Source organism: Rattus rattus, chromosome 13, assembly GCF_011064425.1.
Source record: "Rattus rattus isolate New Zealand chromosome 13, Rrattus_CSIRO_v1, whole genome shotgun sequence".
Lineage (NCBI taxonomy): Eukaryota > Metazoa > Chordata > Mammalia > Rodentia > Muridae > Rattus > Rattus rattus.
In genome coordinates, this window is record NC_046166.1 from 20,586,328 (window position 1) to 20,651,852 (window position 65,525).

At 43.6% G+C, this 65,525-nt stretch overlaps 1 protein-coding gene and 1 pseudogene across 5 annotated transcripts; both read right to left on the reverse strand.

The window, feature by feature from the left end:
* Nucleotides 1-29,890: 29,890 nt before the first annotated feature.
* Nucleotides 29,891-60,478, reverse strand: Ints10 (integrator complex subunit 10). Of its 5 annotated transcripts, XM_032918428.1 has the most exons (19): nt 60,303-60,478; nt 59,737-59,804; nt 58,127-58,230; nt 57,047-57,186; nt 52,774-52,855; nt 52,156-52,296; nt 50,886-51,057; nt 48,520-48,689; nt 47,590-47,723; nt 45,513-45,666; nt 44,309-44,391; nt 42,558-42,710; nt 41,912-42,020; nt 37,860-37,939; nt 36,446-36,608; nt 35,262-35,355; nt 33,248-33,325; nt 32,398-32,475; nt 29,891-30,282 (listed from the first exon to the last, which is right to left on the reverse strand). In XM_032918428.1, exons 1-19 carry the CDS (start codon nt 60,429-60,431, stop codon nt 30,126-30,128), a joined length of 2,289 nt encoding a protein of 762 aa, XP_032774319.1. In that variant the 5' UTR covers nt 60,432-60,478; the 3' UTR covers nt 29,891-30,125. The 5 variants fall into 5 exon arrangements, with proteins under 5 accessions (XP_032774319.1, XP_032774322.1, XP_032774321.1 ...); XM_032918431.1 differs by lacking the exon at nt 33,248-33,325; XM_032918430.1 differs by lacking the exon at nt 33,248-33,325 and having other exon boundaries at nt 45,513-45,669.
* Nucleotides 55,504-56,486, reverse strand: LOC116914912 (annotated as a pseudogene).
* Nucleotides 60,479-65,525: the final 5,047 nt, after the last annotated feature.

Here is a 65,525-nt window from a genome sequence, read left to right on the forward strand (position 1 = left end):
CTAAAAAGACTAGCCTAAACAACAGGCCCTCACCCTCCCACCCTCTGCCGTCTTTGGAGAATTTTTCATTCAAACCTACTATTCCGTCTGTCTTTCTGTTTTGTTTTTGTTCTTGTTTTTCCTTTTTCTAATCATTCTTTGAATGGGCATGCTTTTATCCCTCTAATAAGATATCTTATTATAGAAATGACACAGGCTTTTAGTTTAGTTTTAGTTTTGTAATTCCGACATCAGTGCCTCCTGCTCTAGCAGGCTTTGCTGCTGCTGCTGCCGCTGCTGAATGTTACTGTTGCCTACACATTTGATCACGCCACCTATTAACAAAGACAAATGTATTTCTTCCTGTTTACTAGAGAGCCAGTATTTTCCTTCTCTTATTGCTATGGCTAGTCTTTCTAGTACTGTGTTGAACAGAAATAGTGAGAGTGGATGTTCTTGCCTTGTACCAAGAGCCAAATTGTCCAGATTCTCTGCTTTAGTTACAGTCATAGCTGTGGACTCTGTATATAGGACCTGTGCTCTGGTGAGAGGAGTTCCTCCTATAATTACTTTTGTTTGGAGATCTTTTATCTTGAATGATGTTGCATTTTGTCATGTTGCATCTGCACCTACTGAGATGAGCATTCATTGTGCTAAGGTATCAGGTTTATGGATTTGTAAATGTTGAACCATCCTAACACCCTAATAACCCGTCCCACTTAGCCTTGGTGTATGATACTTTTAATGTGCAGTTGGGTTCTGGTTTCAGTATTTTCTTGATTTCTGTATCTGTATTCACTAGTGATAGTGACCATTGGATTTCTTGTGGTGTCGTCCAAAAATCCCTACTACACAATGAGTGCATAAATCTTTACTGATCACATCCTGGCCCGTTTCTTGTTTATTTGTCCCCATCTAGTCAATGGTTAACAGGGAAATAACTTTCCTCATGCTGACCTCTCTCTTCCTCCTTCCCCCAAAACAAATATGCAGAACTCAGTCATTTAGAGGTTGGAGTGACCCAACCAGAACATCATTTCCCAGCCTTTTCTCATTATCTTAATTGTTTTCTTATTGTGGGGCTTTCCCCTAAAGCCACCTCCACATGTGAACATTTAGAACACAACCATTCTGTACTGATTGGTCCCTCAGAAGAACACACATCATCGCGATAGCTGACACTGCACTTCACTACGTTTAAACCTGTTACTGCCTGAGAGTGGCATTACTATCAAGAGTGCATGGTCCTCTACTGTCCTTATTCTCAGCTGTCCCCTTCACATTAGCCCCACCCCACCCCTTCCCTTGGACAACATCACTTCTACCTCATGTCATATATACACATTTGATTTTATGTGTCTGTCTGGGTCCCTCCTGAGAGAGGACATACAGTACTTGTCCTTCTTAGCCTAGCACAGCTCACTTACTCTAGCCATCTCCACTTGCCTCCTGCTTCTCTTTTTCCTCTGTCATGGTTACACACAGGGCGAGCACCAAGGAAGTCTATAGTCGCATTTATGTATTCAGGGTGTGACTTTCAAAAACAGTTATAGACTATCAACTAGAAATTAACAATATGCTTAAACGTTGAGTAAAATCTGCTTAGCAGAACATTGGAAGGGACTCGGAATTTTAAAAGAAAACATTACTATAATTGAATCCCAAGCTACTTGTTTGACTAAAGGAAGGCAGAGGTGAATGTCATCCCCAAGTAAATGAGAAGGCTGAGGGGCCTAAGCGCCACTTGGCTCTTAGATGTGAGAGAGTAGCTTACATTTTAAGAGTGGAGGTGCTGGCAGTGTGTACTAGACCTAGTTTCTGTGCCTCCAGCCTCACCCAGAAGCCTTGCTGATTGGCCAGAATGTTCTAGGAATGGTCCATGCTGCTGCTATCTTTATGTGGTCACTGATAAGAGAGACAACCACACCTGTGCTCTGCTTGGATGAGCCCAAAAAGCAGCTGTAAACCCCATCAGGTGTGCGTGGGGACTGGGTAACATGGGCCAGAAGTGTGTTGGCTAGCCAACAGGGCAGGGGAAAGGGAAAGAAACAGAGGCACTGCTCACTTCTCCTACCCAACAGTGGATGGGACTAATTTCAGATGCTCCTGAAAGCAGTGATTTCATATTCTCATGAGACATCCTTTGAGCCCAAGCAAAGAGCGTATTCGATTACACAGTACCCAGCTTGCTTTTTGCACCTATCACCCCTTCTTATTTCCCAGGGTTATCCAGTCACCTAGCATCAAAGTAGCAACACTAAAGTTTTTGTCTTACTCATTGTTTTCGGAGGCAAAATCCTCAGGGAATTTGTTGGCCCATCTCTGTAGCAATAGAAACGACACTGATATTCATTCAACAAAAGAATTTCATTTCTACGTTTTCTACTTCCAAAACACTATCTATTGCAGAAGTAGTTTTTCAAAAAATTACACTCAACTGACTTATTTGTTTCTGACTTATTTGTACTGGGAAACTTACTAAAAAGTAGTGCTTGTGATGAGGTATTAAATCTTATGTTTCCTTACAGGGTAAGTTTTCTGCCTTTTTATAGCAAAATGGAAAAGCATTTAATGCCAACACAGCTGTGTCTCCGAACAGTACTCTTTCAGTGGCTTTTTTTGACCACTGAAGAGGAAGCATCATGTTGGATGATAGCCAAGACATACATGCTTCCACAAGTTCAGGCATGGAGTCAACTAAAACACTCTTTTTTTTGTGTGTGTGTGTGTGTGTGTGTGTGTGTGTGTGTGTGTGTGTGAGAGAGAGAGAGAGAGAGAGAGAGAGAGAGAGAGAGAGAGAGAGAGAGAGAGAGAGAAGCATTAGAACATAATATGGACAAATCCCCAGGACTGAATTCAAGCCAAGTTCTTTACAGATAACCTTAATACTATGAGGCTCCTTGTGAAATGCGTATTTCAAGGTATTGAGGATCTCTCATCTTCACGTCAGTGAAGTACACCGAGATAAGTGCGATCTGCTCATTAGTTCAGATCTGAAAGGCCCCACTTTGGGAATAGTGAGTTAGATCTATGTCTTTCTGAACATACTATACTGAATTATTATTGTTGTTATTTTCTTTCCTTCTAACAGGAAATTTCTTGCAATTTTCTTTACCTTCTTAATTTATTATTACAAAATTTTTATTTTGTTATTTTTGTATCTATTTTATTAGTAGCAACTTTCTTTTGATCATTCTGGTAAAGCATCTCCTTTTCTTAGACTGTAGAATTAGCACTCACTTCTGGGCTGAGGAACAGACACTAGATGAATATCTAACCAATTAGTATATTCCATCTTTTGGTGGGCGTATCCCCAAGCATGGAAGCATAACCTGGGTAAAGCCAATGTATTAGTCAGGGTTCTCTAGAGTCACAGAACTTAAGGGAAGTCTCTATATAGTAAGGTAATTTGTTATGACTTACAGTCTGTAGTCCAACTCCCCAACAATGATCAGCAGCAGCTGTGAATGGAAGTCCAAGGATCTAGCAGTGGCTCAGTCCCGTAAGGCAGGCAAGCAAAGAAGAGAGAGGATCATCCTTCTTCCATTGTCCTTATGTAGGTCTTCAGCAGAAGGTGTGTCCCAGATTAAAGTTGTGTGCTACCATGCCTAGATGTGGGACTTGCTTTGTCTCAGATGACCTTGAACTCGGAGACCTCCTTACCTTAGTCTCCTGGAATTCATAGCCACTGTGCCTCAAGATCTCCATGCCAAGATCCAGGTCAGAAACTTGTATCTTCCAGCTTCAAGATCAGGATCAAAGGTGAGCCTTCCAATTCTGGATTATAGTTCCTTCCAGATACAGTCAAGTTGGCAACTAGGAATAGCCACTACCATATACCCCTTGTCAACTTGACACAAATAATATCTCATGTCCACATGAAACAATAACAAGGTCCTTGTACAATCACAAACACATTTGTAAATTTACAATGAGGCAATGTCCCTTGGGAACATTCTTTTAATATCAAAACTTAAGTTCCAATTGATGTTAAAGAAATTGGTAGAAAGACAAATATGTTCTTAACAAAATAAAACAGAAGCATTCATATTACTTTATAATCCTCGTTTCTGCAACTGGTTACATGGCCTTAGCTGGTATTTATAACTACCTTTTCTACTACTCATTCCGTATTACCTCCACCCTCTGCAAGCACCCTAGCAAGTCTTGGCTCTTTTCCTGGAGGAGTGACCCATACCTTCATTCCTGATGGGTCTGCATCCTTTGCCATCCTGCTTGGATTAGGCTCCCATTGACTTTAATAACAGGACATGGTAGTACTAAAAGACACAGACTAAGGGATTTCCCGAACTCCAGACATAATCCTTCATACCTCCATTGTGGTATTTCCCCATGGTAATCTGGATCTATCACACCTCCTAACACTGTTATTCCTTTCTTAGCCTGTCAGTTTAAGGGCATTAGAAGCCCAAAATGACCAGGGGGAAGTCTGAGCTTTCAGTTCAACGGAATGTTTGTTGTGGCTCCTGGTAGGAGTACTCCCCCTTCTGAAACCAAAAGTTCGAAGCCAGCAGAACCTGGAGTTGTGGGGACAGGAAGCAAAAATTTTCCTAGAGGGTCCCTAGGAGTGATAATGAGTGGAACTATTTCCTTTTCCACCCCTTGATCCCTGAACCCATGGATCCTGGCTATGGGAGAAACTGTACTATATACAGGACGCTGATTCAAAGCATATACTGCCTTCTGAAGAACTCTGCCCCAGCCCTCCATGCTGCTGCCACCTAATTGACACTGTAACTGCATCTTCAAAAGGCCATTCCATCTCTCTATCAGACCAGCTGCTTCAGGATGATGGGGAACATGGTAAGACCAGTGGATTCCATGATTGTGGGCCCGCTGTCACACTTCTCTGGCTGTGAAATGAGCTCCTTGGTTTGAAGCAATACTGTGTGGGATACCATGATGATGGATGAGGCATCCTGTAAGTCCATGGGTGGTGATGTAGGCAGAAGCACTAGGTGCAGGAAAGGCAAACCCGTAACCAGAGTAAGTATCTACTCCAGTAAGATCAAAACGTTGTCCTTTCTACGGAGGAAGCAGTTCAATGTAGTCAACCTGCCACCAGGTTGCTGGCTGGTCACCTCAAGGAATGGTGTCATATCTGGGGCTCCGTGTTGGTCTCTGCCGTTGGCAGATCTGGCATTCAGCAGCAGCTGTAGCCAGGTCAGCCTTGGTGAGTGGAAGTCCGTGTTGTTGAGCCCAAGCATAACCTCCATCTTGGCCACCATGGCCACTTTGTTCATGTGCCCACTGAGCAATGATAGGGATGGCTGGGGAAAGAGGGTGACTGTCCACAGAACAGGTCATCTTATCCACTTGATTATTGAACTCCTCCTCAGCTGAAGTCACCCTTTGGTGAGCATTTACATGGGACACAAATACATTCACATCCTTTGCCCATTTGGAGAGATCTATCCACACACTTCTTCCCCAGACGTCTTTCTCACCAATTTTCCAATCATGATCTTTCCAAGTCCCTGACCATCCAGCCAAGCCATTGGCTACATCCCATCAGTCAGTGAACAATCGTACATCTGGCCATTTCTTCTTCCAAACAAACTGTAATACCATGTGTACTACACAAATTTATGCCCATTGTGAAGATTTTCCTTCACCTTAAGTTTCAACTTCACATTTGTATTATCTATCTGTGTATATATTTGTGTATGTGTGTACGAACATGTATGTTTGTGAGTGTGTGCATGTATGCATCTGTGTGTTTGTAATTGTGTGTGTGTGTGTGTGTGTGTGTGTATACATTGCTAAGTAGGCAGGATATGTGCAGATGATACTTATATCCTTCAGTCACGGATTGTAAGGCCATGTGCTCCTGTCCTGACATGTCAGAGAGGCACCTGCCATTTGGAGCAGCCAGGTATCTGCAGGAGAGCTCTTGTGTCACTTTCAAAGAGCTCACTGATTGATAAACCTGTGGACTGTCTGGTTTTGTGTGTCAATTTGACGCAAGCTAGAGTCATCACAGGGAAAGGAGCCTCAGTTGAGGAAATACCTCCATGAGATCCAGCTGTAAGGCATTTTCTCAATTAATGATCAGTGGGAGGAGGACCCAGCCCATTGTGTGTGGTGCCATCCCTGGACTGGTAGTCATGGGTTCAATTAAAAGGCAAGATGAGCAAGCCATGGGAAGCAAGCCAGTAAGCAGTCTGGCCTCTGCAGCTCCTGCCTCCGGGTTCCAGCCTCGCTTGAGTTTCTGTCCTAACTTCCTTCGGTGATGGATTGTGATCTGCAAGTGTAAGCCAAACTCCTCCCCTACTTGCTTTTTGGTTATGGTGTTTTGCCGAAGCAATAAAATTCTGACCACGACAACCTCTTAGGTATCTCATCCTCTTTAATAGTTAGGGAACTGAGAAGTACCCAGAAAAGACTGTCTGCATTTTGGCAAAATATTTTCAAGGTTTACTTGAAAGAATTTAAAACTCACTGCTGTATGCACCCCCTAATGCTTTCTGTCATGTAAGCCCTTTAGTAGAAGAGCTGGGAGATGGTGAGCCCATATCTGTTCATCAATCTCTTCTTCAATCTTTCTATGTAAGCTGTCAAAATATCTGAATGAACGGTGAGAGAAAATGTAGTCACTGATTCAGTTTACCTTTATATGTTGAAACATAGATACACAATTGTTCTATGCAATTCTGGGTTATCGTTCCCATCACTGGCCAGATTAAAAGCTTTTTAATACCTCCCACACAGAGAGATCATGGAGAGGTGGCAGGCAGAAGGAACTGAGTCTAAATATGTTGAAAACACTATATGGGAGCCTGTTACTTGCAAGCTAATTAAAGAACTAAATAAAAGGGAGCAAGCCATCAATTGCTGATATTTTCTCTGAACAACATTTGGATGAAAAGAAAAAGTTATAGTTTGCCTTTATATGAAATTGGCGGTAGCTCATGATCCTGGAAAGGCAGCATGAACACTGTAAAGGAACAGGAGACAGGGATGTTTCCCAGTACTGCTGAAGAGTGAGGTTGGTCTTGTGGACCTGGAACCTACAATTTGTCTAAGCAGTCTGAACCCCTAAGTTTCTTTCTCTGTAAATATAAGACAGTAATATCTCCCTTCCTACATCACAGGGTATTCTGAAATCAGAGTCAGTGTGTGTGTGTGTGTGTGTGTTGAACACACATGTGCAGGTAGGTACACAGACCTATGGCCACGTTCATGGAGGTGAGAAGAGGATGCCAGGTGCCACTCATTGCCTTATTGTCTTGATACAGGGTCTCTCTCTGAACCTGGAGTTAGACTGGCAGCCAAAAAAATGCCCCATAGATCCTCCTGTTTCTGCCCTCTACAGCTCTAGAGTTGTAGGTGGTTGGCCATCTTGCAATGTTCTATGTGGTTGCTCAGATAAACTCAGTCCCCAAGCTTGCACAAGTGTGCTATCACTGAGCCATCTCCCGAGCCTTTGGCATCCATTTGGAAAGGAATTAGTGATCTGGAAGTGCTATATAAATGCCGGAGTTAGGGATTGTTTGTCCCTTCTTAATGATGTTGCTTTTGACCCAAGGCTTGATAAAGTAGTGTTATGAAATGCACTCCCCACCCCAGTCAGTCTTAGGGGCTAATGATTTAAAAGAAAGAGAAATCAGTACTGCACATTTACCCAAATAGATTGTTTCTGAAACTCTGCTGACGTCTGAGTGGAAAGCATGTTTCACGCAAGAGCCTTGGCTTCATTTCTACTGTGACGACATGTGAGAGCTTTTCCTAATGCTCAGAATTTCACCCCTGAAAACTGAATCCTGAGAAGCACAGCAGGAAATGGCTTTGGAGTCCGGAGTCAGAAGGTCTTTTCCCTGTGTGGAGACTGACAAACAGGGGACACAATGTATCCTGTGTGTTCAGTGCCAACAACCCCAGGGAGCTGGCCCTTAAATGGAGCCACTAATGTGCTGGTGGTTTTCCTGGAGCAGGGCATTTGCAGGAGAACCTCAACTTTCTGAAATGGAGTCAACCAGGAGAATGGAGGTGGCTATCGAGAGATTAGAATTCTATAAGGGACATTCATATTTTGTAGGTTGATTTTTCTGTGGCTATGAAATCATTGTCTGCTTAGAAAAATATCTTACTACGACAAGACTTGCCTGTGGATATTTACTAGAAAAGGGGATACAGAGCATCAGTTTTCTGTGGGTCATGATGTTTTTTAGAGGTCACATATCAGCTATCTCTCATGCCAGATATATACATTACAATTCATAACAGTAGCAAAATTACAGTCATAAAGTAGCAATGAAATAATTTTATGGTTGGGGGTCAGTACAGCATGAAGAACTGTATGGAAGGGTCACAGCAATAGGAAGGTTGGGAACTACATACTTAGATATTTGAAAACTTCCCAATAACTTTGAGTTGTAATCAGTTTTGAATTTAGACACAAAATGCTATAGTGAATCCAATATTGGAATCCCGCTGCACAATGAAAATTTCTTAAATAATAGAGATGTATTTGGGTGTAGACACATGTTTGGGGTTGCATGTGCACATGTGTGGACATACATGTGGGTGCCTAAGGACAAGATCATGGGTTGCTTGTAGGCTTAGATTTTTCCAAAACCTTTTAATAAGAGTATTTAAATACTTTGACCTGCCTCCTAGCCCACCACCCACCAGAGATAGTAGACAGGAAAGGTTAACAGCCTCCTCCTAGCCCACCACCCACCAGAGATAGTAGACAGGAAAGGTTAACAGGGCAAAGGAGAACTCGAACCTGTTTAGAAATAGTTCTTTGGAGTGAATCCAGTCTGCATTGTTAGGATATCAGCAGTTCAATTCACATGAATCAGCAGTGACAGCTCCATCCACTTACAATCACCATTCACAAATCAGCAGTGGCAGTTTGATCCAGAAGAAACCCCAAGGCTCTGCCAATCAGCCTGAGTCTATGGAAGCAGCAAGAAGCCTCCAGAGCGCCACCAGAATGTCTTTGGTGGCATTTCTTTCTATGAACTCAAGACAAATGATAATCAGCAAAGAGTGGCAAGGTGAACCAATACCACAAAGCATGGTCAGTGAAGACCAGCATCAGAGAGCCCAGCGACGGTCAGCACAGAATGGCAAGGTGAACCAATGCCATCAGCTATTGTCTGTTGGGTTATATTGATGCCTTTTCCAAACAAACATCACATATTCTCCCAAGCATCCACTCGAGCAGAATATCACTTGCCTTTTTTTTCCAGGCTGCTTGCAGAAAAACACCACACATTCCTTTTCGGCAAAACATCCCCCTACATTTCTGCTTCAGCAAAAACATCCTCTTATAAGACAGTTTCCAGAATAACATCACGTGATACAACTGAGACTCAAAGGAATTTCCATTTCAGTTGTGTTTATTTAGGGAGAGTTTCTCACTGACCTGGAACCCAGGTAGGCTGGAGGTTCTCTTGTCTCCACCTCCCCAGTGCTGAGATTAGAACTGTACTTGCCATATCCTTTTAGTTCTGCCTGACTTCAGTCCCATACTCCATACACTCCTTATATACGGTACCACTGCTGCCCTCACAAATACATAATTGTCAATAAGGCTTGAAGAGGCATCTTGAGGAATTTTCCAAATAACCAGAAGAATCAAGTAAACTGGTTCTGAATGAACTTCAGGTTCATTTTTTTCCCTAAGGACTCTGCTTTATTTTCCAATTACTTCACGAGGCTCTTTCCAGCCTAAGATGATGAAGAAAATGAGAGGAAATGGTCACCATCATTAAAGGTTACAAATGCCGGCTGCCTAGCTGTCTTCATCTCTACTCACAGTCTGAAATCTAAGAGCATGGTATAGGCATGTATTTACCTTCTTCCTGTGAGGACCTTGTGCTGCTCCATGTGTAATGAAAACATGGGAAGGAAACCTGACTCATGTGAGACAGAAGCATCTACTGGAGACAGAGGGGGCAAAGCTGCCAGGCTCCTTTCAGCCTGCTCTCCTGGTAACTAACTCAGTCTGAGGAGACCTCACTCACTTCTGGAGACTGGTCCAGTCTCTCAAAAGGCAGAAATCTATTGCTGAGATCAAATGTATTTTATTTTTGTAAGTGGCACCAATTTTAGTATTTTATATTTCAAATGACTTTCACAAATTTAAAAATTATATCACTTGCCTTCTCCTTTCCTTCCCTCCACAACTATCCCCCCTCAAAGCCTTCTCATGTTCTACTCAAGTTACTAGCTTCTATTTCTTTGCTTATTACTGGTTTGCTCCTATTCGTGGATACAGATCTATGTGTGTGTATGCACACATGTATATTTCACACAGTTAAAATGAGTTGAAGGAGTGAAGTTTTAGAACAGTGACGATGTTTGAGTTATGCTGTTTTGATGGTAGTCAGACCTGACAAGGCCAGAGGGGCTCATGACTACTGTCGTATAAGCTCCATCTTTTTACAGATCTGGAAACTGGGGTGTATGCGATGGCTGTGTTGCACTCAAGCTTGGCTCTTTCTATGCCTGTGGTGTTACTATTTCTATCATGCCATAGCCAACTATGGAGGAACCAGAGGGATACCTGACAACGTCAGACAGGGGCCTTGCAATCCAGTCTGACTTGGAAGCCAGGCACAGGTAGTTGGTTATTCTGCCGTTGCCTCTGGTCTAGCTGCTCGTCTACTGGCTCATTGTTGTGGCTAAAATCGCTTAGCTTTTCTCTAACACTTCTGATTTTTTTTGCCTTGGGTATTTTTACTGATGGATATGGAAGGTCCTAATTGAGGAGGACCTTAGAATTTGACACTTCAGGATTTAAGAACAGTATGGCGGTTGCTTCAGCAAGCCACGTTTCCGGAAGCATTTCAATTCCTGGATTTTTATTTCATCCAAACCTTGTTTTATGAGTAGAGATTAGCTAGGCTTGCTTTATTTCTTGGGCCAGAGAAAGCATGGCTCCAGAGTTCATGTGACCAAATGCAAAAACACCCAGGCTGTACCTTATATAACCATCTCCCTTGCATAACAGTTCCCTATCGTAAATCAAATGCTCAGACACTATAAAGCACAAAGCCAAGTTAAGGGCTACTGCAAGCAGGAAGGTGGACGAGAGCCCCTTACAGGAGCCTTTGGAAATCCACTTCCTTTTCCTCCCTTTTGCCATTTGAACAAAGTTCACCTTCCCCATCTCCATTAAGTGAGGTGAAGGGAGTTTTCTATCCTCTCTTCTCACTGACAAAGTCCTGGGGAAAGAGTCTCAACACCAACTACCTTCAGATTTATGGTGCCTGGGTTGGGCCTGCATTCAGAAAGGACATCAGTAAACCTTGAATAACTGTGGTATGTATCGTTATTGACAATGTTTTATACAAGAGTTCTTGCTTGGAAATGCAGCCCTCTGATAATAAAGGTCTTGGATGTCCTCTGATATCCAAACACCTATAACTGGTATCCACTTGGACTTGGGAGTCTGTGAGTTGATTCTTTCTGGGACTGGAAAGTCGGAAGGTGGCTGTCAGCTGACTTCACAATGCACACAGTCATGTGACCTGTAGGGGTTTTTGTGTTAACTATTGTGAATTATGGTCATTGCTACCTGTGGGGTGTTGAGACCGGTGCTTTACCACATAAGACCCCCCTATCTATCTCCAGGTTTGCTGAGTCTCAAGACAATGTATGAACATGTTTTTTTTTCAATTATAGAACACTTAGGGGAACAATTATTGCTAATAATGATTAATAACAGTACATTGGTCCGCCCTTAAGCTGCTATGGCTATCCCTGCTCACAGTGCTATATCCACATGTGCAATATACTCACCAAAAGAATTCTCCACGTCCTTATTTCACATTGTAGATTTACAGTTTTGTGTCACTAAGGTCTACCAAACACTAGCTTTTCGTTTCAGGACTTCCTGAGTTTAGAAAATCACTGTGTGTGACTGCCACTTTGAGTTTTGGAGAGGAATAGTCTTAGGCAATTTGTCCCTTTTATTTAACCTTTTCTACGACTATTGGGAAACTGTAAGAAATGGTTCTCCCCTGTTTCTCAGTCTTCCCAGTGACACAAGTTCTATGGGGCAAGATTGTTCTATTTTAAAAGTCCTTATCTTACTCAATTCGCATGGGTTGCTGTTCGCCTTATTGGCCAAGCCCTGGAAGGCTGGGGCCTACATTTTCACAATGGCTTGACATTTCAAACTCCATGCAAATGTTGAAAAGCAAAGAAATTCCCATATTGCCCTAATGTTAGATCAAAATTTAATGTAAAATTCCAACTTACTAACTCCAGAGCTGTTACCAGGTTCGTCCTCAAATCTGCTCCAAGATCTTGTGTGTCTGGTGCTGCAGGTAAGAAGGGAGGGGGATACTCAGAGCTGTTTAAGATCGTGCCCTCAGGTGCAAGGTGAACTCTGGGGCCCTGCTTGACTTTCTCTAAGCAATGCTATCTGCCCTACAGTAACCTCTGAGCCTTCAGCAGCGAAGAGCTCCCAACACTGAGTCTGGTAGACTTCTATCCCGAAGCAGTCCTCATTGTACTCTCCCTTTCTGCGTCTGACTTCTGGGTCAGTTCTGCACTTCTGTTAGGTTAAATCCTGGAACACTTTTCAGAGACACATGTGATATGTCCAGGATTGACCAGGACATCTGAAATATACAAGTAAAGCAGGAATTATACTTTTTTTGCCTTTTGTAATCTTTTACAATTTAGATGAACAACAATAACAAAACTGCCTTGATCATTTGGGAGTTGTTTGGTTTTGATTTTAGGTCCTGGGGATCAAACAAGGCCTTCTACATGCTAGGCAAACACTTTATAATGGAACCAGATCCCCAGCCCTTGGGAGTGTTTTTTCGTTTGCTACATAGTCCAGGCTTGCAAAGAACTCTAGGTTCTTCTGCCCAGCCTGGGATTACAGGCAAGCACTCCAACACCCAGATAATTTAGGTTACTTTGACTTGTAACAGCTTTCAGTAACAATGAAACAAATGATCTAAAACCTTCATTTGATTGTATTGACTGTAAAAACATCTTTCACATATAAAATTCATTATTTGTGACTTCTTTATTTATCAATTCCTTAACATCTTTTGGGCCACTTAGAACTCTTTATCCATGAAAGTGAGCAAAAACAGACAATAGGACAAGAAGGGCAGGTGTTCCCTCACTATCCACAGTGTTTGCAAACATCACAGCAAATATGATATACTTCATATAACAAGTCGCTTTTCTTTCCTAATTCATTATGGCTTTGAAATCTGATATGAAAGCTTACTTAAATAGAGTGTGAAGCAAGAACACATACAGTCTGAGGGACTAAGTACACAGTCCATCAAGCCTTATGCATGGTATTTGCATGAAGTGGGGTTTTTCCATGTCAAAATTAAAGCATCTACTTCCCTTTTGTGCTGTGAGGATCAGGTTGAGGCTAGGAGCTACCTGAGAGAATATGAAATTTGGGGTTTATTCTCTGTTACTAACTATGTTCGACCTGGCACCTTTAGATGTAAGGTTTGCACTGGCAAATGCATCTTTAGAGGCAAAGGCCTCTGAGTGGGAGAGCATAAACAGGTAGAGGGAAGAGTTTACTGTCATCAAGTAAGCAGCTGGCACACAGGGTGGTTCTTTTGCCAGATGCTTTGGCAACCTTTACTAGGCTCTGATAACCATCTCATTTAGTCAATATTATTGCAGGGAAAAAACCAGAAGGCCAAATGAAAAAAAAAGTCAGAGATAAATAGAGGAAAAAGTCAACTTAATATTTGGAGACAGAGTAATACTAGGCAATACCAGAGAGAGAGAGAGAGAGAGAGAGAGAGAGAGAGAGAGAGAGAGAGAGAGAGAGAGAGAGAAGGGGGGATGTTGTCACAGAATAACATCTCCAAGAGCTGAGAAGGACAAGGCCCATTTTTCCTTGATCTCCCTTTCACAGAATTTTCTTTTATCCCAGAAATGTAAGTGGCTCCTGGTTTTGGGTAAAGACACGTTCTTAGATCTTCACAGTGGCACCATTCCACGTGTAACATCTGAAGAATGCTCTGAGTTCACCTGTGTCGATGGTAAAACTATAACATGGAATATTGTCTTCCTTGCTTCTACTGGACACATTCTGGCCTGTGTCAGGGAGGACTAATCTCCATGGACAGCAAGGAACTATGCTCCCAGGTTCTGAATCCCGTGCGAAGTCTTTGGTCAGGTGGGTCAGGTGGATGCTTTTCAACCTTCGGTCCATACAATTCCCTTGAGAACTACAGCAGAACACAGAATCTGACTCAGCAGGTCTGGAGTGGTCTGAGTTTCTAAGAATATTTTTGGTGCATGCCTTTAATCCCAGTATAAACAGGCAGATCTTTGTGAGTTCCAGGCCAGCCTGGACTACAAGGAAAGTTCCAGGCTAGCCATGGCTATAGGATGAGACCCTGTCTCAACACAAAGATATCTCTGGCGTCTTGGCACACACACACACACACACACACACACACACACACACACACACACACACACACACAAAACCAAAACAAACCAAAACAAAAAAGAAGCACATCCCACCTCAGTGCACTGGTCGAGCCTGGGCATAGTGAACCTGGAGAAACAAAGACACTCGGCTGCAAGACTGGGTCTGTATCTGCCATTTGATGTCATGTTTTCTTTCACTCAACTCCTGTCTGGCATGTGACAGCTCTGAATCTTCAAACAGTTTATTATCACTGCGGAATCCTAAGAAATTTCTGAAACTGAGTCCTATTTTCTGGCCATAAAGTCTCTTAGGCATCCTGTATGGAAAAAATAAGGTAAGTGTGGTGTGGTAAGCCTGCTGTATTAAAGGGCAAAAGCAAGAATATAAAACATGAAGGGGTGAACTGTAAAAATCAGATCAATAGGCAAAGAGCTGTCAGCCCGTGGGGTCAAAAAGCTCAGATGTTCTTAAGGAAGCTTAAGAAATTGTTGTCTTAGGGGTTGGAGATTTAGCTCACTGGTAGAGCGCTTGCCTAGGAAGTACAAGGCCCTGGGTTTGGTCCCCAGCTCCCAAAAAAAAAACCAAAAAAAAAAAAAAAAAAAAAAAAGAAATTGTTGTCTTTTAAACTCTATTTCTCTTGTAAGTTCCAAGTCATGAAAATGACAAGTTAGGAAATGCCTCCATAACTTTTGATTGTGCTAGAAATTGCAACTAGATTATTAAAATACATCTACTTTATTATATGTGTGTGTCTGTGTATAGGTGTGCACATGGGTGCTAGCGTTTGTAGAGGAGGCTAGAGGCATGTGATCCCCCTGGAGCTAGAACTACAGGCAGTTGTGAGCTGCCCAACTGGGACCCTGGGAATTGAACTCAGGGGACCCTGGGAATTGAACTCAGGGGATCCTGGGAATTGAACTCAGGTTCTCCACAAGTGTAGTCAGTGCACTTGACTACCCTGCTCCCTCTCTAGTCCCTCAACTAAATATTTTAAAGCAGCCATTTGTTTCATGTATGAGATATCTTATTTTGAGTTATGTTGCTAGCAAGGACAAGACAGGAAGCAAGGACTTGGCAAGGAAGAAAATTGAGAGGCGTGTTAAGCTAGATACTGAAGATGAGACTCCAAGATTTCCCACCCTGACTTGTGGGACTGAATGAACATGATGAGGTTGCATGATTGAGGTTATATGACAATAACACTGCGGAAGGGGAGGGGAAAGTCAGTTGGGTTGAATCCAAAGGGCAGGGTTACTCAAATCAGTTTAATTACACAAGTCCTTTAATATAGAAAGTTCTCTCTAGCTCTTGGCTGAAGATGTTCCACAAACACAAGTATTGAGAGGCTCCCACACAGGCTTTGAAAGCAGTCAGGTAGGAAAGAACCGTATTAGTGGGAAGGAATGATTTAATGGAATGAGTGTTACCTGAAGGCAAAAGTCAGGAGGGACTATTTGCCAGTAGACAGGAGGCCAGAGAAGGCCCTAGTGGTGGGGGTCAGGGGATAAAGAGGATGAGTAACTACAGCGTACATTGTTTTAGACACACACATATAGCAGATATCACAAGAAGCCCGTTAACTTATATAAGTTTAAAATTGATAAAGACAAAACAAACAGTCCTGGGCATGGCTTCCAAACGCTGTGTCAACTTCAGCTGACAGTTGACTTGCCTATCCAAATGACGCAGGCTTGTATTTCCAGCTACTTTGGAGGCTGAAGTCAGGGTATTACAAACTCAAGGCCTGTCTGAGTTGAAGAATTTAGTCAATTCTACTGGAACTCTGACTTACGGGGCAGGGATAACTTTTATCATAGGTAATAAAAGTGCGGTGGCAAGTTTGATTTGTTATTCGGCAATAAAATCTAATGTAGGAAGGGGCTTAGGAAGTAGGAGTGAGGGAGTGGAAAGGGAAGAGGGAAAATGCAAAGCAAGTGTAGGAGTGGCCCATGTGAGAGTTTGATTGGATTAGATCGGGCTCAGTTCTGTGACTTCCTAGGATTATGCGACAATAGCCAGAATCATCCACCACAATGTCACAGTATTTACCTACTTATTCCCTTGGGCTGGCTCTGCCTCCGAATGCCTGTTGTAGGCAATTAGTACTACTCGACTTACCTGCCCCACTGTTCCGAGCACTCAAATGAAATACACACACACGCACGCACACACACACACACACACACACACACACACACACACACACACACACAGATACACAGATCTCTCTCTCTCTCTCTCTCTCTCTCTCTCTCTCTCTCTCACACACACACACACACACACACTCAGCCTTATATTTATCATGCCTTAATCAGCCCAACATCCACACAGCTAACACCTCCCCTCCAATATTCCTGAGTTATTATTTAACTAAAAATCTATATTCCACCTTTGCTACCCTCGACCCAATGAGGGTGGGGGAGGGGGTGAGCCGCTCTTCCCTAGCTCTTACATGATTGGTCTTCTCTCTCTTCTGCAGCTCTCAAACCTGGAACTTATTCCTTTCTGGACATGGGGATTCTAAATCCTTCCTCTCTCAGTCCCCTTGCCCACAAATCCTTAGGTCCTGCCTCTGTTTTCCTGCCCAGACATTGGTCACCGGCAACTGTATTAACTAATCAGAGCCAACTGGGGGCAGGGACCCTCGGTGTCTTACATGTAGAATCTCAAGCAATTTTGGGAAACCAATTAACATAATACAAGCATTAAATCAAATTGTCATCCCTCAGTGACATCAGAATCTATCTTCTTCAGCCTCCCGATGTGGTAAAGGAATCCTCCAGGCTCAGACATGCAGCATCACGGACTGAGCAGTTACCATATTCTAACCATATTGTATGAGCTTATCGAACAAATCCTCCTTTAATATACAGTCTTCCCATGGGTTCCAGTCCCCTACAGAACCTTGAGAAATACCAAGGCTGTTCTTGAGGCTTAGTCTAAGAGTGTCCAAAGTGGGATAGAGTAGGCTCTGTGGCAAAGGGCAGAAAGATAGAACAAGCTCTCTGATGTGAAAGGCAAGTCCTACAAAATGAGTCTGAGCCTGCACAGGGAATTCTAGAATGCTCTGACTGGTAGTATGAATGAGAACTTGTGATAAAGTATAGTGATCAAAACAGCAATCTGTGAGTGTCAGACGTGAGGCTGCCTGGCAGCGTGGGAATAACAGCTGAAATCCCACAACAAACACTGCAGCCTCTCTCTGCCCCTCCCAGTGCTACTGCCCTGCAGGCAGAGAAGTGGCAAATCTCAGTAGATTACTGAGTTCTACCCAGAGCTTGAGCTTACAAACCAAACAAAACCACAAGGCCACTTGTAGCCTCTGAGTTTAGTTTAGTCCCCTGAGCTTTGTGTATGTATGTATATTATGTAAGTATGTTCTCTCTGTATCTTCTGGAGTAGGAATTGATTAAGCAATGCAAAAAGTGCCTAAATTCACAATGATTGAAAATCAGGATGCAACAGACACTTCACAAAAGACGGAACAGAGGAAGCTTAATATGCAGTTCCAGTGAACTGACCCCAAACTGTCTACATTTATCTTAGTATGGAAGCATGGTGACTTAAGTCAAACCCCACCCTTTTCATGCTTTAACAACTCTGAACTCAGGATGCTTCTTAGATTGCTGGGGAACATTTGTGACATATTCGGTTTTGCCTAGACATGTAACTCATTGCAAAACTACCAGCATCAACGTACCTCACAGAGACTCCTGGAGTAAGTTTCACGCAGCCTCACTTCTGTCTGCTCCCCGCCATTTTCTCCTGCATCTCTCCCCTTTTGGAACGTTGGAAGGTGTAGGTTTGGCTGGCCATGACAGCATGTGCACCACTAATTCCCTCCAATTTCAGTAAGATGATATCATTCCTCTTCCCACTCAAATCTCAGCCAAAGTATGCCCTTAAACACCCACACAAATAAAATAGCTTCCTGCCGTTATGAATTCACATTTACTCACACTATCAGCATTTTCCTCATTAGTTTGCTTATTGATTAATCAACTGATCAATTGATTATCTCCTCTCCCCTGATTATAAGGTCCTGACTGAATCTGGACTCCTGACACACTCATAGTAGATGTTCAGCGAGTATGTGGAAAGAATGAATGTGTGACAACTGTACTTTAATCCTGCAATATATAACGTTGAGTTTACCAAGACAAGGTTTATCCAAAATATTTCAATTCATTAAGTGAAAAAACAAGAAAGAGTAAATACTTGCTGGATAGCCCTGCCTGATGTAGTTGTCATAAGACCCCATAGTAGCCTTACCTTAGGAGCGCAACACACAGAACACAGATTGACAAAGTGACCGCTGCAATAGCAAGAGGTTTTTTAATCCACGTACATGGGGTTGCTCATCCACGCAGGGAGAGGCAACCCTGAACCCAAAAAGCACACAACTTTTATTAGTTACAGAGGGCAGAATTCAGCAACAGGGTTAGCTGGCCTTTTCTCATTGGTGGTACACAGGACAAAGGATCTGGTCAGGTATTGACTGGCCTGCTCAAGGGACTGTTCTTGGCTCAGTTGGTCACTTTCCTTGTCCAGCCCTACACCTGGCCTTGAAGAATCACCAGGAAAGGGCTAAGTTGGCACGTCCCTTAGAAAGGGGGCGAACTGAGTGGTCAGGCAGGGTCATGATGACATCTTTCGGTTGTTCTCAGAATTTACTACAGGGAGGGGTAGGGGGGGTCTTTCCGAGAACAGTTGTTTTTCTTTGTTTTGTCTTAATTAGCCTAGTCAGAATCTTGATCACCAAAACTTTATCATATCACTAGGCATCCTGACGTCAGATGTATCTCTCAGAAAGGTCACGTTTGTCATAGGTATCCTGACCACCAGATGTATTTCTCAAAACCTTGTTTTTATAAATTTGTTTCTCATGTCTATGAAACTTTATTTCTTCATAGTGTGCTATGCTAGATCTCAGTGTTGGAAGCCCATCCCCATCTCTAGTTTTAAGACCCTAAATTGGTTTGTTAAACCCCACTCTGCTTCATAAATCAAGAATAGAAGTGAGCAAAGCACACATATTTATTTTGTGTGTGTGTGTGTGTGTGTGTGTGTGAGAGAGAGAGAGAGAGAGAGAGAGAGAGAGAGAGAGAGAGAGGGAGGGAGAACCTATGAACAATGTCTTAAAGTCAGAGGACAGCCAGCAGGAATCATTTCTGTCGTGCAGGAAGCACCTTCAGTTTCCAGGTCCCCCACCAGCCCACCACATAGTTTGTTTTGTTTCTTAGCATGAATAAATATATCTTTGCTGAGGGAATGACTTAATCATCTCACCAATCGGGACAGGAGAAGGAGCGTGATTCCAAACAATCTGATGGACGAATCCCCTTGGGATGCAGATTCCAGTCAACGGCAGGGTAAAGGTCTAAGACATTCTAATCTTTTCTCTCATGTTGTGGATCTCACAAATTTATGTCATTGGTACAAACAATGTTCTTAAATTCATCTATCATAACCTGTCAGTCACTGGGCAAATGGCTTCCCAGTGCCCCTTTCCTTCCTGAAACTCTGTATTGCGAACCTGCTTAACCGAACTACAAGTGCAGTTTGATAAAACCGAGCATCTTACGGACGAGGGAGCCCATTTAGCATAGAGCCCCCAACATGGATACTATGGTGTCTCTCTTACTGAGAAAGAAGCTGAGCTTGAAGTGAAGATACTCTGGAGGTGGGAACAGCAGGGCGTCCTTGGTGTCACAAGTCTCTATTCTTTGGTATTCAAACCCCGGATGGTATTTTTTTCAGCAGGGCCTCATTGTTCACACATCTTACTTAAAATGAGAGCAAGACAGACTTCCTTCACTGAGTAATGCCAATTTACTTAAAACCAGAGAATAATAATAATAATAATAAAAACATCTTCCTTTACTTTCTAAGCTCGCCAAATGTCTGGCTGTGTGCACACCATCTCGGCATTCGTTCATCTAACTCTTTGCTCTTTTCAGTGTTCCGCTGTATAGTTGTATATTCTCTCTGTGGAGGTGAAATGTTGCCTCGAAGCCCCAAAAAGTGCCAACTCATGATAAAGAGGGGGAGTTCATACGCTACTCTTACTTCAGAGAGCTCATCAACAGAAAGGCATACAGTAATCCTCGCCCAGTTTCTCATCCATAGAACACAGCCAAGAAGAGGTTCCCCGCACAGAGAAAGAAGCGGACTGGAGAAAGTCAGCAGGGGAGTTCCCACAGAGACAGACCATCTGGAGGAAAGAGGTTGCTAATTGAAGTCAGGAGTGGGTGAGAGAAAGACAGTGGTGTAGTGGATGCATGGGAAGTAATGAACCCCTGTGAGGATGGGAGGGGATAATGCTGACCGGCTACTGAAACACAGAGATGCTGAGACAGGAAGAGTAAGTGTGGGTGGGGCTGAGAGAGAGAGAGAGAGAGAGAGAGAGACAGACAGACAGACAGACAGAGACAGAGAGAGACAGAGACAGAGACAGAGACAGAGAGACAGAGACAGAGACAGAGACAGAGAAAGCGTGGGCGGGCAGACTTCAGGAACCAAACAGGGCAGGAATTGATAAGGTCACTGTGGGTGAATAGCATTTTGGAACCACTGTGCACAAACTCATTCCTTGTGTTGCTACAAGATCCAGACCCAAAGAAAGAAAGGGCTGAGGCGATGGCTCATTTGATACTTGGGGTTGATCCCCAGCGCCATCTAAAAGCCGGTGTGCCTGAGACCCCAGTGCACAAAGGGCAGAGACAAGAGGATCCCTAGGGCTTGCTGGCCAGATAGTGTAGTCAAATCAGCAAGCTCCAGGTTCATGAGAGACTTTCTCTCAAAAATAAAAATAGGACGGAGTTAGATTGAGGAAGACACCTGATAGCAACCTCTGGCTCGACGTGCTTGTGTACACACACACACACACAAACCACGTGCACACATAGGCAAATAACCCATGTAGGGAGTAGCATCATGTACAGTGAGTGGGATCAGACCTTTTCTCTAGGTTTACTCTGTTCGTATAACCCGTACCTTTGTGTTTTCCAACTGTTGTACTTTTAAACAAACTCTCAGAAGTCAGGAAATAAATGAGCTGGCTCTGTGACACCACGCTGGTCTGCCCTGCAGGCAGGGATTTCTGGGAAAGAGAAAAGCTTAATGAATTCACTTCTGCTTTTCAAAACAAAGCCCCAAGACAGACGGATCATATCAGAGAATTTGATGATTTCAGTTTAGTGTGGTTAGTATGGAACTATCTGTGGTCAAGTACACTCTGTAGAAACAACACACACACACACACACACAGACACACACACACACACACACACACACACACACACTCGGCTAAAGATCAATACAGTTGAGCTTCTGGTTTCTTGAAGAAAAACACCTTACATGGACCCCTAGAGGCTGAGAAGAGGCGGGCTTTTCCTGCTGAGAAGAGCGCCACCTGCTGGCCATCGACCGTGGGACTTGTTGAAGTTTCCCTCAAAGACAAGTAGAATTTTTTAAAAAATAATTTTTATTTAAATTTAAAACTGAAAATAAAACAACAGTGTGTTTAAAACCAGAGAATAGCCAATGATTTCTGGAGGTAAATCTTTCCTACCTCTTCAGAGTGTTCTCTTGTATCATTTGGAAAGGACTTACTCTGCTTTTGATCAACCACTGGTAGGCTTTTTCACTAAAGAACTCCTCAGTATGAATAAAATATCTTTTCTCTTGGCCACTCAGGGTCCCCAGAGACAAGCTCATCACTCTCTGGCAGCAGGCAGCTGTCCCCTCAGGATTATAAAAGAGGTTTGGCATATCCCAACGTAATCTTTTTTTAAAATTAATTCTTTATATCAGCATATCAAGTAATGGGTTTCAGCATGACCTCTTCATGCATGTGTTTCCTCACTCCTCTCTCCTGATGTCCTCCTTCCCCACCCCACTCCCAGAATCAGGATCCTTTCTTCTCCCTGTTGGTCCCCTTCTATCTTGTTTGACAGGTCTGTCACCCACTCGACTTCCCACCTTTCCTTAAACACACATAGATGGTTACCTGCATACATACATAAACGTGGGCTTTTACAGTTAGGTTCTGAATATGGGAGAACAGAAGCGGTTTCTTCTGTCAGCCTGGCTTATTTTGCTCAACACGATTTCCAGTTGCAACCTTTTTCTTGCAAGTGTCATGATATCTTTGTCCTTTAGAGTTGCATAAAATTCCACTGTGTGTCTTTACTACATCTTCTACAGCAACCGCACCGTCATCTGTAGAGTGTAGTCTACATGCAGGTGAGGGCAGGCACAAGGTAAGGCGAGAGCCTGTGATTGGGCAGTGGGGAAGGAAGGCGGGCTGAGAATTTTAGAGACAGTACAGAGACAGAGGAAGGAAGGAAGATGGAGGAAGAGAAAGATGACCCAGATTCCACGTGGCTTTAAATAGCTACAGGTAGCTATGAGTATCTGATAAGGGATGAATAATTACAGGAAAATTTGTCTTATCTGCGTGGGCAGTTTATATCAATTTCAGTTGGCTCTGAGTTCATTGTGTGGATGTTTTATGGGTTCAGAATTTACTAACATAAATCTGGTTGATAAATTACAAGCCTCTAGAATTTTGATTTTACCGGGTTATGAGGATTTGGGACAGTTAACCTCAGGGGGCAGATGGCTGGCAATGTGAGCAGAATCTGCAGCAGGGGAACCTCGAGATGGGTGGTCCCTGTATGGGGCTAGCCATGCGGGCGGCAAGACCGCCGGGGCTGGTGTTAGTATGGGATAGTGCCCTTTTTTTTTTTTTTTAATTTCACGAAACAGTCATCTAGACCGAAGCAGAAAAGGCCTACAACAAATTCAATCTGCCTTCATAATAAAGTCCTCAGGAAACTAGCAACAGAGTACTCATAACTCAGCACAATAAAGGATGTATATATATATATATATATATATATATATATATATATCATAAACATCTATAGTCAACATTATAGTAAATGGGGAGAAAACTGAGAACTTTTCTGCTAAAATTGAGAACAATTCAATGATTCTCACTTCCTCTGCTCTTATTCAACATAAACAGCAAAGCCTTACTTAGAATGAAAGGAAGAAATAAAAGATTAAAAAGAAATCAAATTATCCTTCTTTGCAGATGACATGATCCCATGGCTAAACATTTAAGTGTTCTTCTGCCAGAAGACTCTTAACTCTGATAAATGCCCTCATCTTTAAACTAGTAGAACACAAAACCAATACATAAAAACCACTAAGTATCTTTTCTATATAACAATAATGAACTCTGAGATAAAAACAATCAGGAAAACTCCCTTTCTTAGTAGCTTCCAGAAATAATAAACCACCTAGGAATAACCTTCTATGACGAAAACTTCACAACACTGACGAAAGACATCGAAGCTACCAGGAGATGGAGAGACTTTCCAGGCCCATGGACCAGGACACTTAATGTTGTGGAAATGCTGAAAGCAATCTACAGACAGCAAACTAGCTGAGAGCAATCAGTGTAATCTCCATTAAAATTCTAGCGACATTCTTCTCAGACCTAGAAAAAACAACCTGGCATTCCCAGGGAAACACAGAAGTTCTGAATACCCAAAGCATCCCTATGGAGAGAGGAATGTTACAGGTTCTACAAACCTGGTCTCAGATTTTATCATGAAGCCAAAGCAGCAAAAACAGTATGGTACTGGCACCAAAACGGACCCATAGACAAATGGAGCAGACTCGACACCCCAGAAACAACCAGTCAGCTAATTCCTGATCAACACCTCAGGGATGTTATCCCTGGCTGCTTGCTGCCTCACTCTTTGCTGCCTGGTCTGGCCTGAATGACGGGGGCCTGTCCACCATTCCTTCCTCTAAACTCAAGATCTGCTGTCAGTCTTTCTTTCCTTAAGTTGTTCCTGTCAGACATTCTTCCACAGTGACATAGCACATGGGTCGAGAACAATGTGTTACTCAGTAATCTCTCTCACTGGCAAGAACCACTTGTGTTAATTTTTTGGCCACACTTTAGTCGTGTCCTTTTGGCCCTGATGTCTCCATTAGGCCTCTGACTTAGTGTGCTAAGTCCAGCCTCTAAAAAGAACTTCACTAGACCAGTTTTGAAGATCTACCCACCATCCGCTTGTATCTAGTTAAACTCCCCTCGCCATGGTTAATATGGAGTTTCCTCTACTCTACCTCAGATTCCCATACCTAGGCCAACAACCTCTTCATTCATAGCTTCCACACCTGCCTGGTTATAACTCTCCACTTGAATTCAATCTCTTTGACACTGCTGCAATAGTCTTGAGCAAAACCTGTCTTTCTATTTTTAACAAGTCCTGAAAAATAGTCTTCCCAGAATAGTGCCCCGGGAATTATTTCTTTTGTAAAGTTCAGTAGCCCTTTAAAAAATGATGACTGGAAATAGAGTTTTAAAGCAGAAAAGACCAAGTGCCTAAAGGGTGATTGCTTCTTTTTGTTCAAAATGAGCTCTACCGTACCATGTTGGAAATGAGCTTACCCTGAGAAGAGAAACCTATGAATCTTGAGATGAGAATCAATCCTTTTGCAGGTAAAGGAGAATTTACATGAGCGATTTTCATATTGCCCATGGCATCTTTGCACTCTAATGGCAGAGTTGAGTAAGTGCAGTGATGGAACCGTTGGCCCCAGAAGCACCAAGGACTTAGCACCAGGCCGTTTGTATAAGAAACATTTTCAAATATACAGTACAAATGACCCTACAGGACAAGGTGCAGACCAAAAGATCAGACCTTCAGGAAGTTGGACCAGTCTCTGTGTTGGTTGATGAGAAGGGAAGCCAGCCATTCCCTTTGTGACGTGAACATTGAACCGGGTTAATAGATTAAGTTTGAAAATCAATTGTGTCGTATGTTGTACGCAGCTTTTAGTATTGTATTTTAAGTGTACTTTTGAAGCTCATGTGTTGGAAGTTCTGAAGGTTAAGAAAATCAGAGGTAGGAATGGCTGTTGGGTTTTGGACCCTGGGACAAGGGACTCCAAATCAGTTCTGTCCTTTGCTGTACTGCAGTGTTTCCAGGTACTGAGTCCTAAAGGCGTCCTTCCCACTTAGTGAAGAAACATGCTGTGGTATCAGTGGACATCAATGCGACTTGGGTGTGTCCACATTCCTCTTTCTATGACAGTCTGGGATCTACGGGAGGTCACGGCTGGCAGGTATAAAATAAGAAGAGTCTTACCAGACAGCCAGGGCATGCTCGTAACGGATGAGGAAGTCCTTTGAGGAGACAGCGGATATAACTTGGAATGTCTCATTTGTGTCTCTGCTGGCTCCTGTCCTACTTTCAAACCCCAGCACCACAAACAACCACAGCCTCTTTGTCCACGGTAGGCACAGGCTGCAGAAGTCCTTGTTCAAAAAATAAAAGCTAAAATGTATTTCTGAATCACTGGCTCTTTTCCAATACCCCCCACCCCACTATGTACCCAAGGAACTGCCTGCCAATATTTTTAACAGGTCCACTGGACCATTAGAATTTTGGCTCCTTTGTTGCTAACAAAAAGGGATGAACCAAGGTGCAAGTATAAGCGTCAACTTATAAGGCAAAGAAAAGTCAATTAAAATCATTTTTACATCTTGAAATAGCTTTTAGCTTCTAAAAATGCTGTAAGAGACAAAGGCAGTAATTAATTTCTACAGAGAAGTCTCCCCCTACATAGAGATAATGGTTTGACTTTTAATCACTAACTAGAAATACTCCATCATCTTTGTCTTCACTTCTAGGAAGTACCCCTGAGGGAAAATGATTAACAAGTCGGCTTAAATTTACATCCTCCCACTCTGGTGACTTTATACATATTGGTCTAAAGTGAAAGATAGGCCACCTAAAGTTGTCTCTTCAAGAGAAATATTCAGTGCAAGCTTTCCGTAGCCTGTCTTATGTGAAGAATTTAAGAGTGTAGATATTAAAAACATTTAGATGTCTTTGTGAGGCAGAGGGGGGCCTCTTATTTTTATTCTGTGTGGTTCCAATGTGAAATCTCCCCCTACAGGTTCACACTGCTTGAGCACTGCTCCCTAGCTGGCTGGTGGTGCTGTTCAGGAAGGTTGCGAACCTTAGGACTTGGGAGTCTCACAGACATAGTGGGGGTCTTACAGCCAGGCCCCACTACCAGTTTCACATTGCTGCCGCATGCTTTCTCTGTCATAGACTGTATTGCCTCAAACTTTATGTCAAAATGAATTTGCCTCCCTTAAGTTGCCTTTATCAGATATTTTGCCGAAGCAATGAGAAACATAATGAAACTAGTCCTGAAGATTATATAAATAGTAACAAAGGCCATCATAGGGTTCCTAGGGTGTTACTGAATTGTCTTTTCCCCAAATGCATGTTGAGATCTCACAGGTAGTTTAGGTGAAGGTACAATGGAGTATAAGAGGTGTCCTTCTGGGAGGGAAAATGGCAGGAGACACAGGGAGAGACTGGAGCTAGGGAAAGTTGGTGACACAGGACACCAGAAACTCGTCAAAGGCAAAGGACTCAGTTCTGAGGAAGAGAATAATAAGGCTGTGGTGACCCTGAGATTGGATCTGAACCTTTACAACTGTAACAGACTTCTTTCTTGGAAGTTTCTTCAAGTTTGTTACCCTTTGTTAGACTACACTAGAACCCAGGGCCCAAGCAATGTGTGCAGGAGTGATGAAGAAAGAAAGAAAGAAAGAAAGAAAGAAAGAAAGAAAGAAAGAAAGAAAGAAAGAAAGAAAGAAAGAAAGAAAGAAAGAAGGAAGGAAGGAAGGAAGGAAGGAAAGAAAGAAAGAAAGAAAGAAAGAAGGAAGGAAGGAAGGAAGGAAGGAAGGAAGGAAGGAAGAAAGAGAGAGAAAGAAAATTGACTGAGTAATTTGTGCTAGTGTTAAAAAAGAAAAAGAAGCATGCACAAGAATGGGATAAAAATGTGAGAAAAGTGGGATGAGACCCTCTCTGCTGGACTCACTCTATGTGGTGTGACTACAGTCACATGGAGCTGCCATCTGTTCAGAAAACTCCCAGCATGGCACTTGGAATTTCACCATTAGGAACACATGGTCAAGCATCTCAGGAGAGGCAGAGGGAAGCAGCTTCCATGAAGATGTGCCAGTTAGCTACTGGTTGGTCGCTTTGACAGGGGGATGAGCTCTGGGCTACTTACCGTGGGAGTTGAAGACAGAACCCGGGGTTTGTGAGGGGAGGAGATTAAACCTGAATCCACAGGTCATGAGCTATCAACTCAGTGAGTGTGGAAATGGAGTCTCTCTTGTTCATAAGCATGCATTACTGAGAAGCTAAAAGGCTGTTATACCATTTATGTAATGTATATAATTTACATGGGCCACACTCATTATATTCTCAGTACTAGGAATTAAAGTTGGGGCTTCTGAACATGCTAAACCATGTTCTACCACTAAACTATACCCCCAGCCCTTGTGTGTCTGTTGTTAAGACTTCTATATGAATGCCTTCTTTCTATGAGCATACACTGGGATTTGCTGTTCATCAACCTAATAAAATTGACCTCATCTTTCCAGGTATAGTTAACACATCCTGTCTCTTGAAGGTCTCCCTAGCACCCCTTGCCCCCTTCCCTTCTTCCTTCATGTTCATCTCTAAATGTCTGTTTAATATCATCAACCCAGGCTTCTAGTCTACAGGGATCTAATGGGGGTCTCCCATGTGTCAAGTTTCTTCAGGTATGAAACAACACCCTTAGTTTCTGGTCTTCTTAGATAGCTATTTCCAAAGTACAACACGATACCAGCATGGGGCACTCTCAGGGAATCCAACAAAATAGTCTGGTCTCATTCTAACACCAAGGGCACAGGTTTCAAGCACAGTTCACAAGTCTTGTCACTTCAGCACCAAGACGGAACCTGTCTCAGATCCTCATGTGCTCATTAGACCTGTCTCTCCTCTCGGGGTTGTCACGAGAAAGTATGTGTGAAATACATGGCGTTAGGCCTGGAATAGAGCTGATGTTAGAATTATTAAAATTCAATAACTGACCAGTAAGAGTACAAGACATTCAGAAGCTAACAGCTGTTCCTCTGGTTTGGTCTATCAAAGTTAATTTTCACCCAATTTGTGAACTGACTTCAGCACCAGCACCCTCACCCCAGTTTTCTGTTCTCAGAAAAGCCACCCCAGCAGAGTCCGGAGCCACAGAAATGTATACCAGGTAAGGGTCAGGCTGTGGGAAAGGTCACACAGACAAACCTTATTTCTTTTACTTTTCCTTAAAACCACTGAGATAGTCTTTAGTGTTATCTCAAGTTCCAAACATAACAAGATACTATGTCATTACTATGTTGAATTTATAACGAGAATTTCTGCTCACACTGGGCTAAGCAGCGTTGCAGAGCACAGAAGCCAAACTCTGGGTCTCACCACGTGACTGCTGACTGCACCCCAGAACATGAACTCAGGCTCCTGGAGGTGTGGAGCTGCCTCCCCTGACAAGCAAGGCTCTGGGCGGCTGGCTCACCGGGGAGTTCTGCTCAAACATTAGAGCATCGATCTTCACGAGCCATTTCTTTTCATGGGTCACATACCACAAAGCTGCCCCTCGACTAAAGGAAAGATCTCCACTGTGCTCAAGGTGACCCTGCCATGTTACTCACATCTCAACTTGGCATCCATTAGGAATGTAACTTAAATATAAACTAAACTATGCGATTTTTATTCCTGTTTGATTAATGAAATATGGACAATAACACTCAAATCACGAAATCATTTTATATTTTTCTTCCAGATTACTGTCATTTATCCAGCATTGTATTTTAAAGGTACTCGCTGTGGCCCGTAAAGACTTCTCAACAGGAAATAAATAAATAAAGTAAAAAAACAGAAAGCCCTACTGACAGTCTATAAATACATCGTTAAATGTATGACACTAAACTAATGTGAGGTCAGGGCCAATTTGAACACAATGGCCTGAGTGACACTATTCAAATCATGACAGTTGATTTGGCAAGAGAATCTATGCCTCAGTAGTTAAGACCCAAGGTATACACAAGAGTGACCTTTGGAAGAAATAAGAATGCCTGATTTTTAGAAAACATCTGCAAAACCACCTAGTCTATGGCAGCACCTAGAACTCGTAATTCTGTGTGTGTGTGTGTGTGTGTGTGTGTGTGCGCGCGCGTGTGTTTGCAGTGCTGTATGGCTCCAGGGGCCCGGGAGAGTCCACTGAGCCACACTGAATTCCAAAGGTCCTAGGAGAGAGGAGGTCCCTGCCCTTGCTGTCTCCGCTTTTTCTCCCTGGCTTTTCAGAGACTGTAGAGTTCCGGCCTCAGGTGGCTCTCAGCAGGCACGGGACAGGCTCCAGTCCAATTTTGCATAAAATGAAAGGTCCCCGTGATCTTGCTGTGCAATACTTACCAAAGCGTCTCAATACAAACACACCCGAGTCACGGAAGACACACTCCGTTATGTAAATGTATAAAAACATCATCCCTCCAATCAACTGTGTTGGAGTTTTGCCCCCTTGCCATATGATTAGAAAAATAAAACAAATGCACCCTACTTGATACTAAGGTTTTTTCCAAACTTCAAACTTTTAGGATTTTTATTTACAAAATGGATTGACTCTTATTTTGTACAAATTAAAAAACCCGAAGTCTTAAAAATAGAAACAACTCCCTAACTCTTGGGATAACTTTGAAGCAACTAAGGGAGTTAGAACTCGGTGTCTTCCTTCTTCCCCAGCCCTGGTCTGGCAGCGCTTGTCCCAGCTGAGCTGCTGGTGGCCGGGAGGTCGATCAGGTCAGAGTCTGCAGGAGCAGGATCTTCTCATTAATGCAGAAGCGATGCAGGACCACCATCAGGTTCTCACCACAGCGGGAGACCTGGCGCTCCATGGCCAGGCGGAAGTCCTCCTTCACACCTTTGGTGATGCCTCTAGTGACTGTGTGGTGCCTGAGGTCAGCAAAAGGAAAGAGGAGACTATGGTTCAAAGCAGTACCATGACCTAGTGCTACCTGGGTAGGAATCCACCTGCCTCACAGCTAAGTGCAGTCACGCATTTACACCACATTTAAAAAGAAAAGCTGCAACCAGATAACCACTCCTGACACTCTTCTCAGTCTCAATCCTAGGCAGATAGCTTTCCTGCCCTAGACTGGGTCATTACACAGCCCAATGGTAAACGAAATGTCACCAGCTTCGCCTCTGAGCTCCTGAAGCTCACACAATGCAGTGCCCTGGGGAGCTTAAGATTCCACTTTCACCGGCCTCACTGTACAGGAGACCAGACCAGAGACAACAGGAGAAGGGAAGCATGCCCTAGTCACCAAGGGGCTCTGTGGCAGGCCTTCCTCCATGGCTGCTGGGTGAAGAGAAGCTCAGGCCTCTACACAGCCCTGGGGTCCCTGGGTGCGTGCAGGCCTATGCCCAGGGAGCCAGGGCAGGGCAGGTCCTCTGAGTGCCGTGTCCATCCAGACTCTTGTAGAAAAAGCAGGGCCCTGGGGCCCTGAAACAGAACAGTTCACAGGTTGGAGAGGTGCAGTCACTGCCTGTGAGGTTCAGGAAGAGCAGAGCTATCCGTGTGCTTGCTCACCTATGGGTGGGTTAGCGGGAGCAAAAGCCAAGAGGTGTCTAACTGTGCCCCAAGAGCCGTGCGTTAGGACGGGAAAGGACAAACAAAACCCCAGAAATAAGGACAACAAAATGAACAGAGGAAAAGAAAAGTCCAGCAAACTCAGTGGACTCAGCCACAAACAGAGGAGTTTGGCTGCTGGTTTGGTAATGTGACAATTTCAGACAAACGAAAGCTACCTCTGTTCTCCCCATTCCCTGACTCTCCCCCAAGTCACAAAGTTTTTAAGTAGTGAGAAAACTGAGGCTGTGGCTATCACTCTAAATGCTTGTTCTTCTACACCCCATTATTCTGTAGCAAGTGGGCAGCAGGCACAGCCCCACAGCGCGGCCCCGCAGCGCAGAGGTGAGACTGGCTGTGTAGACTGCTGAAAACAACCACTGTGCAACAGCCCGACACTTTAAAGGGCTTTGGGAAGGCAGCAGGGCCACAAGGAAACACAGCTCTGCGTGGACATTTCAAGTCTGGCTGGTTAACTCAGCTGGCTGTCTCTGAGGGTTAGGGTCGGGGCCTGCTGGGCACAGACTGATGCACGCTGCTCCATGGTGCCTTGAGACACTGCTAAGCTGGGTCCCTGGGCTGCAACCCAAAAGTGAGCCATGTGACAGAGGACAAACCCTCCCCTAACACTACAAAAGACACAACCAAGTGTCTGCTTGTCATGGTCCAGTGGCATTGTTCCCACACACCAACAGCAACACAACTCTGGGTGATGTCACTACAGACGTGCTCCACACGCAGTGACTGACTGCGCCGGGCCCCAGAGCCTGAGTATGCAGCATGGAGGTTTGAGTAAGTGCACGGTGTGATATCCACACTAGCATGTGCATGGCAGGTGTGTCCCTGGAGTCGAGTGGCACACAGATCTAACTAGGTCTTCTGGCTTAAGAACAGGGGTCTCTAGACTAATAAACGGCATCATTTTAGCTTATTAAATATTGCCAGTTCAGAAAGGAAAGGTCTGAAACTTCAAGGCAGGGAAAGACTGTGTGAATGTCTGTTTAGAGCAAAAAAGAAAGTCCTGATCATTAATATGGAAATCTACAATCTAATCAAAGTTTACTTGTGGCACATGTATGTCAACGTCCTTAAATATTCATGACCCAAACCCTTCCATTTTATCAAAACAGAATCGCAGCTTAGCACTTCCTCTAATACTCACTTATCTATTATCGCTAATACAGTTTTATCAACTTGGTTCCCTCCCCAGATCCATAATGATTTTTATATTCAACACAAACACACTGGCAACTCATGGAAAAAAAATTAAACATGTTACAATATTTACAACCAGATGGTTTGCCGAGGGATGCAGAACAAATTAAAAACAAATAAATAAAGCATGAAAAAGAGCACCGAGGGACAAAGAGCTGAAAACCATGGGCGGGAACATGTGGACGAACAGCACACTATGAGCAGGTGTTTCCACTTGGTACCTGTCAGCAGTCTGTATGCTGGGCTGAAGCACAGGTAAGAATTCCTGCTGCAGTAACCCCATGGGAGGGCTAGAAGGCCTTTAAAAAACAGCAAACAGCAGCATTCAAACACCCACACCAGCTCACCCTGCACTGCAAAAACAACACTCCGGAGAAGATACACGAGACTGGAAGCGGACTGTACAGAAACTTTAACCTCCACAAGCACCTGGCCGTGGTGTGTCTTCAGGGGCTGGGAGAAGCTGGGGGCCCACCGCACCTGCTGCTGGTGCCAGTCTAGAGGCATCTTGGCTGCTGGTCCCAGAGCTCTGCCCACGTGTGATTTAGATCAGTGAGGAAGAGGGAGCTGAGATGGGAGTGGGGAGGGGAACATCTGAGAAGGTCTGATTCAAAATCCAGCCTCCTTCACTCACTCTTCTCATGCCCAAGCGTCCAGGATGCACCTGGAGACGCTGGCTATCCACCTGCGGCAGGACTGAAGCCCTGAGCTGAGAGGCCTTCAAAAAGGGCTCAGAAGGGCTGGCAATGTTTTCAATAAAGAAAGGGTGAGTTTCAGATTTTGGGGGGAAACAAGGCTGGGAACCATGACTTTGCAGAATTCTGTAATAAAGATTTAGCACATTAGCTGGTTGTCACCCTTTTTTTTTTCCATTTTGATTCAGTCTAATGAAGCTATGGTACTGTGGACAGCACAGGAACATTTCTCTAATTTAACACAAATCAGAATAACATATCTATATAACAAATGAAGAACTTATGCCTCCTTTTGGCCTGGCACCAAGTGCCTGATATTTGTACTGTACCTGCTTGCATCCGAGATGCTACAACTAGGACGGACTCACAACCTTACCCCAAGGGGAGGAGAGGTACACTGCTCACAACATCTCTGCCACTCATCTGGAGGGACCACCCAAAAGGTCTGCAATGGCTTCAGAGAATTTGTTTGGAACCCAAAGGGAAAAGGAATATAGATAGTTTTATTCAAGAGTCTAATCACACCTCAGTCAGTCAAAGCTCTGTCTTATGCAGTTTGATTCTCTTGGTGTCACTTAGGTATAGATTATCTGAAATACAGATTTCAAACTCATATTAAGACCTCACAGAGAACATTGCTACAAGGTCAGATCTCTAGTTAACAATCCCTAGCCCTTTGTCCAAGCCAAGTCAACTGTGAATTTTAGGAAGCTTAGCTTCTATAGAAAGTTCAAGGGAATTTTGGTTAGGTTAATCAAGGTGGGAGAGCCTTGGAAAGCAGGATAGATGCCTCCTTGTACAAGAACTCTTCCAGGGACATCATGTGGGCAACTGCTATGTCCTCACCTGAAATTCCATGTCCTAGGGACTATATGCAGGTTAACACTGCTCAAACCAAGAGAAGAAGGGGAAAGGAGAAAGGCCCAGTACAGTGACGTCTGAGTTCAACTGTTGAAGTCTGCTGATCATTCCTTCACATTGCCACAGACATTCTCTTAGTTATGTGGCAATCCTCTGCAAATCAACCCTCTTTAGGGAGAGTTTGGCTCTAAGACTATCTGTAGTATGAGAACTTGAATGGTGGGTTATTGATGAACTAAAAAGCCTTGCTAAAGATATGCTAGCATAATCAATTTCAGAACCTAGAAGTCCCTACAGAATAAGGGTTACCTGGGGTTCCATATATACAAGCAACCTATTCTTACATATGAATAACAACACTTGGAACCATGCAGTTATATCTGCCACGCTTTGGTTCATAATCAAAGTAGTCAGTGGACTAGGGGAAGGGACAATGTCTAGGACAACTCAATTTAGCATCCTAGTCTACAAAGGTCCCCGTATACTCCTGAACATTTCCTTAGCTCTTCATTGGAACTGTTTAAGGCATGTGATATCATTTATAGGAGGGGAGCCCCCAGTCTTCTTTCTATTCTATAGGACAGGTCTACTGGGCCCTACTCCTGCTAGGGCACACTAAGGAAGGGATGCTCGCTATGGGCCAAATCCAACATAAGCATTGCTTACCTCTCTCCTCCAACACCCCTAAGACTCTACGAAGACAGAGCAAAGTAAGGACTTCTGCTTTTAATAATTAAACACTTGTTTCTGCCGAAACTGAGGGACAAAGCAGGTCTCCAGACTCAGCAATGCATTCTCCCTGCTCTGGGATCAGGCTCTTGGTGTATCTCTGACACTGACTTACAGACACACTGAGTATGTGGGAATCGAAGAGGGAAGTGTGCACATGGCTTTTACAGGAGAGAGGATCTATCAGCCAAACTGCAGTGTGGACTGAGGCGAGAAGCCGGATTTATGAGCTATTTACACATCACGAGTGGTCACTAACTTGGTGTTTTCAGCTAAGATAACCTGGGGTTTCTGTAGTAGCTTAAGGGTTCAGGGCGCACTGGGGATGCACTTCCACAGTCATTTTTGGAGAGCAGGTGTGTTTTGGAGGCACTAGAACCAGCTAATTCACTTTGTACTGCACAAGCAATGAGGAAGCTCAGAAAAGCTTAAGACAGTTTCTAAATAAAACCTGTAGATTCCCCCAAGCCAGTATGTCAGGCATAGCCTCTTTCAATTAAATCACTTTATGTCTGATCCGAAATGAACACTAAATTTCGGAAAGGAAAAGACATATAGAAATTGCTGTCTAGTAAACAATTTCAAAAGTAACAAAAATATCCCAATTTAATCAACTTTCCCCCAGAAATGTAGCTAAGAAATGCACGTTTTAAAGACACCCAGAACAAGTGGACCCTTGAACTGAGACCAGCTTGGAATCCTTCCCTTTACATTTCTGAAAGGCACAGAAATTTACAAGTCAGTCATGCAGCACTAGAACGGTGAACACAGCCCCGAAGAGCAAAGGATCATCTGCTTACTTGATCAGCATTCCTTGATTTGGGAGTAATTCCAGATGAATCTTCCCTCCTTCCTGGGTTCTTAAATAGGCAAATTCCTCCAGCATATCAATGTCTGCGGGCCACGGTCAGGTCAACCAACAGGTAACACGGTGCCTGTTCTCCCAGGTGAAGACCAAGAGCCTGCTTATCACCCCCCAACTCAGAACCATAGTCAGTTCCTGACCCAGACGCTGACTTTTACATTAACCAAACTGCCCTGTGAAAACGAACTCACTGCACAAGATCTGCCGGGCTGGGGTAACATCACATGTGACATGGGCGAGACTCATGTCCTGCACGGACTGCATGTGCTCAAGCTTCAGACCCATTGGACTGGAAAGCACCAGCACACGGTTTTCCCAGACAGAGAATTAAACAGATTCCACATGGCCATAAGAGCAATTTCTTAGTAAGAAATTAAAAGAGAAGCAGATAGTAGGAGTGGGGAGGGATGGTCTGGCTGACAGAATATGAGTTAGACAAAGATTATTTCCTCAGACCCAGCAGACAAGGTCTTTCAGATGTCTGAGAATCCAGAGAATTGCATACACAATGCTAGATGATGCATTCTTCTGGGGAAAGTTATGTAACTTTCATTAGTCTTAAAAAATAATAATAAAAACTGATGATCAGGCACTGGGACATAGTACACATATCCTGCAACTTGAGAATGTACTATGAAAAGCAAAGAAATGAAGGCCACCAAACCAGTGTGCATCCTGCATTCAAAGGTTGTCCTTCCCCTTACAAACATGAGGTCAAGTGCTGCCCAAGTCACAGAACAACTCTGCCTCATTAGCGACCTTTGGCAGCTGTGACAGTGCAGGCCCAGTGCTAACATCTGATCCTAGGGGCAGCCTCTGTCCCAGGAGAGGCCACAGGGGACATTTATTCCACAGATAAAGAACAAACCAACTGCTCTGGGCTGGCCAAGAACTCATGGGCTACTGTAACCGTAGGCATCTTGGCTCCTTGAACTATAGCTTTGAAACTTCATTTGACTTTTACAAAGCAACTGCCACAGCTCCATTTCTAATCCCCCCTCCCCTTCCCCCTCCCCCCCTCCTCTCCCTACAAATAGTAAAAGGAGAATAGATCATAGTGTATGATGTCCTTGTGCTAAACATTCAGAAGCAATTGTGCTTAGTCCAGAGGAAGGATACTTGTAACATAGCTGAAGAAGTTCTCATACTGGAAATTTCCTTGCTGGCAAATCTTACTGATGGCTTTCAGGAAAAGGTTCTCTCCCCGTGGCCACTCCTGTTGGAGCAGTACAATCACATGGCCCAGTGCCATGTCGTCTCTGTTGTCTGTAAAAGCTCTCAGCTGCAAGACAAAGTCTTATATAGAATAAATAAATCCAGGAAATATAGGCCATATCAAATATCACCTCCTAAAAAGGGGCGCCACATGCCAGTATATGCTATAAACCATTATTAATGAGACAATAAAACTGTTGTTGTTGGGCACTATATTCTTCTAAGGGGGGTGGATTCTAAAGAAGCCCCCAGGCTCTGAGGCTGCACACAGGTGACAAGACATGAACAGGTAAACTGGGAGGTTTTGAGTTTGAGACTCAGGGATAAGGAAGGTTGAGGATTCCTGCAGTGAAGAGAATAGGAACTTTGCGACAGGGTCTCGGGTATCATGGCTGGCCCTACATCTGCTAGCTGAGGACGTGTTTATCTTTGGGTCTTTCTGACTCCACTTCCCAGGTGCTGGGGTTATGGGTGTGCACGACCATGCCCAGTTTATGCAGTGCCAGGAACCGAATCCAGGGTCAAGCACTCTATCAACTGAGCCTTCTCCTCATCCTTAGAGACATCGTTTAAGGGGACAACTATGAGTGGAAAGATGGGCAAGAAGCCATCACAGAAGGGCTGGAGATGGCAGAGCTGGGAAGAAGGGAGGACGGCAAGCAGTAAAGTGTAAGCTACAGACAGGCCAAAGGTTTGCTTGACATGGGCAGCTGCACAAAGTCACACTCCAGAGGGCCTCTCAGGCTCCAGGTAGCTATAGTGCTTAGTTAGTGTGGGACTACTGCACAAGGCAGGACTACACAGTTGCCTTTAGCACACAAGCCTACTGAAATGGCTACACCACGACCCCAAGGCTCTATCCCACTTTAGCCAAGGGTTGTGGTTTTTTCAAGAGTCTTGGAGCTTTTCCAGTGTGCTACTGGGCTTCTGATGGTGCTGACCCTCATGTCTAAAAGAATTAAAACACTCATACACGGGCAGCCCCAACACTTATATTGCCTCCTTCTGTAGTTAATACATTCTGACATACACAACATCAAGGTTTACCATCACAGGGAAGGGAATTTGTCTGCCTGCCCTACTATTTCTTACCCATCCATTTCTCAAGGACGCGGATTACTTTCTACTCACCTTTGTCTAGTGCGGTTGAATCAAAAACAAAACCAAAACCCACTTGTTAATTCCTAGCCCACGAGCTTTTCCCATCTGCCTTGTAAAAGGACAACACAGTATGAACGAAGGCCTTAAATCACGCCAGTTCGTTCATCAGGAGCATTCAGAGGGACTGTGTTTCCTGCGAATCCCATTTCAAGCTCACCTTAAAGCAGGCCAGCATCAAGTGCAAGCAGTACGGCATAATAGCCTTGCTGGTACAGGGCAGAAGCTTCAGATCCAAACCTGCCACAAGACCAGATGTCAGTGAACGCTACCACCAAAGACAGCGTGACCACCGTGTTTTACATGTCCCTCAGTAGGATAACCAGTCACAGAATTAGAGAGTCAGCGACAACTATTCATTTTGTCATCATGACATTGGATTCTGATCTCTATAGAGTTCATTTCTCAATTTTCTTTCCTACTCTGTCAAATAATTACTATACTTTAAATCTGTACAATGTTCTATAAAGGGAATCTTACGAACTCAATGTGCTTGTCATTCAGCTCCTGTGTGTGTATAAATACCTGGTCTTCGTACATGTGCACCACATGTGTTCAGTACCTGTGGAGGTCAGAGACGGTGTTGGATCTCCTGGAGCTGGCTTTGCAGATAACTTACAAGCTGCCCTGGAGGTGCTGGGAACATAACCTAGGTCCAAGAGTACTGAGCCATCTCTCCAGCCTGGTCTCTCAGTTTTACAAAATGCTAACATCTGGCTTTAATTTTTCAAGATTTTAATACAAATACAAATACAAAACCATAGGGGATTCTTATATGGCCTTGATATCACCCTCGTTTCCTGCTCCAGGTGTAGACACAACTCCTATGCAGTGTGCATGTTCCTGCAACTCCTATGTAACCTGGATGCTTCTGCTCATTTGTAATTACAAACAACACACAAAAATGTCTGGCATGTTTCCAGTCTACTATGTCAAATGGTATCATAACGTATGTACCTTCTGCAAACTGGCTTCTGTATTGTACCCTCTGTGTTTCAGGTTTGTCTATGCGGAATTTCCAAGGTTACTAGGTATTCTGTTGTTTATACATACATGAAAGGGAGTCATTCAGTCACAGATTCCACGGCTGGCTCATGGGAGTTCTGTGTTCTCACTATTAAACACAATGTTTGATCAAACGCCGTTATACACGACTTCATGTGTACGTGTGGGAAAAACTTTAAGCAATGACTTTCAAATCAAGACTTTCAAATCAAGATCTCAATCTTTTTCATTATGGCCTGTGCTCTTTATCTCTTAAATCTTCCTCTCCTCAAGAGGCAAGAAGTAGCTAGAAGGAGATGTCTTTTTATACGTAGGGATCCTCTCTAACACGTGATAGATCTAAAATGAAACATGCATCATTTTCAGTATTTATCCTTTGAACTAGAGGGGGGATATTCTAGCAAAAAGAATTTTTCTTTGGAACTCATGACCCAGCCTGGAAACACTGATGTAAGGCAACGGCTAGGGATGAGGTTCAGAGCAGGGTAACGAGGTGAGACGCTCATCTCTGCTGACTGCTCCCTATTCACTCACTATCCGAAGCACAGGGACCATGTGTTCCGTTACCCTCGCTCAGGAGCAGTGCTGAACAGTTCTGGTTTCTGCAGTCCGGTTCATGCAGAACCATGCCAGCCTCAAATGCTCAGCTCTGCAAACAGTCCGTGTCCATTTGCAGCTGCTTCTGTTGACGTACTGTCCATACTTTACTTCTCAGACAGGCTGGCTGGTTTTTATTGACCTGAAGGATCTTACTGAGACTTCCGGATGCCACGTTTGTACTGTCTTTAGTTGCTACATAATCTTGTGTCAGTCCCTGCCTTACCTTCTCATTCTGACCGTCTCCTGGTGGCATTTTAAGTTTACTAACATCTCCTGACACTGTGCTCTGTGTAACCTGGGTCCTTCTCTAGCTAGAAGGCATGAAGATTTTCTTTCATAATTACTTCTAAAAGTTTGTAAGTTTTTTGTTTTTTGTTTTTTTTTCCGGAGCTGGGGACCTTGCGCTTGCTAAGCAGGCGCTCTACCACTGAGCTAAATCCCCAACCCCAGTTTGTAAGTTTTAATTTACATGTAAAATTTAGAACTGAAAATATCGTTGTGTAGTCTGAAGGTGGGGGGTCTCTTATTTTGCCTTTTACGCCCACTGAACCATAATAAAACCTTATCTTCAGCTTTCTGTTCAGCTCCATTATTCCATACCTCTGTCAATGCTACCCCACTACAGCTTTACAGTTGTGATCCTGATGTCAGGCTGAGCCAAGGCTACCAGTCACTTGTGTTTCTGTTCTAGAGATAGCTGGTATCGAGTCAGAGGGACAGACTGCTTCAAATGTATTCCAAGGCCCTTCCTCCAGCCCTATGCGTTGAGGCCTCCCTCTACCCACTCAGTCACTTTGCTGTCTTCATTGAGAATCTTTCGACCTGTCTGACTGTCTACTTCTCCTTTTTAAAGATTTATTTATGCATTTAATGTACATGACTGTGGTATCATCATGCACCCAGAAGAGGGCATCAGATCCCACTTCAGATGGTTGTGAGCCACCATGTAGTTTCTAGGAATTGAACTCAGGACCCTGGCAGAGGTCAGAGCTTTAACTATGAGCCATCTCTGCAGTCCGCTGGTTATTTCTTGATCCGCTGTTCCTTTGCCTATATTTTGCGCCCGCTGTCTTACTAATTATAGTTACATGACAAATCTTGTGACCAGCTGACAATGGCTTCTTTTTATTTTTCACTATTCTGAATTGTACTTCCACATATACAAAATTTCAACGTTTACACTCAAAGTTCTTACTTTTAAAAAATGCCTGTTGGGGTTTCGGTTGGGATCACGGGGATCTATGAATCCACTTGGGGGAGAAATAGCACTTTACCAGGACCGAGTCTTCTGATAAGCAACCACAGGGCGTCATCCAAAGGCTGCTCTCCTTCCTCTCAGAAGTCTCATATTCAGTGTGCAGGACCTTCGTGTCTCTCAATCTACATACTCGATTTTTTTAAACATCATTCAACTCATAACCAAACATGTCCATTTTCTAAAAGCTAAGCAGCATGCACAAACTTAATTGCTTTCCACATTGAAATGTTTTAGAAATTTTACTTATTAATTTTGGGAGCTTTCAGAAGGTCCTCTAGGCTTTTCTATAAACAAAAGCAAATGTGTGCTGTGAATTAAGAAGGGAGTATCATGGAGAGTCTTTTATTTAATTTTTGAGTTAAGGTCTGATTTTAACCTTGGCTGGCCTGGAACTTCCTATGTAGCACAGGCTGGCCCAGCGCTGACTCTTGAGATTAAAAGTGTGCACCATTATATACAGCTGGGTAACCCTGTAAAATTTCTATGTCGTCATTCTTCTTTGTTGCCTGAGCATGGGCTAGAACTTACTGCCAGGTGACCTTTAGTGGTGAGAAACAAACCTTTGTATGGAAGGAAGCATTCCAAGTTTTACAGTTAAAGGTGGTACCGAGACATTTCCTCCTCTGCCCAGTCTGCTAAAACTAGGTTGTGCCCATCGAGTTACAGTTAAAGGCGGTACCGAGACATTTCCTCCTCTGCCCAGTCTGCTAAAACTAGGTTGTGCCCATCGAGAACTTTCCGACTACATCTAGGACTTTTAATTTCTTGGCATAAAGTTGTTCACAGCTTGTTCCCTCACTGTTCTTCTGACGTAACCAGGGCATGTTATAGTACTGCCTTTTTATACCTGATATTGATAATTTGTGGAAACCATCTTCTGGATCAATCTTGTTAGAATGCTAGTAATTTTATGCATCTTTTCACAGAAATAGCTTGATTTTCCTCTTTTTTTTATTGTGTTGACTCTGCTCTAGTTATCATTTCCCTCTTCTACTTTCTCTATATTTAACTTACATACGTACTTCTTAGGTGCAAATTTATATTGTTAGCTACATATTAGTTTTTCAAGCAGTATGGAATCAGGTCCCCAGAGGAATCCAGTGACAGCCCAAGGGACATGCCCATTAGTCCCCTAAGCTTTGCCAGTGCTAAGCAGCACAGGAAAGCTGTCCTTGGGCGACAACAAACTCATGAAGTGGAAGTCAGGTTTGTAAACGACAGGACAAAGCCCTGAATTTTCCACACACTGTGGTGTGACCTCACTAGGAACTGTGACACGTCTCAGCACAGACCCTCAAACTCTGCGGAAACTCTGTGGACAAAGAGTAAGACCTCACTGCACGCTGTACCTTTTCTACACTTGGGCTTTACTTTGGACGGCTCTTCCTGCGACTTCCCTCCATCTTGTATGGGGAGCACCATGTAGCACATCAGATCCAGGACTTTCTCACATGTCATCTGCAGGAGACAAGGCCACAGGTACTAACTAACCCGAAGTGCTAAACTGAAACCAGTAAGTACGACTGCAAACATCTACAGCAAAGAGGCAGCAGTTTGTGCACATGGAGGTTTGTCCTCCATGCCCACTGTTCAGGGGTCACCAGTGAGTGCAGAGAAAGCAGTCAGACCAAGTCTATGAAATGGAGGGAACAATAATCTATTCTTCACCGTTAAAAAATACCCTTTGTATATACTGATAAACATTTATATTGCCTATCTCTAAAACTACATAGCAACTTTGAACACAGTGTGGGATACATGATGCCTTGTGTCAAAACTTAGAACAATGAATAAATAATACCGAAGCCCAATTTTAGGGACGTTATACTATAGAAACACCAAGTAAAACAAGATCACTGTGATTTTCAGCAGCAAATTAACCAACAGGGATGAGTGGTAAAGTCAAACTCAAGGAAGCACTGGCCTGAAAATCAGGGACAGCTCTCAGGGTGCTATGGAGCCTTTGAGGGTGCGGCTGAGCCTCCCAGTACTTACCCTGTACTCCCCCAGAGCAAAGTGACATGTTGCCAGCTGGATGAGTGCCCTCTGGTGTTCTAAAGTCCCCTGTCCTGAGATCTGTGGCTGCGAAAGGGATCCTTGGAGAGCCGCTAAGTGATGCAGACTGGCTATTGCCTTCTTATACTGACCCTTGGAAAGACACACAGGCAGAAAGCATTGACATTAAAACACACACACACACACACACACACACACACACACACACACACACACACACACACACACACACACAGAGTTTACTATGCAAGAAGCAGCAAGCATATGTAAAGCACTTACATGACCATCTCTGGAGGAAAGGGAGATTTAGCCAGAGAATCTAATTAACGCCAGATGAAGTTTAGAAGCAGCCACCCCTAGGAATCCTCAGATTAGTTCCAGGAATCCCAAGGACACCAAGATATGCTCAAGTCCCTAATATAAGATACCAAAGTGTTTGCATATAACCTGTATATACCCTCATATACACTTGCAATCACCACTAGTTTACTAATTAAAATAAATGCTACACTGTAAAATAATGACAAGGTGAAAGGCTGCACAGGTTTCATAGAGCCACAGTCTGTCGTTCAAATATTCCCACACTTGGTTTAATCTGCAGGTGCTGACCTACAACACTGAGAGGCAACAAAGACTTCCTGAACTCTTAAAGTAAATAAAGTAACAAACTAGGCTAGAGGATAGCTCGGCTAGTAAAGTGTTTACACCAGAGGCATGGAGACCTGAGTTTGATCCCTAGAATGGGAGTGGAAAAGGTGATCATGGTTGCATGCATTCAAGAGGAAGAGACAGGTGGCTTCCTGGGTCTTGCGGAGCCCTGGGCCAGTAAAAGATCCTGTCTGAAAATCAAGATGCAAGTCCTTGAGGAAGATAACAGCCACGGTTGTTTTCTGCTTTTCACACGAAGGCATGAATGCACGCAAACTAGCACAGACTTTCTAATGAAGCACCTTTCAGATACACCATTTCTACAGAACTGGCTCACTACTTCTTATGAAGGACAGAAGCAGCAAGCTGTCCATGTCAGCATCTGGGAAGCAACTGTCTACTCTCCCCACTCTGGAAGCTACAGGAAGTGCAGCAGGCTGGACGGCGGCAGAGCAGAGGGAAGGCTTGAGAAGGTAGGTCATCTTCTAGTGAAGCAAAACTATTTGGGTAACCCTTACTCAGATAGACAAACACTACGTGCTCTCTCCCATATGCGGTATAAGTGCAGCCAGAGGTCATTAGACTAGAAGGGGACCATGAGTAAGGGAAAGAAGAGCTGAGGGAGGGAGGGAGGGTAACAGAGCTTTATGGTGACGGAGGTGGATGGGCACAAAGGGGCAGGTGGGCGGTGGAAGAGCAACGTAAACAAATTCTATTTAAATGTCATAAGGAACCTAAGGTTCTGTAAAGTGTTTAAAAATGGGAAAACATTAGTTACAAACACTGAGAATTATTTATGCTATCTTCAATGTGCAGGAGGGCAGAGACTAATATGTGTGGGGGAGTTCTTGCTTCTATACCCAGGGACAACAGGAACATGACTGAACACATAAGTCACCAAGAAGGTGCCACTGGGAGACACTGGACATGAACGTGGACTATAATCTCACAACCACGAATACTCCAGGATGAGAAGCAGTGGGTTAGCCATAGGGAAGCAGAGCGCACCCCTTGTACTAAGACCAGCTTGCAGCATCCCCACCACGCACAGATAGAGCAGTGGGGAATGCCTGCCACCCTACCTGGTAGATGATCATATCTGTGAGGAAGATTCTCAGCCACAGCCAGGTGTCTGTCTTCCAAGCCAAACAAATTCTTGTAAATTCTGTGAGAATCCAAAAGTACATTCACTGAAACTGGTAAACACAGAGGGAAACAACAAAGGGAAAACACACACACACACACACACACACACACACACACACACACACACTCACATAAGAGATGGATGGCTCCTCTTACCACTGCTCTAGACTTTCTTTCTGGTAGGCAGTAAAGCCAGGGACACTTCTCACTGACGTGCAAGGACTCCTTTTTCACACAGTATACTGAGGTGTATTGTGCACCATGGCGCAGGTAGGGAGAACACAGCTGCGAGAGTGGGTTCTCTCCTTTTACCTTACAGGGCCCAGGTCATCAGGCCAGTTGGTGCTCACCTTTATCCACTGACCACCCCACAGGGTTTCTATACACCAGCATTCGTAGGCATGTATCATATGCCAAGAAGTGTCCTTCCCGCACATCGTCCATGCACCTTGTTTTGTTTTCTAAGACAATGTCTTAGGTAGTCGCACTAGCCCATTTGTCTTTAGTTGATTTGTGACTAAAGAAAATTTCCACATTTCCACAATAATAAATACAACAAAAAACACTGAGGCTATATCTCCTTAGAAAATACAATACAACCTATTTGACCTAGGGACACCTGGCCTAACAGGAAATTAATGAGCCCCATTTTCATAGGAAAGCAAAAATTATTGGCTAGCAAACCTATACTCAGGATGACCTCTGTGAGTTCAAGGCCAGCCTGGTCTACATAGCAAGTTCCAGGCCAGCCAGAGCTGCATAGTGAGGCTCTGTCTCAAGAAAGATAATAGGCTTTCCCCGCTTCTCCAAGGTAATGGTGCTGACGGCAGACAAAACCCACACTGCCTTCTGCACTGCTGAACACAGGCAGCTTAGGGGGAAGGGACAGAGCATGAAGTAGATGGGAGTGATACACACAGGGAGAAACCAAACACCATCCTTCCCACTCTGTCCCAACCCCAATGGTAATACTCGGTCTAGTAGAGGCTCAGGGATAAGTGGGTCCCTGAAGAGTAGTTGATCACTTCCCCGACCAAAAGTGAATCCTATGAAATGAGTGAATGCCCAGACCAGGTTCAGAGCCGTGAGAGCTGGCATTAAGAGTCTAAATGATGCTGACGACAACTAGCACACACTCACCTTTGTCAAGGAATTCCAGAGAGTAGAGTAACTCCCAGCTCTCCCTGGCCAGTTTGAAGCTCTCCAGCACTTCGATGGAGTTGCTGAGGTCAGCCTTACTGACAACAATGTGCCGATTTCTGCCCTTCGCTGAACACTCTTCGTCATCTGAACTCTGCTTGTGGGATGGGAAGAGCGTGCTTCATTGACTAAGTGCGATCCTAAACTGAAACATTTACTCTTCCTTTTGAACACTTTCTACAGCTTTTATATCAAAGGACAGTACATGAGCACACCGTTCTAAATCAACACTGATTTCTGATGACCAATGTATAATTTTCATCTTGACATTCTCATGCACTCACGGTGTACCTTTAAAATTAAGTTTGTTGGTTTCTGAAGAGAAAATGTTATAAATGCAAACACATCGATTTAATCACAGTCAAATCAAAGCAGACTCTTACACTGAGGATGCGTAAGTGGCGCTCGCCACAGTTTCCTTCTCTTAATGTGACATTAATTAATTTAATTACACAACGGTCTGTCGCACAGCAGATAAACTGATGTCCAGCTTCTCCCCACGCGTGCCCCTTTCGCTCTGCACCTATGTCCCGGCCCACAGCCATGCCACCTTCAGCTCTGCTGTGAGGCGTGAGTTTGGGATTTGCATGTATCCACTCGGGAATGTCCTCTGTGATTTATAGGAAAGATTTCTACTCCATTTCATGTCACACAGAAGCGAGAGAACTGCAGAGAAAGGCCACTATCACGAATGTCACCGGCATGGCTAGCCATGCTGCCACAACAGTCAAGGTCAAACAGGTTATGAGCTTCATGCTGTTGAAAACGTCTTCAGGCAACTGTTCTACCGAATCAATCGCTTTACCAGGTCACAGGCCAGATAAATGGTCCCTAGCTTTTTACCACACCAAGATCATCAGAGTGCGCACAGAGGTTTCAGTGACGCAGTTTATTCCCCAGCTGATCTCACATGAGACCCCTTCTCGCTTGGGTGCTCTCTTTCTTTAAAAATTAAAAAAGCCATACATACATATTTTCATTATTTTTAATTATGTGTAGGTGCATGTGGGTGCGTGCTTGAGTGCAGGTGCTCTCAGAGGCCAGGAGTGAGCTAGAGTTACATGGCTGTGAGTCACGTGATGTGGGTGGTGGGACTGTAACGCCAGTCCCCTGGAAGAGCAGCAATACTATTAACCGCTGAGCCACATGAGTCCCAGGTGTGTCCTCTAACGGCCTTCAGACTTCAGTGTCCTGCTGCTCCTTGTACCTGGAGAATCTATCCTATCATACTTGTCCACTTCAGAAACACACACACACACACACACACACACACACACACACACACTTTTCACAAACAAAATCTAACCGCTGGCCATCCTATTTCATCAGAGTTCTGTTCCACAGCAAATAGTGGTGAACAAAGATGCTATGTACTATCATAAATAGTGAGTTCTACAGTGTGCAACAGGTGAAAGACAGTTCTGCTTCCAAACTAGGTCAGACACTTATGAAAGAACCCCGATCCTGAGGGAGGACAGCACAGCATTCTGAACAGCATGAGAAGTCCAGCTTGAAATACAGACCCTGAAGCTCTAAGAGGAGGCACTGGTGAATAGTCACGGGCTGTCGGGAACACATGTATGCGTCTGCCTAAAAGCAGGACCACCGTTTGGTCAGCTCCCAGGTTCATGACATGAGCTATCTAGTGAGGCTGAGTGGAGACCTTCTAAAGCCTGATTAACGCCTTCCTGTACCTTGTGGGTTAACCAGCCTGCTGTTTCCATCCTGAAGCCAATACCCATTACAGCATCCCATTCCAGCAGCCGACAGCTCCCAGGTGGTCTTATAAATTTAATCCATCAATTAACGTGGTTAAGTAACTCAAAACAGGATTCCTACAGCTTGACACTTCCAGATTGCTGGCTCTTCTGTACGGTGTAAGACGTGTACCCCTAGCCTGGCTTCTACCCACCAATTCCTCCTCACAGAGCCACAGCTGTGACAATCACATTTAACAAAGATTCATCTCTGGCAGATGACACACACAATCTGGTAGCAATTAAGTGGAAAGGGTTACCATGGTTTTTTCTCTTCCCTCAGCTAGCTTCCTCTTCTTGTGTATGTGTTTACTGCGGTCAATTTCTACATCACCATACACATTGGCTACATCTTCCAGGAGGACTAGTGGAACCTGGCTTGGGGCGTTAGGACCTGCACAAAGGACACACGTGAACATCAGAAATGAAGTGAGGAAAAGAGCAGTGAACACGAGCAGGAAGTAGCAGGTCAAATACCACATGAAAATAAAGCTTTTAAAATATGCTCGGGGTAACTAAGTAAACAAGAGCATACAAGAAAACAGGCCGTATGTGAATCGATACCGAATAGGTTTAAAGGTGCTCTTTCAGTGCTGAAACCAATGATGGATCCGTCTTTGCATTCGTTCTTATGTATGTGTGGGTATTTAAGCAATGATCACACAGTACTACATGATCATGAATGTCAGTCACATGCACATCCTAACTACATGCTCCCTCCAAGCAAAAACAGAACATATGAAAAGCCGTAAGTTAACATGCAAGACGTATTAATGTTCAGTTTATTTAAATCTTTGTCTATTGGGCTGCATTCATAAAAATCTGTCTTCAGGTTTTTTTTTTTCTAAATTTTGTGTTAGGTTTTTTGAGAAAGGATGTAGGCTGTCCTTGATCTCCTGATCCTGCGTTCTCATCCTCCAAAGTGTTGATTCCCTTTCAAACAGAGGAATCAGTATCCCTAGCTTTATATGACCACTATAGGTCTTAATGTAGAAATTTCTAGTGAAAAATATTTACACAGAAACTTAAGCCAATGAAGTCAAATGAAACCAAATAAAATCAATGACAAAGAGTTCTGGCACTACCATACGGCACAGCGCTGGTGAAGGTAACACTGTAGAACATTGTCTCCTCCCTACCCGTGCACCAAGGCAGTACTCTGGGCTTTACACAAGAGCACGTGCACTAACCTTGGAAGAGAGATGGCTGGATGCTGCTGACGTACTGGAACGCGCTCTTGAAGAGCACCAGCATGGTGGAGTAGAGCACTTGGTTTTTATAGTTGGTATGAGCTTCGCTGTCGAAGCTGTTCATGTACCTGCAGAGCTCCTTCATCCGGTGCAGCATGTCGCTACAGCTTCTGACGGGGAGGGGACAGAAGTCACCTTACTGCCTGTTAGAAAGCATGGAATAAACGCTCCCGGAGAACCACACTGGCCAGAGGCAAGTAGGTATGAGGCTTTAAAAGCTTTAAAGGAACTAGTTTTATATGATTTATTTTTATTGTATGTACATTAGTGTTTTGCCCGCATGAATGTCTGTGTGAGGGTGTCTAATCCCCTGGAGCTGCCATGTGGGTGCCTGGGAATTGAACCCAGGGATCTGAGTGCTTTTAACTGCTGAGCCATCCCTCCAGTCCCTTAAAAAACTGTACAGATTTGTATGGTACATTGTGATAATCTGATGCAGTACACGATCAAATCAGGGTAATGAACATGTCTAGCTCCTTAAACATTACATAAACATTAAAACATTATATCCACAAAGGCCAGTTTTAATACATGCACACCATATACAGATCAAACCAGGGTAATTAAATTTCGTTTTGAGACATGGCTTATTATATTGTCCTGGCTAGTCTGGAACTCACTATGCAGACCTACTTGGCCTTGATCTCACAGAGATCTATCCACCCTGCCTCCTGAGTGCTAGGTTTAAAGGCGTGGCCCTGGGTTATTTAGGTTTCTGCCTTCTTATCGTTACTTGGGAAACTTCAAGCCCCTCTATTCTCATTATGTAAATTAAACATTAATAAGCTATTACAGGGCTGTGGCTCAGCAGTGGAGAACCAAGAGGCTGGGTTCAATCCTCAGCACCACACACAAGTAAGTTACTGTGCATTACCACTCGCCTTCTGCTCACGGGGCACCAGAAGTTATTTTTCTTTAATAATTATATTTGGATATTGTTAGCTAATGTTTGACTATTTCCCTCCCTACTACCATTTCCAGGCACATACAATCACCATTCTATATTCCAAATGTCATTTATTAACATCCATACAAGAGGGAACATGGTGAATCTGACTTTATTTATGTCATCTAGGTCCATCCATTTTGCCAAAAATGATGTACTATGATGCTTTATGCCTAAATAATACTATAATAGACCTATATGACATATTCACATTTTATCTATTCACGGGCATTTAGATTGATTCTGTACCATAACCACTGCGAACAGTAAAGTAACACACATAAATATGCAGATGTCTCTGTGATATGCTAATTTCTTTTAGAAACAACAGCTGGATCATGAGGTAGATCTACAGTCAGATTCTGTGGGCCCCCCACGCTATTTTGCATAATGACTGTACTAATTTATATTCCCATTAAGCTCAGTGTCAGTTTTCTCCATACTAAGGATTTATTTCTTATCTTTACACCACTGTATTAGTCACCTCAAGGTCTTCCAAGACACATTTATTAAAGTCATTCCTTATGGTTTGCATGAGGGGTGAATCCCCCTTCTGACCTGGAGCTATGAACAAAGACAACCTCATGACAGAGGCATTGCCAGGTTAACTCTTCTCTGTGTGACGTCACACAGGACCAAGCCCTCAACATCAGCTCTTTCTAAAATTATTTTACTATCACTACTACTACTACTACTACTACTACTACCACCACCACCACCACCACCACCACCACCACCATTAAGACAGGGTTTCTCTGTAAAGCGCTGGCTTTCCGGTCACTCTGTGGACCCTGGCCTTCAACTCTGCTTTCCAGTACCGTTTTATTGCTTTTAGTACGTGTGTGTGTGTGTGTGTGTGTGACAGTGTATGGGTGTTATTAGAGTGCAGTAAGTGGATGTGCATGTGAAGACCTGACGTTGATGTCAGAAGTCTTTCTTGGTCATTTCCCACTGTTTATTGAAAAAGGGCTCTCACTGTGCCCAGAACAAGTCAGTTCAAGCTTGTCTAGCTGGCCAGTTTGGCCAGGAATTCCATCTCAGCCTCCTTAGTGCTGGGATTACAGGCAGCTGTTGGGCCTGCCCAGCTCTAGTCTTGTTCCTCACACTGTGCAGCACGCACTTTATCCAGTGAGCAATCGCCCATCCCCATCCAATACCATTTCAGGAGTTTATCCTTCAGTTAGGACGCTTTAGACCAGATAAAAAAGTACCCTCTTCTCTTGCATAAATGGTGACTTTTACAAAACTTTCCCCCAAGAAGTGTATCTATGCATGATAGTGATTTTTTAAAAGAACTGGCTTTTTTTTCTACACAACTGAAAAATTTGATGAGCAATTCTAGAAATAAACTATTCATTACCGTCTTCCTTTATCCATCTGCCATTCGCATCTCATTCCAACGACATTCAGAATCTTAAACAACCTCTCCCAGGGGTCGACAATGTGGGACGATTTCTCAGTCAGTCCCTCTATTATGTACTTCTGAGAGCTACGTTTGCTAGGTGACATTAAGTCAGATGTATCTGGTGCACCTGAGATGTGAGAGAAAGTAACACGATCAGTACCACTACTTATTTATGTGGTACTCGACAGAGAAGGAAGGTCTGGCTCTTCACTCAAAAGACAAAAGTACTGACTTTCGTACATCACTACAGGGAAAAAAAGCCTCATAGGGATAGGAAAAAAAAAAAGGTAAAACAAAACCCCAAAAACAGAACCCCCATAAGATACAATTATTAGTACCTATTTATGAGGCACTAGATAGGGAAGAAGAACTAAATCTTCTCTCAAAAGGATGACGACTGACCCCGACACATCAGCGGCACAGTGCAGTAACAGGGGTCCCCTCAAAGGTCATGCTGGCACTGAGACGCTCCCATCACTGAGGAGCAAAAAGCTATGAGGCAGAGAGGAGTCGAAGTGCAGAAGAACCCCAGGACCATTCCCCACAAAGTCTGGGGATGGACACTAGCACCCAAAGGTCCTCACAGAGCAGAGAATGATGAATGTTTAGAGGGAAATCAGAAATAAGAAAAAATAATAACCAAGCAAAAGCACAAGGGCACAGTCCTAAAACGGTAACAGTTCCCCTGGGAGCCCCTCCACCAGCAAGCTCCACCAAAGGCAAGTGACACAATTATGTGCATTGTCTGCCACATACAATGTTCTTTTAGGGATTCTCTATGTTTAGCAAGGCTGAGATACACAAACACCATGTGCCACTGTTGTCTACAGCATTCAATACAGTAACTGTACTGCTTTGTACCTCAGGGGCAATAAGCTATTCCACCTAGACTTGAGCCCACGGCACAGTGGGCTATACCATCTAGCTTGGTATACCTATGCTGTTCCTGAGCTAACAGCATGTGTGGGATGACTGTGGTGGCTGGTCAAAGCAGGAAGTGGCTTCTGAATTATGGCACCTGTGTGATGCAGACTATTTCAGTCAAGGGTAGAACTGATTACAGAAAAAACTCAGCTCTTATTATTATATACTTTTTTCCTAGAGGCGTCTTTTAGGGAAACTACTAAACTAGCACACATCCAGAGAGTGACAATTGGTGGGGTGGGGCTTCTGAATGACTTTAGCAAAGCCAGTCTCAGCAAGGGTGTAGGATGCTTGCACCTACCTTGATGCTGGTTTTCCAACTGTGTGGACCGAGTGACATAGTTGATGTAAAATTCAGCTGCTTTGTTCAAGTATTTATATAACAGATTGGCAGGCAAGCGAACATCATGGTTGTTGATTATTAGAGGAAGGACGTCGCAGACTGTTGAGAGGAGGAAATGGATCAGGTTGTCTGCACTAGAGTTCACACAGAAACTAACTCACTTTCTTGGTCACTGAACGAAGTGTCTAAAACATACGGGGGGAAATCACTTGTGGCACACGGTTTAAATCAGCTGTACAAGCAGACATCAATGGAGGGAGCAGGGAGGAGCATGCAGTGCTCACGGATCTGACACCATGGTGAGAGATCTGCCACTGGCCTTTGAGGGGGCTCAAGTGTCCATGACTAGGCTTCATATGTACACATATGCTGTGCACATGCTACCAGAGGTTTGGCACATTAAATAACATGCAATTAAGGCTTGTTTAAAATGCTTTGCAGCTTGAGAAAATAAAATCAGGATTACATTTATGATACAAAGAGCTCTCTTGTTGTGTAAGTGACTTAACCCTGAAATGACAATTCCAGGTATTCCACTTATGCCAAAGAAATAATACAAGATACAACATTTCTTACCAAATAGCTTTCTAAAGCAGTTAACAGGGGATTCTTGTTCTTCAATGGTCTCAGCTTCCAGCAGTGCCTCCCCAAGGCCAACCTGTTTCAGAATAAAAGTCATTTGAATGTGCACAGTGTAAGACGTCAGAATTACAGGAAAAGCAGTATTCTCTGATTTATCACAGATTTCCCAAGGAAACAAACAGTTTATAGCCCAGAAACATCCAAGTACACCGGTGACCCTGCCTGGAAGATCAAGTTCACCGACTCCCTGTCCATCTGGTCTCATTCTGCTCTGAACTAGCAGAGTTAAAGGGGTAACAAGATGTCTAGAGACACTCCAGCACAACCCTGGAATTCAGTAGCAAACAGCCAGAGAGATTTTCTAAGAAACTGGAAACCAGCTTTACACTCTGTCAAGACGTGCAAGACTGACAATGCGTACTCTTGGAGACTCCATTAGACAACCGCAGGTTATGAAGCACTGGACAGAAACGTCTTGGGTTTTAAGACTGCCTTCCTCTCACAGGTAACCCAGCACAGCACAGGGGTCTCTTAGCACAATCCACCCAAATCTGCAGTTCATTCTCTTTACAATGCTGTACACATCTCCAAGATGAGAGTGAACCAGTGCAAAAGCTCACGTCATACAAAGTTAAAAGCCACTGCAGTGATCAAAGAATCCATGATCTGAGCTGTGTCCCCAAACTCATACCCACTGAGGACCTAAGAGCGTGTCTGTATATAGCCGTGTGTGGCTCACAATAGGGTCCGGCCTAGGAACTGCATTATCAGGCAATTCCATCAGAGGATAAAGCACAAACCAAGGTGGCTATGCTGTCACTGGACAGTATAATTTCACAGGACCACTGCCATGTACATAAACCATTATTGACCAAAACTGCATTATGGGTTGCATGGCTGCATAGCTCACCTTCAGCCAAAAGCATTGTCTATGTAGATAAAGTTAGTTAAAACAAGGCCAAAATGAAGTGACTGCCATCTAAAGAAATGTCAAGGAAAGACAGAGACACAGAGGAAAGGACTAGGTAACAACAGAGCCAAGAACTGGAGTGAGACAGCTAATAACTGACACCACTGGAAGGAATGTGTCCTGGAGCCTTTAGGGGGAATCCCAACACCTTCCTTTAGGATTGCAGCTTTCAGAATTGTGAGAAAATACCCCACTTCTGGTGTTCTGTAATGGCAGATGTAGAGAGCTAATCAAAGAAATAAGGAAAAAGTTAACTAGTCCAGGCAACAGAAAAATGACGTGGGAGGGAAAAGGTAACGACAGACTTTGAATAAAATGAATGACTGGTTTGAACCATGACGACCCATTGTTTACAGGAAGTTACTGAACAGTCGAACTCAGTTTCTCTTGGGGTATGTAAAACAGACCCACCGTTTTCCAAGGGCACTCACTACTCATCCCAGACTTAGTGAAGCCAGACTAGATGAGCCAACGGGGTTCTCAGTGAAGGAACACGTGAAACCGTATCTGTTAAAACCACAAACAATGACTCCTATTTATTTCAAATTCATTTATTTATAGGTTTGGGGTGGTGAATGTGCCATCACGGCACTCAGGTAGAGATCAGAAGGCCACCTGCTGTAATCTGTCTCCTTCTTCCACCATGACGGACCTAGGGATGGAATTCAGGCCGCCAGGCTTGGCAGCAAGCATTTTTACCCCAAGCTCTGGCTCCCACTTAAACGCAAACACATTGTCAAACCCATGGGACTAGGTGACTGCCTACTACTCAGATTGCCAGTGCACACACACATGTTGACATTCGGCGGACTACTCCTTAGGCTGCTAAGACTATGTGTGGGGGCCATCTAGGAGAGGCAAAAGCTGGCAGATGACTTTTCTGCAGATGGCCTAGTGTTTTTGCATGGTCTGCAATGGATAAATTCTGACTTGTGATGCCTTCAGAAATCTCACCTCAGGATTGATTCTTATTGCTGATATGCCTTCCCTGGTCTAATGATTCCTACTGGGTAGATTTTTCTGCAGATCAACACCGATGTACTCTCTTGTAGCAATGCTAAGTAGACGAATTGATGATTTAATAATTCCTAATAATGATTCTATAGAATTCCTAAATTTATACTAGTAATGTTGAGCCCTCTATAGAAAAGGCTACAATTAGGGCTCTGTATTCCTTCATGTGTCATGGGCTAATTGCATTAGGATAGAAAGCAGGCATGGAACAGATTTATGATCAGGAAAAACATTCCCTCTGGGTTAACTGTGAAACCATTGTCTGATAACTGGGGTTGTAAGCTGGAAATGAACAGTTTATTGCAAGGACAAAAAAATAAAATATTGACTGAATTTATCTATACAAAACCTCAATTCTAATGAGACACAGGCAGATGACTTGCCTCTGGACAAAACCACGCTAACTTAAGACATAAGAATTATTGTTTAGACTTTTTTTTTCTTTTCTTTTTTTTTTTTGGAGCTGGGGACCGAACCCAGGGCCTTGCACTTGCTAGGCAAGCGCTCTACCACTGAGCTAAATCCCCAACCCCTGTTTTAGACTCTTAATAACCTGTAGAGTTAGTGGCAGATGTTTATTTAGATAACTAGTCTTATGAAAACACATGTAAACATCCCTGTTACTACTTTTTATTCAATTTGATTTTAATTTAATTTGTGAACTTTTGAAAAAAGATGCTTAGAACACCTTATCATCATGTATTCTAAAAAAGTACAAGAACTAGGAACAATGTCAGTAAGAATGCAGAGCAGAGAGCAGAACAGAGAGAGCAGACAGGCTTCTTACCGTGAGACAGGTTTCTTTCTTTCTTTTATTTTTTAAGCAGACTGGATGTGGTATTTATTGCTGAACATGATTTGGTAAAGGTACAGGAGAGTACTGTGGAAGCCTTCAGGAATGCAGGGCTTTCCACTTGTCCAGGGAACCACGACTGGGGATTTATCTCACACCACAGTCATCAGGAAGGAGTAGCTTCTCAGAAACCAGGTCTCCAAGTTCATCTGCATTGAACTTGAAACCCCACTGCTCTGAGATGTGGATCTTCTGGCAGCCAGGGAACTTGAACTTGGCTCTGAGCAGAGCCTCAATCACATGTCCCTTATTCTGTTGTTTGGTGTGGGTGGACATGATGGCCTGGCCACTATGCCCTGGGCCTTCCCAAAGGCACCGTGCACACCTGTCTAGAGCCTGTCAGCCGCAGCACAGGACAGCATCTTGTTGATGCGGATGACAGGGGAAGGGTGGAGCCTCACCCGGATATAAAAGCCATCCTTGCCACAACTCTCTACCGTGTGTTTGTTGGCACAAATACTGGCAGCCTCTGTGCTCAGAAGAGAGCTGTTCATATTCACCTGACACCACGTGGCCACAAAGTGGGAATTCATCACCTTTCTCCTTCTTCTGTCCCAAGTCAAAGACATGGATCTTAGAATTAGGGGCACTCCAGTAGAAATGAGATTTCGGGTATGCCTTGTTCTTACAATACTAGTAACACCTTGCAAGTGGGGTGGCAGAGGCAAAAAAAAGATTTTTTCCCTTAACAACAGCTTTTTTTTTTTCCTGACAAGAACAGGATTTTGTCTTACTCAATAAAAAGGTAGAAGTTTTTCTTTCTCTGAGCAATGAAGGTTGGAGCTTATTTTTCATCTAAAATGAATGAGTTCTTTCCACACTGGTGCTTACTCAATGAAACCGGCTTGTGGGGGCTTTTGCTCCACCCATCGTGTGTGTGTGTGTATATATGTATGTAAATAAGTAAGTATAGGTTTATGTATGTAAGTATGCATGGATATTTGTGGAGTATATGAGTCAGATGGTTGGGCCCAACAAAAAATGTGATTGTGTCTATGTAAGTGTACAAATGTGTGTGTTTCTGTGCAATAGCCTATGTAAAAGTCTTTCTTTCTGTGAGCCTGACTTTCTTTTCCCTCTCACCTGGTCAGCAAGAGGGGAGGCTTCTGGGCAAAGGAAGGAGCCTTAGCTCTACTGGATTCCCTGCTGCTACACAGCACGTTAATGGTCGGGAATTGTAAAGTAACTAATAAGAGAGAAAGTTATTCTTTAGCACAGCACGCAACAGTAAGAAAGAGTTGAGTTTTTGGCACAGAACAACAAGAGTTTAGTTTTCAGCTTAATGAAGCACAGAACATAAGAAGGAGTCAAGTTTCCTCCAAGGCCAGAGAGCATCAGCCCTAAGGCCGGGCAAGCCCGTGGCAGCTGTGCCTTCTAGAAACGCGTCATGAGCAGAGGAAGTGACGGAGAGCAGGAAAGACCACGCCTACCCCGTGCTGCACCACCGTCTCAGGGAAACGCCTCAGCAGCAGCAGCAGCATCTCCGATCGCTCCAGCGTGTTGAAGCACTGCTCGGTCACCTTCAGTAGCATTTCACACTGGACCCGACCCGGAAGGGTTTCAAATAAACCTGTCAACAGTTTCACCTGTTAAGGCTTTTTTTTTTTTAAACAAAGAAAATAGGCATGTTTCCATTCATAAAATACTCAGTATTCGCCTGCAAATTGGCAGACTTCTGACATCCAGAGTGTTTGGCACTGGCATTTGCTAAATAATCATGAAACACGGAGGCCTGATATCCAGGGGGCAGGATTCATCCCCGCAGAGCTAACTACACTAAGATAGAGGCATGGACTTGATTAAGTTGAAATGGCCAATACCATCTGCTTGCTAATTATCTAGAATTGGGAGTCTTTGACAGGCCAAAGCAATCAACACAGAAATGTGATGTTTTCCTCCTCTCTTGCGGAATCTATCTGGCATATCTGTGATGGTCTGTATGTTTGGCACAGACAGTGGCACTATTAGGAGGTGTACCTTGTTGGAGTAGGTGTGACACTGTGGGTGTGGGCTTTAATAGCCTAGTCCTAGCTGCCTGGAAGTCAGTATTCTGCTAGCAGCCTTCAGACGAACATGTAGAACTCTTACCTCCTGCACCGTGCCTGCCTGGATATTGCCCTGCTCCCATCTTGTTGATACTGGACTGAACCTCTGAACCTGTAAGCCAGCCCCAATTAAATGTTGTCCTTATAAGAGCTGCCTTGGTCATGGTGCCTGTTCAGAGCAGTAAAACCCTAAGACATTATCTATAGATGTTTTCTGGTTATTGTAAAATATGTTCAAAATACACTCAATCTTCTGATCTCATTGACAGACTACCATCATACCTGGACACTCAAAGTGTTCTGAGTAAATGCTGGAAATACCAACTGACATCACTGTGGACTTTCATTGCCTAGAATAAAAAATAATGTGGGTCTCACTAGGACAGGTGTGACTGAGATGTCTGTGACAGATATGACATTCCAGAAGTGGTCATTTATAACCTATTAGACTGTAACTGTACTCACTTCTTAAAAACTGGGTTTGCTTATCTTGCGAATCATTCCTCAACGCTGATGTTATGATACTGATTTCTCTCCACACCACCGGCTGGTCTGGGAAATTCACAAACCTGTTTTTCAAAAATAATGTATTAGTTTAAAGAATTGAGAATCCCCATAAAAGTCTTGAGATGTTTTGTGGATGTTTTTGAGGCTGGAGGTGTAGCGCACTGGTTTGACTGCGTGATTGTTCATCAAGTACAATGCCCTGAGTTCCATCCCTGTACCCCACCTGTACTCTACATCTGTACAGAACAGATGTGGTTGTGAATGCCTGTAGTCACAGTACGTGTGACATAAAGGCAAGAAGGTCAGAAGTTCAAGGTCATCCTCAGATACTTTAATGAATCTGAACTCACAGTAATCTGGGAACGCAAGACCTGGTCTCAGAAAGAGAGAGTAAACAAAAGCAAGCCAAGAGGCATCATTCATTCACTGTTCACACACACTGTGACCAGTCAGCCCCAGCTCCTGTTGTCATGACTTCCCCACCAGGATGGACAGTATCCTTAAACCGTGAGCCAGCATATACCCTTTCTGTCACAGCAACAGAAAAAGTAATACTCTATTAAAACCACAAAAACCACAACCAAAACCCCAGAAAGGCAAACCACGGGCCACAAATAACCAAAGAGAACAGTTGCGGTGGTAATATGAGGGGCACAAACTTAAGAAATGATATAGTAAGATATCATTTTCCCCATGATACAGGTCTGGTGTGTTGGTATAGCCTATGTCCCAGCTACGAAGGAGGCTAAGGCAAGAGGAGCTTGTGAGTCTGAGTTCAAAACCACCCTGCCCAATAAAGTGAGATTCCTCTATCTCTGTCTCACGAGAAGAAAAGGAAAGGGGGGATGGTGGTGGTGGTGGAGATAAACATACACGGTTGGCAAAAATGTGGAACACTGGGGTGTGTGTGTGTGTGAATAGAGAGAGATACATATAATTTGTGGAAACAGATATTCAGGCTCTCCTTTTAAAGAGTAGTTTGATAGATGCTGAAATATATATCCCTTAGCTACAAAACACAAACATCAAAATACAGGTGCAGAATTACTCAGTGGCATCCAAATATAATTTAAAATAATTGGAAATTAAATATGCACCCAGAAGGGAGAGGCCAAAAAATGCTACAGGGATGGGCATGAAGAATGTCATCCGTCTCCATAAACTAGATCCACGACAGTGGGTTATGAAAGTAAGCTTCAGGGTGAGAGCAGAATGGCCTCACGTTTGTAAGCTCCCCAGCGTCTGTGTGTTTGCATATAGATGTACGGATACACACAAAACTGAGTCTGGTTTAGAAGGGATTTCACATGTCATCTTATCAATTGCTATCTGAATGTCTGTGATGAACCTGTGATTCTTAAATAAATTACTGGCTACGAATTTTGGGGATTAAAATACAACAATAAAAAGTCGCCTCTACAGAAGGCGTGTTGGCAATTAAGGCCTGAATTCTGGGTGCTAGGGAAGTGGATGATCTTGCAGAGACCAACTACTTTCAATTGTTAATATCTGAAGAGGGCCCCTTCAGATATCAACAATAGCTCCCAGAACGATCCCAGGTAACTCACATGTCATACAGCAACCTCCCTGCGGTGGCAGTCCTCTCTGCATTCCGTTCGATGGTGTACATCTCATACTGAAACAAGGCAGACAGGGTCAACGGCTTCCACCGTGAGGGACCCGCTCCAGCCAACCCGCAGCACTGCCCAGAAGCTGGCCTTCACCCAGGACATCCCCAAGTGAAACGAAAGCCTGAGCATAAACTATCTCCTTGTGGCCCGTAATTCAGGACTGGGACTCTGGGTTCACTCCATCAGCAGGGCTTCTGGGATCAATTGGGGGTAGTAACGTCCCAAAAGAAGCAGGAACTGAACAGATGGCTGCCAACATGATCAATGAATGAGTGCCCTGGGCCCTAGTGGCGAAGATGCACCGTGCACAATCAACCAGACCCGAATCTAGTGTGTGGTCTCCGCCTTTGCAGGCGCTGGGGAGAGGGCTGGTCAACTGTCCTGTGGAGCAGGGTAGGAGCAAAGTGGGGAGGGGGCAGCGGCCGCGCAAAGCGCCCAGGGCCACCCGGCTCTGCCAAGCGCTCTCTTCAGCGCGTGGCGGGGACGAGCCGGGTCTGACTCACCTGGATGTTGAAGTCGGCCGGGTAGAGGCTGCGGGCCGTGATCAGCCACGCCTTGGCTGCCCACAGGTCCTGGGGCACTAGCTCCCGGGCTCGCTGCACCAGAAACTCACAGTCGCCCTGGGCCGACATGGCCCCGGCTTCAAGCCCTTCCGGTGGGTACTCTAGAGCGCCACCAACCCTGGGGTGGCCACTGCGCATGCCCAGAGACCAGCCAATCACAAGCCGCAGCGGCTTTAGAGAGTCCTCTGGAAACTCCGGAAGACTGGATTTCCATCTCTCGGATTGTCATCACTTGGCTAGCAGCGCGCCGCTGACCTCCCGGGAGTAAGCGCCGGATCCTGTAATCTTGTGCTCCAGGTTCCTGCGTTCTCCTTGGACTCCAAGCCCCGTTCGAAAGGTGCGGGAAACGCGCAGACGTCGGGCGGTGGTTCCTGAGTGTAAATAACCTGGCTGTAAACAAACCTGGCGACCCGGGTCGGAGTGTAGTTAGAAAGTGCCGCGGAGTGGTCCTGGACTGCAGAGACGACCCCACCTCGCATACAGAAAGACCCTGGATCGCCTGTTGCTTTTGCTCTTTGCGCCCCCGCCCCAGGCACTGTTTCATCTGAATCTATTAATATTCTCCAGTACGGAAAAATTAGCATTTAGTAGACGCTCAGTTGAATGTCCGAACTACCTGTTCTGAAAGTGTTAAAAACTTTGATCATTTGACCAATGGAAAAATAGATGCAGTATAAATCGGCCTCAAAATTCTAGCTTTGTTTTGCATTTGAACAACAACAACAAAATAGTCTCCCTGTTCTGTTGACAAGGCAATATTCATTTGTTGAATTGGAATCATTTGTTGAACTGGAAGTGTCCGGAGAGTGAATTGTCAGCTTTAGTTTTCAATCTAAGTGCATATAAGTATAATATATAATTTTATATAAAATATAATATAAATTAATATTAAGTTATATATATATATATTTCCTATCAACTGTAGCCATCACTTGCCACTTAAAACCAGGACATAAAGAAAAAAAATTAAAAATAAATAAATAAAAAAAAACAGGACATAAAGAATTCAGAGTTGATTTTCTTTTCTTACTTTTCTTTTGAGACATTCCTTCACAGACCAAGCTGGCCTTAATCTTGGCAAGTATGTGAGGATGATCTTGAACTCCTGATCCCTGACTTCCATCTCCAAAGTGCTAGAATTAAGGACATGTGCCTGTCCTGATTAAAATTTTTAACAAAGAAATAAGGAATTTACTTATTTAAGTGGAAAATACAGATATTAAAAGTATGAATATATACTTTAAAACAGTGAACTGCAATTCTTGGATGAAGCTTTGCTTATGTCAAAGATTACGCAAACACCTTAACCTTGGGTTAAGAATGGTTAGAATGTTGCTATTGTGAAGAGAAGTGACATAGGCTGGGAACCAAGATTATTTGGGGCCTTTAATAAGCATCGACATCACCTCTGATTTCTGACCTAACTTTCTTCTATCAGATAAGCTTTGTAGGAGGGATCTTTCAGCCTGGAAGACTTGAGGTTCCACTAACCTTAAAGCTAGGAATGAAGTAACAGATGGACTTATGGAAGAGGTTTCCAAGACTTTCTCTAACCCAGCTACCTGGTGCCTACACAATGTAGCTGGTAAACGTACTGATCTGTTGCTCTCTTTCCTTCTGTGATTCTGGAAGCTCGGGTGGTTCCTCTACAATGAATGTGTCAGTCAGAGCAAGGCAAATCCATGTCCCTGGTCAAAAACACCTCACTCATATCAAGCTTTGAATGAACTTTCCTTTAAGTTCCTTTATTGTTTTATATCAATGTTATTTATAGAAATATAAAATATTACAGGTTTGCTAATGAATAATTTATAAACAAATAGTAAAAATTTGTGATGAATTAGTGTGGGGATTCAAAAAGTGCAGAGACAGAGGGATGTTGTTTTAGGTATAACACCAAAAATGTCAAAATCAAGCTTGGTTATCCTGCATTTTTTAAGAAAGTCTGAAAAATTTAGCTGAGTATAGTGGCTCAAACCTTTTATTCCAGCACTTGGGAACAGAGGCAGGTGAATATCTGTGACTACAAGGCCACCATGGTTTATGTAGGTGGTTTATGCCAGGCCAGCCAAAGCAAAGACCAAAATGAAAAATAAAAAAAGGGAAGAGGAAATTCTGAAAATTTATGTAGTGGTTTGAATGAGAATGGTCCCCATAGGCTCATAGATTTGAATCTTTGGTCACCAGGGAATGGAACTATTTGAAAAAATTAGGAGGTGTGGCCTTACTGGAGGAAGTGTGTCATTGGCTGGAGTCTCACTGTTCCTGATGCCTGCAGATCAGGACGCAGAACTTTCAGTTAGTTCTGTTTCTAGGCTGCCGTGATGACAATGGACTAAACCTCTGAAACTGTAAGCCAGCTCTAATTAAAATGTTTCCTTTATAAGTACTGGCCAAGGTCATGGTGTCTCTCACAGCAATAGAACACTAAGACAGAAATTGGTGCCAGGAGTCCATTGCTGTGATAGGCTGGACCATACTGCTTATTGGTGGAGTATGTGGACTTTGGACTAGAAAAGCAGTTGAACACTTTAACTGGGTTTCAATAGGGCATACTACTAGGAGCATAGAACACAGTAGTGCTGAGAGATGCAGATTATAATAGGTGAGCTCAAGGGGTTTCAGAGGATAAGAAGGTTAGTAAGTAGACTACAGACAGTTGTTGGTGAAGAATGTAGATGCTTTCTGCCCTCGTCTGAAAAAAAAAAAAATCTATCTGAGGCTAAGTTGGAGAGTTTTAGATTAGTGGTGTTGGCAGAGGAGATTTCAAGACAACTCTGTTGTGCGGTTATTAGCAGTTACTCTTAAGCAGATCCATAATGAAAAAGAGCAAGCTGATCAAGAAATAATATTAGATGTACAGTTTGAGGAGAAAAGGAGCATCAGAAAGTATAATGGAGCTAAGTCCAGTGCTCAAGGAGACGAAAAGTTTGAAGATAAAAGCCTAATGCTAAGTGGAATAAAGGGAGTGGTGACCTCAAGGCAAGATTCTACCCAGCTAAGCTTCCAACTTGGAAAAGGAGTTAAAGAAAAACTCAAGCAGTAAAGTAAATATCGAAACCAGAAAGCTGGTGAAAATGTTATCTGAACAAGGAGGTCAAGTTTCAGCCCTGACAAGTTGAAGGTCTTGCAAGGTTTGGCAACATGGTTTTGGCTTTAGAGTCCAGTATGCAAGAAAGGGGTTTATGAAATATCCTTCTGTGGAAAGGAAAGTCACTGAGGCCAGGCATGTGTCAGGGGTGTCCCTGCATGGAGGCCCAGAGAGACCATTGTGAGAAGATGTATAACTGAAGTCTAGAGTTCATCGGAAACAAGATGTTGGAGATGCCAGAGTAATGGGATGCCTGTCAAGGAGAAGGGCTAACAGAAACAGCCCAAAAGAGAGAATTAGTGGCAGTCAACAAAGCTGAAGGGAGTTGGAGATCTGAAGATCACTTTGCCATCAGACATGGAGATGCAGAATTTGTTTGTCCTGGTGGTTTTCTGTCTTGCTTTGGTCTAGTATTTCCTTACTATGCTCCTTTTCCTCCCTTTGCAATAGCAATGTTTATTGTGTGCAGTTGAGTGCTAGAAGTTCATGATCTGCTCTTTGATTTTGATTTTACAGAGGTAACAGGTAAGAGATTGCCTTGAGTTTCAGAAGAGACTTTGGACTATGGACTTTTAAGCAGTTTTGAGACTGTGATAGACTATGGGGACATTTGAACTAAGCACAGTTTGCATTATAAGATGGCTACAATTCTATGTGACCAGGGAGTGTAGTGTGGTGGTTTTAAAGAGAATGGCCCCCATAGGCTCATAGGTTTGAGTCCTTGGTCACTGGGGAATGGCACTATTTGAAAGGATTAGGAGATACAGTTTTGTTGGAGAAAGTGTGTCACTGAGAGTGGGCTTTGAGGTTTCAAAAAGGTAATTCTAAGGGCCAAAAGTCTCTTCCTGTGGATCAGATGTAGAATTCTCAGCTATTTGTCTAGAACCCTGACTGCCTTTATGCCTCCATGCTCCCTACCATGAAGTTAATAGATTGATAAACTTCTGAAACTGTAAACCAGCCCCAATTAAATTCAGACCTTCATAAGGTTTGTTGTGGTCATGCTGTTTCCTCACAGCAATAGAACACTGGCTAATACAATGCATAAACCCTTCCACTTTACTTGGATTTTTTTGAGACTTGATTTAGTTTCATTAGCGGCCTTGATGCATAGCTGAACTGATGTTAGCTATGGTTCACATGCTCACTCTGTGATGTGTTGTATGTATTGGGGGTATCATGTTCCTGGAAACATCCTAAGATTGTTGCTTATTTTCTCCAATAATGCCAAGAACAACTAAAATTATGTGATGGCTTTCCAGGCGATGGAGAACTTGGGACTTTGCAGAATATGCTAAAGAACATTGAATGTATTTGCTTATTTATAGGCAGAATATTGTGTAGGGCATGGTTCTGTTATTGGTCAGGAATCTGCATGTGAACATGGAAATCCTGTTCCCCAATTGGTTCTTGATCGATCAACAAAGATGCTATTGGCCAATGGGCTGGGCAGAGTAGGTGGGGCTTCCAGTTTTCCCACAGGCAGGCTAGGAGGCTCAAGGGAGGAGAGAAAGATTTGAGGGGAAAAAAGCCATCAGCCATGTGAGATCTCAGTTACTGTGGCCCTCAGCTACTTCTCTGACTGGACCTGGGGTAGGCAGCAGGCAGGGGATTAGAGACCAACTGAGTTGAGGGCAGATTTAGGATGCTGAGCTGGGAGTGAAAAGAAGGGTGTGATAGCTGAAGTGAAGGCTTAAAAGAGCCTGGGCATTGAGATAAAGCATATCAAAAATAAGCTAGTGTGTGTGTGTGTGTGTGTGTGTGTGTGTGTGTCTTCATCCATTATTCATGGATCGAAGGGAACCTGGGTGGGGTTGGTAGTGTGGTCCACCCAGAGCTTAAAATCGGGGTAGTAAAAACTGCAAGCTACAATACTGATTTTAATTTTAAAGCTTATTTACACGTGTATTTTTCCACCAATCTCCAAGCCTTAGACAATTGAACTTAAACAGATCAGGATAATTTTTTTTGTCTTAAAAAAGTGTGTGTTATAGAAGCAAATTTATAGCTTAAGCATTTTCTCATTATTTGATTTAATATATGAAGTGTTATATAAGTTTTTCAAATGGCAA

Excerpts from the sequence above, each read along its gene's own strand:
- Ints10 (XM_032918428.1), bottom strand. The coding sequence starts at position 60,431 with ATGTCGGCCCAGGGCGACTGTGAGTTTCTGGTGCAGCGAGCCCGGGAG. Across the intron at positions 48,690-50,885 it reads CAGATGGATAAAGGAAGACG|AAGCTGTAGCGACATGCTGC; the intron begins GTAATGAATAGT and ends CCTCCCCGTCAG. Across the intron at positions 47,724-48,519 it reads CCAGCCATCTCTCTTCCAAG|GTCCTAACGCCCCAAGCCAG; the intron begins GTTAGTGCACGT and ends TCCTTTGTGCAG.